General features: G+C 36.8%; 3 gene segments (V, D, J or C); all 3 read right to left on the reverse strand.

The window, feature by feature from the left end:
* Positions 1 to 5050: 5050 nt before the first annotated feature.
* LOC105496617 (T cell receptor alpha variable 22-like) lies at positions 5051 to 6106 on the reverse strand. The segment is given in 2 exon segments: positions 5051 to 5797; positions 5986 to 6106. Coding segments are annotated over 2 exon segments (493 nt in total).
* Positions 6107 to 43642: 37536 nt separating this feature from the next.
* Positions 43643 to 47194, reverse strand: LOC139364344 (T cell receptor alpha variable 24-like). The segment is given in 2 exon segments: positions 43643 to 46771; positions 46910 to 47194. Coding segments are annotated over 2 exon segments (414 nt in total).
* Positions 47195 to 54443: 7249 nt separating this feature from the next.
* Positions 54444 to 55948, reverse strand: LOC105499637 (T cell receptor delta variable 1-like). The segment is given in 2 exon segments: positions 54444 to 55561; positions 55779 to 55948. Coding segments are annotated over 2 exon segments (474 nt in total).
* Positions 55949 to 72089: the final 16141 nt, after the last annotated feature.

The following is a 72089-nucleotide window of genomic DNA, read 5'->3' on the forward strand; positions in this document are numbered from 1 at the left end:
TGAAAATCATAGAACAATCAGTCAGCATCTCCTTAGTGGAGGCTCATGGCTAAGTGTGATACAAACAGAGGCAGGTAGCTTAACAGAAAAATCAGGGAGAAAGACAGTTAAAGAAAATATTGCTGAAATCACTGTCATATCAAGATGTCTGTGCACATACCAAAGACTGTCCTCTGAGGAATAACATTGTAGGCTGCACCCTGCAGGAAAATGGACTTAACTGAAATAGTCAAGTAAAGTTGTTTAAATAAACAAGCAAGCAAGAACAAGCCCTGGACGGAGTAGAGACTCAATATCCAGAGTCACTATAATGTATGTGATAGCCTGAATAATCATCCCCAAAGACAACCAGGCCCTAATGCCTGGTACCTGAAAATGGTACCTTATGTGGCAAAAATGTCTTTGAATACGTTATCAAGGATCTTGAGATGGCAAAATTATTTTGGATTATTTGAGTGGGCTCTAAATATAATCACAAGTGTTCTGATAAGAGGGAAACAGAGGAAGATGTGGCTCCAGAAAGAGAATGGAGATGTGATGATGGAAGCAAAAGTTTGGAGTGATTCGAGAAAGAGCATGAGCCATGAATTCGGGTGGATGGCAGAAGCTGGAAAAGGCAAGGAAGCAGATTCTCCCTGAGAGCCTCCAGAAGAAATCAGCCCTGCCAACACTTGGACTGTAGCCCTGTGAAACTGGTTTCAGATTGCTTCCAGAACTGTAAGAGAATAAATTTGTTTGCTTTTAAGCTACCAAATTTGCAGTAATTTGGTACAGCAGCTTTATTAGTTTGCTGGAGCTATAACAAAGTACCACAAGTTAGGTGGCTTAAACAATAGGAACTTATGGTTTCACATTTCTGGAGAGTGGAAGTCTGAGAGACTGTGAGGGCTATGAGAATCTATTCCATTCCTCTTGCCCAGCTTCTCATGGTTTTCTGGCAATCTTTAGCATTCTTTGGCTTTTTAAAGTACCACCCTGATCTCTGCCTTCATCTTTAAATGGTGTTCTACCTCTGTGTGTGTGTGTTTCCAAATTTTCCCTTTTTATGAGGACATCAGTCATATTAGATTAGTGTATTGATCAGAGTTCTCCAGAACTAGTAGGATATATGTGTGTGTGTGTGTGTGTGTGTATATATGTGTGTGTGTATGTATGTGTATACATACATATATGTACATATATAAACACACACACATACATATAAAACTTAGCCTTGTAATTGTGTGTGCCAATTCTCCCTAATAAACTTTATTTATTTATTTATTTATTTATTTATTTACTTATTTATTATGGAGAATTGGCTCACATAGTTACAAGGCCAAATTCCACGATAGGCCATCTGCAAGTTGGGGAAAAGAGAAGCTGATAGTGGCTCAGTCCAAGCTCGAAAGCCTCAAACCAAAGAAGCCAGCAGTGCAGCATTCCATCTGCGGCCAAAGGCCCAAGAACCACCTGCAAGCCACTGGTGCAAGTCCCAGAGTCCACAGGCCAAAGAACCTGGAGTCTGATGTCCAAGTGTGGCAGGTCTCCATAACAACTTTCAGCACTCACTGAGTGGTTAAGATAAATATTAAAAGCTAGTGCCCTTATACAAAGGCTAGAATGTAGCAAAAGCCCACCAAGAGTTTTGCCTAGGCCTTTCCTGGGCCTTAAAGCATAACAAAATAACGGAGTAATTCTTAACAGGACCACTTTAGGATTAAACAAGTTTTACTGGGAGTCTGAAGAAACTCCCCAGGCCTCCACAAACAAGTTTATTGGAGGTCTAAAGGAACTCCCCAAACCTCTGTGATTTAGCAGAAGACCAGATAAGGGTAATCACCCCAGCACCTAAACCCATTTAGATTAAGTAAACTTACTAAGGCTCTAAAAGGTCTTCAGGACTCAGACCTTTGTTACAGATTAAAAGAAGTTAATCACTTATGATGTCTTTAAATGAAGGCACACTTACACATAGACATCTAGCTTAGAAGATACATAAAACTCTGAAAAAACTTTGTAATTTTGAGTTGGTCTGGCAATAATTTCCAGGCCATGTCCCTGTAACTGACTACAGAAATAAAAACTCTATTTCTCCCCAGTTCATCTGCATCTCGTTCTATGGCTGTAAAAAATAGCAGCCCAAACCTCAGTTTGGTCCAGGAACACAAGGACAGGAGAAGCAGAAGGAAGCCTCCAGTATGGGAGAAAGCAGGCAGCCAGAAGCCTCAGCAAGCAAGGTTATCCCACCTTCTTTCGCCTGCTTTGTTCTAGTTGCGCAGCCTATTGGATGGTGCCCACCCGCAAAGAGTGTGGGTCTTCCTCTCCCAGTTCACTGACTCAAATGTCAATCTCCTCTGGCAACACCCTCACAGATGCACCCAGAAACAATGCTTTACCAGTGATCTAGGCATCCTTCAGTCCAATCAAGATAACACCTAACATTAACCATCACAGTTAGGGTCCATTCTAATGACTTTATCTTAACTAATTGCATCTGCAATGGCCCCATTTTCAAATAAGGTCACATTCTGAGGTACTGGGAGTTAGGATTTCATCTTGAATTTTGAGAAACACAATTCAACCCATAAGAGTAGTCATAGAAAGCTAATACAATATGTTATCTAAAATGTCTAGTTTAAAACAAAAAATTATAAGATATGCCCCAAACAGGAAAGTGTGATTCTTACACAAGAGAAATAAATTGGGTAATGGCAATTGCCTTTTCTATGACTTAGATGTTGGATTTCACGGACAAAAATTTCAAAATAGCTGTTTTAAGTATGCTCAAAGAAGTAAAGCCATGCTTAGGGAAGTAAAAAAGATATGATGATGACTTCTTATGAGCCAGAGAATACTTACTTAGTGGTAAAAAGTATTTTTTGTGAAAGGAACAAAATAGAAATTCTAGAGTTGGGGAAGTACAATAACCAAATAAAAAATTCACTGGAAGGTCGAATAGTAAGTTTGGGCTTCCTGAACAGGGAATCAGTGAACTTAAAGATACGTCTATAGAGATTATGCCATCTGAAAAACAGACAGAAAAAAGAATAAAGAAAAATAAACAGGGACTCAGAGAAATGTGATACATCATTAAGCACACCAATATATGCATAGTGAGAGTACCAGAAAAAAAAGAAAGAAAAGAAAAAGGAACAAAAAAATTTGAAGAAACAAAGGCTGAGAATTCCCAGTTTCAAAAAAACATTAATCTACTCATCTAAGAAGCTCAGTGAACTCCAAGTAAAATGAATGCAAAAGATGCACACTCAGACACATCGTAGCAAAAATGTTGAAAGACAAATAGAATCTTCCACGTAGAACGAGAAAAACAAATATTTATGAGAGAAACTCAATAACTAACAGCTGATTTCTCAACAAAAACAGCAGAATTAGAAGGCAGTAAGAAGATATATTCAAAGTGCTGAAAGAAATATACCATCAATGAAGATCTTATATTCAGCAAAAGTATCTCATAAAGACATTCCTAGATAAATACAAAGTGAGAGAATTTATTGCAAGCAGACCCACCTTCAAGCAATAATAACAGAAGTTTTTCAGGCTGGAAGCAAGGGACTTCAAACAGTAATTTGCATCCACACACATACTAAAAAGATGGCGTGACTGCATATTTATCCCCTTTCTACTATTAACTGATTTAAATAACTACTGTATAAAAACAACACATATATAATTCTATTATTGGACTTATAGGAATGTAATATATTTGACAATAAAATAACAAAGGAGGAAGGCAGATAGCAAAACTATATTGGAATAAGACAAAGACACCAGATGGCAACTTGAATCCACAGGAACAAGTGATCACTTCTCGACATTCTGGCTATGGTTAAGTGCAAAGGAACAAATGAAGAGAACCAGAAATGATAAGTAAGAAGGTTAACAACAAACACTTCAATATATAGTTGCATTCCTGTTTTCCTTCTCAGCTTATGAAACATAAGATTATATAAAGAAAAAATTATAAAAATTATATAAAGAAATAATTATAATAATCTATTGTTTGTAACATATATACATGTAATGTGAACAATAATAATAAAGGGAATAAGAAATAGACCTATATGAAAGTGACATCTGAAAATCCCATTGGAATTAAGTTAGCATAAAATCTGAAGTGACTTCTGACAAGTTTAGATGTATATATATTGTAAGTACTAAAACATCCACCAAGAAAATAATTGCAAAAGCATAGTGAAAAAAATAAAAGAATTAAAATAGTACACTATAGAAGATTCACATAATGCAAAGGAAAGCAGTTAAGGAGGTACAGAGGAACAGAAAAGACATAAGACAGAAAGAAAATAAAATTAAAATGCCAGATATATTCTATATCAACAATAACATTAAATGTTAATGGATTAAACAATCCAATCAAAAAGCAGAGATTATCAGAATGACTACACACACACACACACACCCCTATACACTGTCAGAGACATACTTTAGATACAAAGATACAAATAAGTTGAAAGTAAAAGGATAGGAAAAGATATATCATTTAACAGCAACCATAAGAGAACTGGACTAACTATGTTATTATTAGAAAAGTATACTTTAACCCAAACAATGTTACTAAAGATAAAAAGGGAAAGGTTATAATGTTAAAAAGGGCATCCATTAAGAATATATCAGTTATAAACATATATGCAGCTAATGACATACCCCAAAATACATGATGCACGAAAACTGTCAAAATTGAAGGGAAAAGCAGAAAATTCAAGAATAACAAGTGAAGACTCAATATCTCACTTTCAATAATAGATAGGACAAATAGAATACCAACAAGAAAATAGAAGATTTGAACAACACAAAAGCCAGGTAGACCTAACAGTCATCTATCTACCCAAGATCAGAATACACATTCTTCTCAAGCATGCATGGTTATATTTTCCAGGACAGATCATATTCTAGGTAATACAACAAGCCTGAAAAACACGTACGGGACATAGTTGAGTGGAACATAACATTTTAAAGTTTTTTTCCACAGCTGTTTATCAATATGTTAATATTCAAAGAAATTTTACTTTGCAGCACTAGTGGGATAGGATGCAAATATTTGCCCTTGTCTGCTGGTACGTAATGTAGTGAGATAGACTTGAATGTGCTTGAGACACACAACCAAGCTGGATCATGGTCTAATATATCTAACAACATGCTTATTGGAATGGTGTTTCTTTTCTTTTTATTCTTTTTACTTTTTACCCTTTTGGAGTCCTGCATACTGTCACTTAAATATTTATTTTGATTCTGTCCTTTTATCAGCTACTCTACTCCTTCCAAGCTAGATATTTACAGGGTAGGAGGAGGTGTGTATTGAAAAGGGAAAATAAAGACCAAAGTCTCAAACCTGTAGAGCCAAAAAGAATCTGTGGTTAAAACTCTACCTATGTACAAAAGGAATATTAAACTGTGCAAATGCTGCTGTGGTGGCCTCGTGAGGTGGTTGTTGCTGGTAGAGGAACTGAGCCCAGCCGAGGGTTTGTGTACAGGCTGCAGGTGCCTGGGGAGCACTGTGACTCCACAGCACAGAAATAAATGCCTGAGTCTGTGGTCTGGGAAGAGGAAATGTGCAATAAGCTGTAGCGTTCCTTAGTGACAGTCGTGGCGCTTAATCTTCCATTCTGTTTTGTCCCTGAGGGGATGTAAAACAGGTTGATGAGCTGTCCCCAAGGGTTTTGGTGAAACCACTGCAAATTGTTCACAGCGGCAGAATAATTGCACCGCAGCGTGGAATTGGCTCCCTCCTGGAGAATCAGGTCTGGAGGACTCTGCTCAACTTGTATTCCTCTCACACCTGGTCAGAAATGGAGAAAAAGTCATAGGTGATGGGCAGCTTAACATCTGAAGAACCCTGAAAATGCTCCCACAGAATGCGTGAATAGAAAGATTGCAAGACTTATTAACTCCTTTCCCATCCTCCCTTCAACAAGGCTGCAGTTGCTAAATCCTTTCAGATTCCCACCTTGGACAGCCCCAACTCACAGCAAACCTGGGCACTCAAGAGCCCCAGCAGAGCTCCCAATGTCCTCTTCATGATGCTTTGCCTTCTTGCTCCAGGCATTTTCACCACAAGATATATTTAACTAAACCTTGAGGAGGTGGGTGTCATGACTTGGTTCTGGAACTGTTGCTGCTCCTGCAACCAATCAACTTCACTCAACAAAGCCTGCTCACACCCAGATGCTACTGAGTTTTTAAACAGCGTTCTGTGACAGGAAGCCCCACCTGCCTTCTTAAACCTGGCTGAGAACCGGGGTGGAAAGGGGTGAAGTGAAAGGGGAAAATAAAGGTCACTATTCCATAACCTGAGGGATGTTTTCTAATAATTCTGGATATAGTAAAGAATGTCAAAGATCCTGTGAGAAGGAAATGGAGGGGCCTCCTCGGGAGGACAACGTGCCTCAACTGTAATACTAATTCGATCCTGGAGAGGATCACAGAATGAGTGTCCACATTTTAAACCCCCAAAACAAGAATGTGTTCTGACAAAAGTGTCTTTATTAACCAATGAATTAATTTAGGTGAAAGTCATTCCAGGCACGTAAAGTAATAAGAACATACATGTTACATATTATAAATGTAATAATTTTTATTATTAGAATATATGAAATACATGGATTAGGACTCTCCTGAAATAATCAACAATTGTGGTAAATATTGTCATAAGAAATGACCCTAGTAAGACTGTAAATTGTGAGAGAAAAAATAAGATCAATTCAAATATTTTTTTCTACATATTACCCTGGATGGGCAATATGTTTTATTTTCCTAAATCCTGTTTTATACAAACTTCCTTTGTAGCTCATCTTACAGTCCAGTAAATCCTTTTTTCTTTATTTTTTTCTGTCTTCCTCTTTTCCTTCCACTTTCTCCTATCATTACCTTTCAGTTCCATCTTCTTCCTTTTCTATCATTACCTTTTATTTCCATGTTCTTCCTTTTCTCTCTCTCTCCTTTATTTATTTATTTATTTATTTATTTATTTATTTATTTATTTATTTTTGGTTGAGAGTAGGGGGTTCTAGTTACAGGAAAGGGACAGAAGAATACTAAATAAAAGGTGGCTTTCAACAGTTTAGAAATAATTTTGGACCCGTGAAATGAAAGTTCATATTTTTTTCTTAGAAAATCTTAGGAAACAAAAATTTTTTAAAATCCGAATTCCCTTCTTTGGAATTGTGCACTTTCCCTTTTGCTGTATATGATTCTGTTTGACCCAGGAATATTTTCTGACAGATACAGATGAAGATAATGATAAAGATAAATATAAAAATTATAGAGAGATATATATGCATTTCAAATATAACCTAGAACTTGAATATTCATATGTCATTTATCTTGTTTTAGAGGACAGAGCTATAATTGAAAAGAATACTCAGCAAAAATATGTTTCTTATATTCTGATAATGATTTAGTTTGTACTTACACATAATTATTCTTCCCTCTTCACTATTACTGGCCCTCATCCTTATACTCAATATATTTCTCAAATCTTTCAACAATTATTCACTACTAGATCCTTCAGAGTCATCCCTCAATTTAAGAAAAGCCTATAGTGCCTCCTGATGTGCTAAAACCTTGAGAAAGACCACATCTTCCTCAGCATATATGAACAGCTCAGCCCAGCTGTCTTTTCCTAGGGCTGTACTTGTGGGTTGACTTGAACCAACAGAAATGTCCACAAAATGGAGAGTACCATAAATAGGACCATGAGACCCCATGGTGGCTTTTATGAAAATAAATACTTTAAATGTAATTTTATGTAATTAGCACATCCATTTAATTCATACCTATGAACTGAAAAATATGAACTGACCAGTTTGATTCAGTATTGTTAAGCCAATATATTTAAGAGTGTTTGAGACCTTGGAAATTTTTTTAAAAAATGAATTGGATACAGTTTTTCCCTCAGAGAGCTTGTGATATAGTGAGGAGACAAACATCTGTCTGAATGTAATAAAGGTTTACAGGATATCATTTTTGAAAAGCATCCTTAAACACCACATGAGCACCAAGACAGTAACAATTACATCAAACTTCTATTACAGGATGTGAGTTGATGGGGGATGTGATGCTACATGCCTTCTGTGGAGGTGACAAGACTGGAGAGCAACAAAAGCAAAGATGGCCAACTTTGAAAAGTGACCCTTTGTATTAAATACAAGGAGGAGAGAAGATGAGCAAGGTTGTGGACAGTATGACCCTTAGACTCAGGCAAGAGTCCCGCCCAGAGCCTCATATTTTATAGGGCCACTCAATCACACACACACACACACACACACACACACACACACACACACACAAATGTACTGAAGAACACAGGCTCTCTCTGTCACTCAGAACCAGGCACACTCTGTAACTTAAAAAACTACTAACACCATTTTTCAGGTTTGAGAAAAATACCTCTTCACATACCTTGACCTTTGTCCTTTTCGAATATTAAAATATTTGTGGGTTGTGCTGCTGCTGCCATAGGAGGCAGACTCTGTTTATATGAAAATAATTTGTTTGTGTTTTTTCCCCAGACTCCATAAATAATATTAATTACCTGTAGATGGACTTGGAGGCAAAGGGGATGAAAAATGAGAACGCCTATATTTTTACTGAAGTAGAAATAAAAGGTCTGCAGGCACAACATTGGATTAACTGCTCAAAAATGTTTCAGATAGTTACTATTGGCACTGTGAGGAATAGTATAGAAAAATAAGTAAATATGATCTTATAGTAGCTCAGGTTTTAGGTTTTTGAAGAACCTCTATACTGTTCTCCATGGTGGCTATACTAATTTACACTCCTACCAACAGTGTACAAGGGTTCCCTTTTTTCCATGTCCTTAGCAGCATTAACACTTTTCATTTTTATATTTTTTGGTTCCATACTTCTTAACTGACTTCATATGACTCTGATTTGGAATTGGGGTCGAGGGTGGAAGGGTTTCAGGGAAGAGAAGGAAAAAATTAATTAGCTAGCCCCATCTGTCCTCTCAGCATGGAGGCAATAGATTTGTACATAAAGAAATGCTGTTTCCCAAGGATGTTGAGGATCTGTTTTCTTGCATCTCTTACGTACTCATTTGTGGTTCTTCAGGGTACTCATGAATCAGCATAGTATTCACTATAGTTGCTCATGATGGCTGGAACACTTTGTAATATTAAACAACATTACTTATAAATTGCATATATTTATTCTAGATTGAATCTGCATAAAGAGTAACACTGATTAGCTTCTTTATCAACTAGATGGATGTTGAAACTAGCATTTATTTTAAATACTGTAATCTAATTAAACTTAAAAAGAAATGGATTCTAATTTTATTTAAATATATTTTATTAAAACTATCCATTGCTAATTATTATTTATATTTTGCTTTTTAGGTTTAATAGATTATTCTAATGGTTTAAAAGAAAATTAGCTGTTTTTAAAAGTTATGAAAATAATTTGTTTGTGCTTTTGCCCCAGAATCCATAATTAATACTAATTATCTGTAGATGGATTTGGAGGTAAAGGGGGTGAAAAATGAGAACACCTATATTTTCACTGAAGTAGAAATAAAAGTTCTGCAGGCACAACATTGGATTAACTGCTCAAGAACGTTGCAAATAGTTACTATTGGCACTATGAGGAATAGTGTAGAGAAATAATTAAATATGATTAAGGAATCAATAATAGTTATTGGACACTCAACAAGTATTAGAGAAATTGAGTTGAAAGAGAGAAAAACAGGAGAGAGGTAATCTGGGTAGAACTGATAAAGGGCAGGTCATCCATAGAACAACCAACCCCAAGATTCCACATGGAACTTTGCCATGATGTTGTGTTTAATTTAGATTGCCTTTTGCTGGGGACCACCAGATTAAAATAAAAAGTCTTTTGTTCCCTTTCTACTTATATTGTCTTTGGAAAGATTGCCTTGCACACATCCTTAAATGTCAGCTTTAATTATGTCTCCCTGTCTCCAATACTTTCATCAGTGAGCTGAAGTCCTTTGAAGAGGCCTCTTTCCTCAAAGGACTGTAGCTCACTGAAGTCAGGATACTGGGTTAAATAATCTGTAGCTAATGCAACTTGAAATAAACTCTCTTTCTGGGTTTCTGATTGCTTGAGAGATGAGATTAATAACTAAAAGCAAATTGATTTGCCTTATACCAATCCACATGGCCAAGCTTAAGTCATCTCATTCCATCACTATCTCAAATAACATGGTGCAAATCACCTCTTCCAGCTTGTTACAAATCCTATAGTCTAGTTTCTTCTAGAATCATGTACAAGCTCTTTCCTTTGTGAAATGGCAAATAAGAAAATAAATTAAATCTAAGATGTCCACAGGAAGTAAATGCTAGACAGGATTCTACTTTCTTTGTACTGTTTGCTTTCACAGAACAAGTCAACTTCCTGAAAATAACTGAGGCTGAGATCCTTAGTTGTTTAAGCTATATGTCTCAGGTAGTTTGTATGGAGCCCCCACTGCAGTCCTGGGCAATGCGGGACTCAGCACAGAAGTACTCAGCGTGTCGTTCCAATGGGATGAGGGTTTCCTTGGGAGGAAGGAGTTTTCATTCTTCCTAAATTCAGACTCAAAACCATTAATTCCTGAAACAACAATTCCTGATATGTACTTCAGGAGAAGCTGGAGTCCTTGGCTGGGGTATTGCACATATCAGAAAAGATGTGGTGGAACAGAAGATCAATAATAGTTGCACCTCAGCTCCAGAGGGGCTCCTTCAGAGACAGCGACATGAACGTCAGGCTGGGTCACACTGGGCACTGGTTTTTCCTAAATGCCAATGCTATGTCACTGAACTCAGCTAAACACAAAATATCTGTATTCAGAGTCAAATAGATAATGCTCCATTTGTGGACGAGGGAGTAAAATGGAATGATACGCACTCGGGAACAGGAGTACACCAAGCATCAAGACACACACTGAGATCTAGCCAAGCACTGAGGGAGCAGCATGCACCTTTCCAGGAGATTCCCCACAGACACAATCTGACCACAGGGTAACTTGATTCCAGGGTGAAGCTATCGAGAAATGGCAGGGATTTAGATTTCTTCTTCTTAGGGATCTTGTAGAAACTGTTAGTAAGAGATGCTCTCCTAACAAACTTGCCTGCCTCTGTTGTCTGAGATTCTTCATACATCGCTGTCTAAAAGAATGCTCAGTCAGAAAGGACACCTCTTTAACCTGTAGAGAAGGAAGAAGCTTATTCTAATCTTTTACGGAAAAGCCATTTCCAATGTAGGCAACAACGCCCTCCAGCGGACAAATAGAGGGCTAAGGAGAAATTCACGATTTTTGTGAACTTCCTCCACATCCTTCCTACCCTTCTGGTGTTGAATGCAAAGATTTATGATAATGTACAAAGGAGGATTTACGTTTGTAAGCCTGAAACTTACAAGATGAAGGATTTTTAAAAGAATAACATAAAAATAAGAATAAAATTGGGTACAAAAATAATTTCAAGTGAGAAATAAAATCACAGCAAACTATAAATTTTAAAACACAAATACCATAAATATAAAATTCAGAAATTTATGTATTTTATTACTTATTTATCTGACACACTTCTATAATACTTTATTTATTTTTAAATTTTTAAATTTTCAATTTTTGTGGGTACATAGTAGGTGTACATATTTTTGGGGTACATGAACTGTTTTGATATAGGCATGCAATATGAAATAATCATATCACAGAGAAGGGGGTATTCATCTCCTTAAGCACTTATCCTTTGTGTTACAAACAATCCAGTTACACTTTTAGTGTAATTGTACATTATTTTAAAATGCACAATTAAATTATTTTGACTATAGTCACACTGTTGTGCTATCAAATAGTAGGTCTTACTCATTCTTTCTATATTTTTTGTATTCATTAACCATCCCCACCTCCCTTCTCATCTCCCCACTACTCTTCTCAGCCTCTGGTAACCATCCTTCTACTCTCTATGTCCATGAGTTCAATTGTTTTGATTTTCAGATCCCACAAATAAATGAGAACATGAAATATTTGTCTTTCTGTGCCTGGCTTATGTCACTTAACACATAAGTGAGCTATAACAGAATTCCATCTATGTTCTTGCAAATGACAGGATCTCATTCTTTTTTATGGCTGAATAATACTCCATTGTGTATATGTACCACATTTTATCTGTTGATGGAAACTTAGATTGCTTCCAAATCTTAGCTGTTGTAAACAGTGCTGCAACAAACAGGAGTGCGGATACCTCTTCAATATACTGATTTCCTTTCTTCTGGGTATATACCCAGCAGTGAAATTGCTGGATCTTATGGTAGCTCAGGTTTTAGTTTTTTTGAGGAAACTCCATACTGTTCTCCATAGTGGTTTTACTAGTTTACCCTCCTACTGACAGTGTACAAGGGTTCGCTTTTCTCCACGTCCTTGCCAGCATTAATATTTTTTGGTTTTATATTTTTTGGTTCCATACTTCTTAATTGACTTCATGTGACAATACATTTGTAATATTTCCTATGTAGAAAAAAACACGATAATGCAGTCTTTACTCCAAACATGTTTGATCAATTTTTTAAATTCACAGTGCATTATGCTAATGTCATGTAAATTTTTAGGAATATAGTCAAATTTGAGAAAGTTACTATCAAGTTACTATGTGCTATGAGACTTCACTACATTTTAAGTTTTCTTATTCTGTAATAAATCCTAAGTATTATGACTGATGACACTCATTAACTAGTTTATTAAGTCTGTATTAGTTTTCTGTTGCTGTATAACAAATTGCCATGGACATAGCAACTTAGAATAACACCTATTAATTATCTTACAGTTTCCATAAGGCACAGCTAAGCTGGATCTCATAAAGCTGTAATCAAAGAGTCAGCTAAGGTCAGAGTCTCGTCTGAGGCTTGGGAGTCCTCTTCCAAGATCATTTAGTTATTGGAAGATTTCATTTTCTTGTAGCTGTAGAACTCATGGCAGCTTGACTCCTCTAGCAGGAGGCTCTCTGCTCAGAAGAAGCCTAAGCCTTTTAAATGCTTAACCCTTTTAAAGAACCCACCTGATTGGATAGGGCCCATCAAGGACAATCTCCCTGTTGATGAACTCAAAGGAAACTAATTAGGGACTTTAATTACATGAGCAAAATCCCTTCACCTTTGCCATATGACCTAATTAAAGAAGAGACATTCATCAAATTTTGGGTCCTGCCAACAATCAAGGGAGGAGATTATACAAGACGTGTACACCAGAAGGCAGACGTCTTAGGTACCATCTTAGAATTCTGCCTGCCACAGCTGTTAATGTCCTCATTGTATTGGTGTAGTAAGAGTGTTACTTTATCTTTATAAATGTAAACATTTTGTGACCAATTAGAATGAAGTTAATAAAAACTTTAATGATTGGATAAGGTCTTTTCCTTCCAAAGGAAACATATAACCAAAGGTAAGGAATCCGGTTTAGATAGCATAGAGTGTGCAGATACTGCAGCAGTGGGCAATGAAACTAGAAAAGTATATCAGAAGCCAGGCACAGTGGCTCACACCTATAATCCCAGCACTTTGGCAGTCTGAAGTGGGAGGATTGCTTGAGCCCAGGTGTTTGAGAACAGCTTGGGCAACATGGCAAAGGCTCATCTCTATTACAAATATAAAAATTAGCTGGGCATGGTGGCACCTGTAGTCCCAGCTACTCAGGAGGCTAAGTCAGGAGGATCACTTAAGCCAGGAGGCAAAGGTTGCAGTGAGCAATGATCATGCCACTATGCTTCAGGCTGGGCAACAGAGCAAGACTCTGTCTCAAAAAAGAAGCAAAAAAGTATATCAGAGCCAGTTATGGAGGTGGAATATGATTTTGAATACTGGAAAGTTGCTGACAATAGACTATCATGATGTTGAGTTAAGGAAACAAATATCTGTGAATGGATCATTAGCAAAGAAGAGGCTAAATAGTGTAATGTAAAGGTAGTTATTAAACATTTTTGTTCAAAGCCTGTGAAATATTTCTAGCTAACATCTAAATATATAATAAAGTAACTGTGAGTCATATAAAGAAATCCAACTAAATCCAAATTAAATGCATCCCTAATTTAAATTCACTTTAGTCGGGTTCCAAATAAACTTATGGTCACTTTGTCACCAAAGTGTGAAATTGGAGTAGGAAAACAAGGGTCTTAACTAATAGTGGTTAAAATATTCTACTTTTAGAAAAATATACAAAATATATGACAATGTGGGCACAGTGCTAAAGTCTTTCCCAGGGCCTTGAAAGGTACCTGTTCAAGAAAGAGACTCTGAAGTTTAAGCTTCATTAACTTTACATTAAATCTTTCTCCAATCATAAAGAAAGTATTTCGAAATGATTTATCAGCTATATGTCTCATAGAGAAGATCTTACCTAATATAAAAAGCTAATATGTTACTAATTTTATTTTACATATGAGAAAATTTAGCTTTAGAGATGTTAAATTAAATTATTCAAGTCCCAATGCTATTAAGAGACGAAGCAGGATTTAGAACTCAAGTCCGTATAACTCCAGAGCCTAGTCTTATCATCTGTAGTCAACTCAGGTTGTTTAAATGATAATTGAAGCCTTTTGAGTAGATGAAATTTCCCATGGACCGTGTTCAGATTGAGTAGAGAATAGGGCCTACAGCAGTAGGAATGGTAATAATATGAGATGGTTAAAGAATAACATCAAAAAGACATTGCAAAGGGGCTTCCAGAACTTGGATTTAAAGATGAGAGTTGCCCAACATACCTCTCACAACATCCTTGTTTCAACAGAAAAAATCACACATCGTATCAAGAACATGGAAAATCTCAAAATGAATGAGAAAACATGATCAACAGACACCAACACCTAGATGACCCAAGTGTTAAAATTATCTGACAAGAGTTTTAAAACAGACGTCATTTTCAAATGCCTCAACAAGCAATTATAAACATGTTCAAAGTAAATTTTTAAAATAAAAAGTCTCACCAAAGAAATAGAGGATAGAAAATGAAAGGAAAGAAAATTTTAGAACTCAAAGTAAAATAACCGAAATTTAAAACTCATTGGATAAGCTCAACAGCAGAATGGATAGGTCAGAGAAAAGAATCAGCGAATTAGAAAACAGAACAAGAGAAATTGTCCATCTGAGCAACGGAGCGAAAATAGACTGAAAAAGATGATCAGAGCCTCAGACGTCTGTAGTTCTATAATAAAAGTCTTAATATTTTTGTTATCAGAATTCTATATGAAGTATAAAAAGAAAATAGAGCTAAAAAGTTCTCAAAGAAATAATGGCTGAAAACTTCTGAATTTATGAAGAGTCACAACCCTACAGATACAGGAGGCTGACAGCATCCTATTCAGAATATACCTAAAAAAAATTATGTCAATACACATCATAATGAAATCTGAAAATTAAAAAAAGAACAAATCTTGGAAGCAGCCTAAAGAAAATGGCAACTTACCCAAGGGAAATAAACAATTCCAATGACAGTATATTTCTCAATAGAAACCAGGAAGACCAGAAGGAAGTGGCCAGATATTTTTCAAGTGCTAAGAGAGAACTGTCGATCAGAATTATATACATATAAAACTATCATTCAGTGGGAGAAAATTTTTACAATCTACTCATCTGACAAAGGGCTAATATCCAGAACCTATAAAGAACTCAATCAAATTTATAAGAAAAAACAAACAACCCCATCAAAAACTGGGCAAAGGATATGAACAGACACTCCTCAAAAGAAGACATTCATACAGCCAACAGACACATGAAAAAATGCTCATCATCACTCGCCATCAGAGAAATGCAAATCAAAACCACAACGAGATACCATCTCATATCAGTTAGACTGGCAATCATTAAAAAATCAGGAAACAGGGGGGCGGAGCAAGATGGTCTAACAGGAACAGCTCCAGTCTTCAGCTCCCAGGGTGAGCGACACAGAAGACAGGTGATTTCTGCATTTTCAATTGAGGTACTGGGTTCATCTCACTAGGGAATGCCAGACAATCGGTGCTGGTCAGCTGCTGCAGCCCAACCAGCAAGAGCTGAAGCAGGGCGAGGCATTGCCTCACCTGGGAATCACAAGGGGGAAGGGAATCCCTTTTCCTAGCAAAGGGAAACGAGACACACAACACCTGGAAAATCGGGTAACTCCCACCCCAATACTGCGCTTTACCAAGGGTCTTAGCAAACGGGCACACCAGGAGATTATATCCCATACCTGGCCGGGAGGGTCCCACACTCATGGAGCCTTCCTCATTGCTAGCACAGCAGTCTGCGATCTAACGGCAAGGCAGCAGCGAGGCTAGGGGAGGAGCACCTGCCATTGCTGAGGCTTAAGTAGGTAAACAAAGCCGCTGGGAAGCTCAAACTGGGTGGAGCTCACAGAAGCTCAAGGAGGCCTGCCAGTCTCTGTAGACTCCACCTCTGGGGACAGGGCACAGCTCAACAACAACAACAACAACAAAAAGCAGCAGAAATCTCTGCAGACGCAAATGACTCTGTCTGACAGTGTTGAAGAGAGCAGTGGATCTCCCAACACAGAGGTTGAGATCTGAGAACGGACAGACTGCCTGCTCAAGTGGGTCCCTGACTCCTGAGTAGCCTAACTGGGAGACATCCCCCACTAGGGGCAGACCGACACCCCACACCTCACACGGTGGAGTACACCCCTGAGAGGAAGCTTCAAAAGCAAGAATCAGACAGGTACACTTGCTGTTCAGCAATATTCTATCTTCTGCAGCCTCTGCTGCTGATACCCAGGCAAACAGGGTCTGGAGTGGACCTCAAGCAATCTCCAACAGACCTACAACTGAGGGTCCTGACTGTTAGAAGGAAAACTAGCAAACAGGAAAGACACCCACACCAAAACCCCATCAGTACGTCACCATCCTCAAAGACCAGAGGCAGATAAAACCACAAAGATGGGGAAAAAGCAGGGCAGAAAAGCTGGAAATTCAAAAAATAAGAGCGCATCTCCCCCTCCAAAGGAACGCAGCTCATCGCCAGCAACAGATCAAAGCTGGACGGACAATGACTTTGACGAGATGAGAGAAGAAGGCTTCAGTCCATCAAACTTCTCAGAGCTAAAGGAGGAATTACGTACCCAGCGAAAAGAAACTAAAAATTTTGAAAAAAGAGTGGAAGAATTGATAACTAGAATAATTAATGCAGAGAAGGCCATAAACGAACTGACAGAGATGAAAACCATGACACGAGAAATAAGTGACAAATGCACAAGCTTCAGTAACCAACTCGATCAACTGGAAGAAATAGTATCAGCCACTGAGGATCAAATGAATGAAATGAAGCGAGAAGAGAAATCTAAAGAAAAAAGAAGAAAAAGAAATGAACAAAGCCTGCAAGAAGTATGGGATTATGTAAAAAGACCAAATCTACGTCTGATTGCGGTGCCTGAAAGTGAGGGGGAAAATGGAACCAAGTTGGAAAACACTCTTCAGGATGTCATCCAGGAGAACTTCCCCAACCTAGTAGGGCAGGCCAACATTCAAATTCAGGAAATACAGAGAATGCCACAAAGATACTCCTTGAGAAGAGCAACTCTAAGACACATCATTGCCAGATTCACTAAAGTTGAAATGAAGGAAAAAATCTTAAGGGCAGCCAGAGAGAAAGGTCGGGTTACTCACAAAGGGAAGCCCATCAGACTAACAGCAGATCTCTCGGCAGAAACTACACAAGCCAGAAGAGAGTGGGGGCCGATATTCAACATTCTTAAAGAAAAGAATTTTCAACCCAGAATTTCATATCCAGCCAAACTAAGTTTCATAAGTGAAGGAGAAATAAAATCCTTTACAGATAAGCAAATGCTTAGAGATTTTGTCACCACCAGGCCTGCCTTACAAGAGACCCTGAAGGAAGCACTAAACAGGGAAAGGAACAACCGGTACCAGCCATTGCAAAAACATGTCAAAATGTAAAGACCATCAAGGCTAGAAAGAAACTGCATCAACTAACAAGCAAAATAACCAGTTAATATCATGATGGCAGGATCAAGTTCACACATAACAATATTAACCTTAAATGTAAATGGACTAAATGCTCCAATTAAAAGACACAGACTGGCAAACGGGATAAAGAGTCAAGACCCATCAGTCTGCTGTATTCAGGAGACCCATCTCACACGCAGAGACATACATAGGCTCAAAATAAAGGGATGGAGGAAGATCTACCAAGCAAATGGAGAACAAAAAAAAGCAGGGGTTGCAATCCTAGTCTCTGATAAAACAGACTTTAAACCATCAAAGATCAAAAGAGACAAAGAAGGCCATTACATAATGGTAAAGGGATCAATTCAACAGGAAGAGCTAACTATCCTAAATATATATGCACCCAATACAGGAGCACCCAGATTCGTAAAACAAGTCCTTAGAGACTTACAAAGAGACTTAGACTCCCATACAATAATAATGGGAGACTGTCTAATGTCAACATTAGACAGATCAATGAGACAGAAAGTTAACAAGGATATCCAGGAATTGAACTCATCTCTGCAGCAAGCAGACCTAATAGACATCTACAGAACTCTCCACCCCAAATCAACAGAATATACATTCTTCTCAGCACCACATCACACTTATTCCAAAATTGACCACATAATTGGAAGTAAAGCACTCCTCAGCAAATGTACAAGAACAGAAATTATAACAAACTGTCTCCTCAGACCACAGTGCAATCAAACTAGAACTCAGGACTAAGAAACTCAATCAAAACCGCTCAACTACATGGAAACTGAACAACCTGCTCCTGAATGACTACTGGGACATAACGAAATGAAGGCAGAAATAAAGATGTTCTTTGAAACCAATGAGAACAAAGATACAACATACCAGAATCTCTGGGACACATTTAAAGCAGTGTGTAGAGGGAAATTTATGGCACCAAATGCCCACAAGAGAAAGCTGGAAAGATCTAAAATTGACACTCTAACATCACAATTAAAAGAACTAGACAAGTAAGAGCAAACACATTAAAAAGCTAGCAGAAAGCAAGAAATATCTAAGATCAGAGCAGAACTGAAGGAGATTCTACTTTTTTCTCATCATTTAATTATGCTTATACGTTTATGTATACAATTTTCATGATTTCCGTAGATTTATTTTTTATTCTAATTACTTGAATTTCAGGCTTACTTAATTGATCTTGTTTTTATTTATTACTAATGAAAATGATATTAAATGATGTATTTTAATATCATTATCATCATTATTGTTGTTACCTGGCCCCTAGACCAAGGAAGCATATGAAAGATGGGCTTTCTTATCAAAAAGAAAGAGTAAGCATTCTGTTCTTGCTAGTGTGTTTTAGGTATGTTTTCTTCAACTGGCTTCCAAGGCTGCCATCCTTTTTATTCTTGTCATGGGGCTATCACATGGTAGCAGCCTCATTTGTCACTCTCATGCCTTTCAGAGCATAGTCATATACAACAGCATCTCTCTGGTTCACACTGGGAGGTTAGGGTTCCTGGACCTTCTGTTCGGAAGAATTGACAAATCGTTTTTGTCATTTGTCACAAGAATCTTGTACCTGGAATCAGAAAATCTAGTCTTTAGAAGGGATGCTATGAGCCCCACACTATGTTTTTGTTTATTGCTGAGCTGGCTGTAAGATCCTGAGTGGCTGCTATGAGAGACTGTGGGGTCTGAATGCTGTTTCCAGGACTAAAGGAGAGCCATGGCATAGAGGTACTGCAGAGCCTCAGTGAGCATTCATCCCCAGGACAGGAGCATAGTGGGGGCCTGGCTCGCCATTCCCACTAGAATGGAAGCCATACTAGGATACTGGGACTTGTTTTCAATGAGGTCTGTGATCCCAGAGGACACATACCCTAAAGTCTGGCACTGACTAGAGAAAAGGTAAGAAGAGAAAGATTCAGCCCTTTAGATAATTCTTCACTCAACCCACAGGTGCTTCAGAGATTTACCTACTGAAGAAAGGACATTTAGAAGAAACTCAGGAAGTTCTGATGGCACTCACAGCTCTCCAACGCCCAGTACGTACACTCTTTCCTTAGGATTTCATGTGTTCTGTGTTGTACCTGCAGTCACAGAGCCCTAGCACAGAAATAAGGACATTTATGGACATTCAATCTCTGTTATCTTTTCTTGCCTTGAATTTTCTGGCTCAACTGTACATCCCATTCTGCCTTTTGCTTCTATCACCGCGTTTCTCTACATAATTCTTTCTAGCTTGACCCTATCAATCTGTCTGTGGTAATATGTGGTACACATCAATCCTTTTTTAGTTCCCACATTAAGATCTGCCAGGAAAGAGCCTGCTGCTATAGAAGGTGACAGTGGGAGAGAGAAGAGTCGTGAGAAGCTGTGAGACACTGAGGTCTTAATGAAAGGAAGCTCGCACAGTATAGGAGTAAACTGCCAGTCTCCCACTTCATTTATATAAATGCCTGTTTACTGAATAATGGAAAAGTCAAGCTAACTATCCTGATCTTCCCTCTTACTAATTGGATTAAATCATAGTCTTGAGAATAAAGAGAATACTTTACACACAGTTTGTATAACAATAGGAGGAAAAATATTGTAACGCCAGTTAATAATCAGGACCCTGTCAGGACAGAAGAGAAAGGATTTTCCATTTCATTAATACGAGGGGAAACAACTGAAAAGAACATGACATTTATAACCTTGTAGAGAGATGTGGACCAGATCTAGGGCAACAAATCAATTGAAGATTACAGAATGTTTTTCTAGGTTCTCTTTTATCAAGTCCTGCAGCCCTGGTACAAATGGCCATCAAGGAGTATGCCTATCTGTGGGACTGAATACTTGAAGAGATAATATGTGTTTGGTGGTTTCAAAGTGCTTCCCCTGGTTTCTCTCTTTCCCTCTACTTTTCTCTATTCTGCTCATCTTTTACTCCCAGTAAATGTATTCAAGAGGCTAGGTTAGTGATATCACAAGTTGAAGATACTTGGCTTAAATTTTATAGCTAGGATTTCAAAACTCAGTGTTCTTTCTATAATGTACTAGATTTCTGATTACGAGCAGAATTCGTTATGTTTTCTGGGCCTCCATTTCTTTACCTATAATAATTTATTAAATGTTTACATTGTGCTAGAATCTGAGCTAAGCTCTTGAAAGATATTTTCTTATTTGATAATTGGAACAACTTCCAATAGGGTGATCATGATGATCTCCTGTAAGAAGATGATAAAATTGAAATTTAAGACATTTATTAACTTTTCTACTATAATTCAAATAACGACAGAGTTGAGAGTTCTACACACCCTATCCAACCCATAAACTTATTCTCTTAAATTACTTATTATATTGCTTTTCCTAACAGAAGTTATTTCTACTTTCATGTTAGTATCATTAAATTATGTAACATATGCACAATTTTACATAATGCATGCTGCATAATAAAAACACAACCAAAGAAGCACCAACGCAAAAAGTTGAAGAGAGTATGTAAGGCAGGAAAGTAGGAAATAATCCAAGCTGGTTGTAATAAATATTTTCTATGAGATTGAGCTCATTGGATTGATTTTTCTTTTTTCTTTTTAGCTTCTACATTAAAATGGATTTTTGACAGTTTAATTGACTCTTTTAGAGGAGTTTTAGGTTTACAGAAAAATGGAGCAGAAAGTACACAAAATTATCATATACTCCCTCTATACCTGCCCACAGAAAAAAATCAGATTTTTATACTCTCAAAGATCAAATAGGACACAGAAAAGCGGATTGTTCCCTCTGTTGTGTCCTATAATGCTTCTGACAGTTAAATGAGATGTCAGTGTGTTGTTACATTGTTATATTGAGATGCATTCAGCGAAAAATAAAGCAAAAGGTTGAAATTGAGAAGGGTTATACACTCCTCACATCCAGTTCATTCTGCACTTATGGACTTAATATATGTTAGTCTCAGCTAGTCCAGAACCTAGCCTGAGTCTTTCTTTATTCTATCAGCTTTCCCATTTGTTCTTAGGCTTGACCCACTGCATAACTTGAATATTCTTGTGCTTATCCCTTGAAAAGCTAAGGAAAAACATAGTAGCATAGTTCCATTTAATAATTAGTGATATCTCAACTAGTGTGAAAATATACAGATTGTATTGTAAGGTACCCTATAATGTCCTATATAATTCATCATGTGTGTAACAGAATTCATTTCGTGGCAAACCATCTTCATAACTGGTATTTTTTTAAAAGATGAAGGACTAAACTTACTTTATACCCTTTCTGATATCATTACTGTAATAGGAAGGCTCATAACCTCCTCCAGAACTGTGACATGTGATGTAAATAGAATTAATCTCATTTTAATCTTTGAGCATAAGAGAGCAACATAAAATATGAGACGTATCATTTTCCAGTTGGGTACCTGGTGCAGTAACAGCAGAAAACACTCTTGTTTGCCTGAACTCAAAAACAGAGTTTCTTGGATTGCTAGGATTATTTTTTTTTTCTATGTAGGACGTCATCACTGGGGACACACACAAGAAGGAAATAAAATTATTGATTTGAACCTTTTTTCTTTTTCTAATGTAAATGTTTACTGTATAAATTTTCCTCTAAGCATGGCTTTATGTGCTTTCCGTTATTTAGTGGAGTGTTTCATAAATGTCAATATAATAGTGTTGAGCAGGTCTGCTGCATCTTTGCTGATTCTCTAACTGTAATACTTAGTCTATTATTTACTGAACACAAAGGGTTTAAGTCTCCAAGTGTAATAGTGGTTTTGTCTATTTTTCTTTTAGTTATAACAATTTTAGCTTCAAATATTTTGAAACTCTGTTAGTAGGTACAAGCACTTTAAACATTTTTTTAGTGAAGCCACCATTTTATAATTGTGTAATGTTTCACTTTATTTCTTTAATATTTCTTTTTCTGAAGTCCCATTTGTCTGATGTTAACATAGCCTTTCCAGATTTCTTTTGATTAGTGTTTTCATGGATATTTTTTCCATTCTTTTACTTTTAATCTTTGTCATTGTATTTAAAGTGAGTTTGTATGTAGATGGGTCTCCTTTAAAAAAAAAATCCATACTGATGATTTCTGTCTTTAAATATCTGTGTTTAGACCATTTACATTTCATGTAATGTTAGACCATTTCATTTCATGTATTAATATGGTTGTATTTCAGTCTATTACTTCAGTATTCATTTTCCACTTCTGCCCTTTGTTTTGGTCTCTTATTATTCTATTACAATATATCTATTTGATTTTTGACTATTTCTTTTTGCATCATGTTTTTAGTGGTTTCTATTAGGATTGCCTATTACTACTATGCTTACTACTTAATCTTTCACAGTATGTTTATATTTATTATACTGTTTCATGAAAACTATAGAAATTGTATATAGGTTATTTCACCCTCATTCCTCCATGTTATGGTTGGCAGATGCCTTCTGTCTTTAGACTTCGAAAACTCCAATGGGGAATTTTATAACATTTTATTTCAACAGTCTATGCATTTTAAATAAATTAAGAAGAGAAATTATTGTGAATAATGCTTAAATTAACATGGAAATACAGATATCTATTTGAGATCCTGATTTCAATTCTCTTGGATATATACCCAGAGGTGGGGTTGCTGGATTACATGGTCGTTCTATTTAAAATTTTTTAAGGAACCTCCATAATATTTTCTATAGCAGCTGCACCATTTTACATTCCCAACAACATTGTACAAGGATTTCAGTTTTGACACAGCCTTACCTATACTTAACTTTTTAAAAAATAAGGGTCATCTTAACACTTGTGAAGTGATATCTCATTTTAGTTTTGATGTGCATTTCCCTGAAGATTAGTGATACTGAATACCTTTTCATATGCCTGTTGGCTATTTGTCTGTCTTCTTGGGAGAAATGTCTTTTTGAGTCTTTTGCCCATTAAAAAAATGTTGTTGTTGTTGTTGTTGTTACTGAGTTTTAGGGTTCCTTACATATTTTGTATATTAGCCACTTATCAATATATGGTTTGCAAATATTTCTCCCTTTCCATAAATTGCTCCATTGTTGTACAGAAGCTTTTTAGTTTGATGTAATATTATGGGTCTATTTTTGCTTTTGTTGTCTGTGTCTTTGGTGTCATACCCAAGAAATCATTGTCAAGGCCAATATTATGAAGCTTTTTCTCTACATGTTCTTCTAGTAGTTTCACACCTTCTGGTATCATGCTTAAGTCTTTAATTCATTTTGAGTAAGTTTTTGTGTATGGTGATCAATTTTATTCTTCTTCATGTGGTTTTATAATATGCAAAATATGGAAAAGAAAGTTAAGTGACAGATAAATAAATTGTGGTACATTCACACAATTAAATATTACTCAGCCTTGAAAAAGAATAACATCCTGCCATTCATGACAACAGAATTGAACTTGGAGGAGATTATGCTAGATGAAATAACCCAGTCACAGATGGACAAATAATGCATGATTACACTTATTTGAGGTATCTAAAATAGTCAAGGGACTGAGGGGAGGGAGAAAGTGGGAGTTGTTGTTCAATGGTTTTAAAGTTTTAGTTGTGTAAAAATCAGTTCTAAAGATCTGCTATACAACATAGTGCCCATAGTAAACAATATAGGCTTCTGCACAGGAAAATTTATTGATGGTAAATCTCATGTTAATTTTTCTTACAACAAAAACAGTAGCAATAACAACAAAAACAAAGAGTCACAAGGAAACTTTTAGAGGTGACAAACATGTCTTTTTTCTTGATTGCGATGATCATTTCACAGTTGTATGCATATGTCCAAACTCATCAAATTGCATGTATTAAATATGTATAGTTTTTGTATATAAATTATAACTCAATAAAGCTGATTGTAAAAGAGAAATGAAAACTAGTTTCTTGTATCTTATCACATGTTTACTATTTCTGTTGTTCTTCCTTCGTATTTGAAGTTACAGATTTTCCTCTGGTATCCTTTCCCTTCAGCCTGAATAACTTCCTTTAGGACTTCTTTATAGCAGGTCTACTCACAATGAATTCTCTCAGTTTTCCATTTGAGAATGTCTTTATTTTAGTATAATTTCTTTGTGATATTTTTACTGGTATAGAATATGGGGTTGCCAACGTTATTTTTCTGTTGGTGTTTTTAAAACGTAACGAGAGATAGATCATGCATTCTTACAGATCACTGTAAGTACTCTGATGTTACTCTAAGAGAAATGGGAAGCTATTGCAATGATTCGAGCAGATGAGTGACCTATCTATATTTGAAAGCTCTCATTGGCTGCTGTATTAAGAATGTTCTGTAGGAGGACGAGCAGGGAAACCATTTAGAAGGCTATTACAGTAATTCATTGAGATGGGGGTGGCTTGACCAAAGAGATAGCAGTGGTCAAACTTTAGGTCAATCTTTTAGTTAGGGCCAACTGAATTTCTTGATGGATTCGACGTGAATAGTGAAAGAAAAAATAAGAGTCAAAGATAACTCTGAGGCTATGGGCAGAGATTCTGAAAGAATGAGATGCTGTCAATTGAATGACAAAAGGTAACAGAAGCAACATGTTGGCAGTGAGAAGGAGAAAGATCAGGAGTAAAGTACTGGTCACATTAATTTAAAATCCTGACCCTCTTCAATGCAGTATTTCCAAGCAGAAGGAGGATAGTCATACAAGTCTGTCTCTTCTAGATCTTGTTTGATGTGACCCAGTAGTAAAAGAAGGAACGTGTTGAAGCCTGTGTTGAAGCCTCTGTTGAAGCTGAGGATGCGTTAGAGTTCTTCCGCAATCAAAACACACATTTTGACTGCTATTTGAATATTTAGGGGACTAGCATTACCTTTCTTTATGATTAAGGACCATTGATTTTCTCAACTCATAACACAATTTCTACCCTAACATTCCTGACCTTTTGCTCTAACATGTGTCTTGCATGGTAACTATAATCCATTCCACTGATGCTTTATTTGATTCATTATTTTGGAGTTTTCTTCTTGTGACTGCTTCCAGTAAGATGAGGTTAAACAATGTGTGTTCAGATTTTAGTGTTTGACAATCTCAAGTTTAAAAATAAATTTAAAATTGATGCTAACTTATTAATACTGTGAATATTAAGAGATTTTTAAATCTCGTTGAGACTCAGTTTTCTAATCTGTAACATGCATCTCAAAATAATTCTCAACCAAATGGTAGTGAATATTAAAATATGTAATATACTTAGGAATTTCCTATAAACATATTGACTTTCAAGGCCTAAAGGAAAGGAATACTTGATAGATTAAACCATGTAAAAATTTAAAACTGCATTAAAAATACACAAGAAAAAAGGTACTGTTAGAATAAAATATTCAACAAATATAAAATAATGTATTATTTAAGGTATGAAGCTAATTCTTATGAATAAAAAGAGAAAGGAAAACAACTAAATAGAAAAATGTTCAAAAGGTAGGAATAAGCATATTGCCAAATGAAAAAGTGCCACTACATGTAGAAAAAAGTTGCTCAAAAACACTAGGAATCAGGAAAATGACCAAAGATAATATAACTTTGGATTATTAAAAACTGGGCTGGGTGTAGTGACTGATGCCTACAATCCCAGCACTCTGGGAGGCCAAGGCTGGCAGATCTCTTGAGCTCAGGAGTTTTGAGACCAGACTGAACAACATGGCAAGGCTCTGTCTCTACAGAAAGTAGCCAGGAGTGGTGGTGTGTGCCTGTAGTCCCAGCTACTTGGGAGGCTGAGGTGGGAGGATTGCTTGAGCTTGGGAGGTGAAGGTTGCAGTGAGCTGAGATCCGGCCACTGCACTCCAGCCTGGGTGACAGAGTGAGACCCGGAATCAAAATAAATAAATAGAATAATACAATAAAATAAAAATGAAAACTGTCAGTAATTCTCAATTTTGGTAAGAATGTAAAATGAGTTCTTTCACCTACTGTTGGTTGGAAGCTATTTAACACATATATGTATTATATTTATTAATTATATGATAATTATGATAGATAATTACGTGTATAATAATACATATATATGTATTATATGGAGTGTAGTTATATCATTTGGAGGGTAAATTGCCACTTTTTCCAAAAATTTTAAATGCACCTTCCTTTCGACATAGCAATTTCAGTTTCAGAAATCTCATTAAAATAAACACTTCCACACACACACAAACTAAGGTGAATCTATAAAGAAGTAGAACACAATATTCTTTATGATAGTGAGGCAATAGAAACAAATACGCATCAATAGAAAAGCAATGATATGATGGAATGTCTCAAAGTACTAAATAAGCACCAAAAAGAATAAAGTGAACTTCTCTACTGATATAGAAAGCTCTCTAGGACACTTTATTACATGAAAAATAAATGGCAAGTTAAAAAATCTAATAAATCCAATTTACATGACAAAACTGTGTATGTATGCAAGTTTGTGTGTGATTGGATAAAATTATATGCACAGATATATAGCTGAAATTAAACAGGCTATCATGATATACCTTAAAGTATAAAAGCCAGTGTTCTTTGAGAAGAGTGGTGTGAGACAGGGAAGAATGAGGAAATGCAGTAGGTCTTTCGCCTTTGCTTTACCTGAGTCTTATATGGTGAGACGGATTTGTGTGCTGCTTAGGAAATAAAACTCGATGAGGTCCGTTTATAGATTCAACACTTCAAGAAAAATAAAAATAAATTAACATTCATTTGATTTTTATTTCTTTCCAAAAAGAAAAACCTTCATCACAAATATGCATGCTCTAGTAACTAGTGTTACTGCACTAGTAAGAAGGAATATTTCAGGTTTTTCTTGCAGAAAAATCAACTTGTTTCTGGTAATTGGATCAACTATAACAGCATGCATTTTGAAGCTTGAACTTGCCCCTGGATCCAGAGGAAAAAAGCCTTGGGACAAGCAGAATTATCTTGATTTTCCTTATCCGTTCACTTTTACTAACAAACTGAAATGAACATTTTTTTGACATGAAGAGGAGTCGTGAAAATTCTTAACCCTCTTCATTTTATTGCTATGTTCAAATTATAGCCCCTTTATCATATTTCTCAGCCACATCAGCAAATATAGTTCTTATTCCTATCTTTTTACCCTTCATCCTATCTCCCTTATTTACTTTCCTTCCCTCCTTCCCTTCCTTTTCCTCTTTTCTTGTTACTTTTTTTGACTCCTATCGACATTTTGCTCTAGATGAATGCTACCCTCCTCCTCACTTGCCACCAGGGAGATATTGCACAGGTGCAGCCCCATCTGTCCCAATGTGCGACTCTCACGATGCAATAGTATACAGCAGTGTCTCTCAGCGTCGCGTGGGGCAGAATCAAGGTGCTGGACTTTCTGTCTTCTGTGATGATCAGAGAGGCCATTGCATTGGTCTCATTGTTTTTTAGACCATGAATGACATACTGTGGCCCCTGGGAGTGAATCTGTCGATACCAATGTATGTACTCACTTCCACTGATGGTAGAGTGATTACAAGGCAAGTTTGCAGCTCTTCCTTCAGCGCAATCCATGGAGGTGGGCTGAGTGGTCTTAGCATCAATTATAGTCCCTAAGGGGTCAAGAAAATCAGATTAACTCCTGACTCTCAAACCAAGGTAATTCTGTGGATCAAGGATACAACACTCCCTTAACGCTCCAAAAGTTTTATGTCCTGCGAGAACACAAAAAATAGCATTGGTTTTATTATAAAGACCAAAGATACATGCCAATAATAATAGACTCTCTAGGCTGTATTCCATGGGCTCCTGACTTAATAAACCCATAGATTTCATACAATCGAATACTGCCAAGGGCTCTTCTGGGATTATGGTTGTGATCTGGCCTGGTATGTAGATGTATATACTTCCTAGACAAATGCACAGAACGGTTCTCAATTATATCTAGTATGCTGGAAAAAGCACAGGGAGCATAGAGGGCAAACCACCCTTCGGGGTCCCTTGTCCTCTGAAGCCCTCCCTAGGTAGACCCAGAGCACTTACCAAAGGTCAGAAACACAGTTACTCTTGCCACCAGCCTCATACTTCAAGAACAAATGAGGATTATGGACCCAGAGTTCAGTTTTTGTATCTGATTCTAGGTTTAAAGAATTTCCAGAGAACAGAAGCAACAGCTATGGTAAAGACTTGCAAGGAGTGCAGCTCTCATTGTGTTGTTGTCAGGATCTTCTCAGCCAATGATAGAGCAGTTGCTTTTCTGTGTCTTCCTCTCCAGGTTTAGCCACGTTCCTGAGAAGACAGTGAGGATTTCAACCAGACATCCTCAACTCAGGGGGTATCTACTGAAATCATTTATGAGGTTTAAAGTCTAAAAGGCTGGCACTGAATTAGGAAAATCGATCGTAAGGATGTATCTATCCAGACCTTTTCTTCCATCATTCTTTCCTCAATGTACCAAATAAATTGTCCTCTGTTCCACGGAGCTTGTGGAAAGTGTCATTAAATCCCAGAAGCCTATACTGAGCTCTGTGTTGTCAGGAGATTAAAGTTCCCATCTACATTCTAGAAAATGGGAGTGAGGTTCACAAGTAGGAAGTGATGTGCTCAGGGGGAAAATAAGCATTAGTAACATTGACACTGAAAGCTAAATCTCCCCAAACTCGGGTTTTCTACAGAGGTCCCTGGAATCATGTATTGACTGTTGTCTAAGTAGACATTTCTCAGTGCATCTGTTCTTGATATAGTGACTAGTGACATAAATGGTGCTGGCTCTCATCCGCCTTAAACTCTCTGGCCTTAATGTTCATTTCCTAATTTCTATGCTCATGCTTATGGCTACTGTGTGCACCAAGGACACTGAGGCAGAAGAAAAAGAGACCAGGAAAAGCAAACAAGGTTGGGGGCGGGGGTGGTAACAATAGGTAAAGGAAAGGAAGAAAAAGGTGCAGGGTATAGGGGAGATAGGAAATGATTAGGGAAGTGAAACTTGGAGAAAGCAGTGTTAAGGGAGGTGCTCTGAGAAGACAGCACATCGGTGTAAGGGTCCCTGAACTCTTGAAGCCATAACACACTTAATAAGAGATCATAAAGTACAATTTGTGTAAAGAGGATAAAAGTGTATCTTTGTTTCCTGTTTTCTGTGGAACTTGAGTGGAAAACATAAGCTTAGTGTCCCCTCTCCAAGAAAGAAACCTAAGTTTTAAGGTGAAGCAGCCCCCTCTTGTGACTGACTGAATGAATGAACTGTGTAGCTATAATCAGGCAAAAAGTCAGCCAGCAATCTTCTGACTCTTTTATCAGGTTTGAAGGTAGATACTTAGTTTTAACACCTCTGTACTCATCTTTGTTTTATCAGTCCTCTAACACTCCAAGAAAGGTTTTAACTATTTTTAAAATTACTTTGTTATTTCAATAATATCCCCATTATAATTCTTAATTGCTGACGTGGAGTTCATTTCTCTTTTGTTTCTAATCATCCCATAATTAAAGGCTGGTTCAAAAGCCCATACGATTCAATGCTTATAAGACATATTGGCACAGAATAGCACTCAATAATTACTTGTTTCGTGAATGCATAGATGAGTCATAATTGACAAATTTACTGAACTTATGCTAAACAAATCTTTAAATTATTCTATATTCACTCTTTCAGCTATCTGGAATACATTTTGCAACAAAGACTACAATGGGGTAAACATAGGGTCAGATTTGTAGGCAAAAATTCAACGATAGACAATAAATTTCTCCAACATGGGTGTGAAAAATCAAGCTACAAAGACATGGAGTAAAAGTCTTAGTAATAATATCCCATTCATTTAAAAAATATTCACTAAGAGCCTACTCTGTACTAGATCATAAAGATGTAAGTTAACAGGACAGTACTGCTGAAAATATAAGAAGAAATAGACAATTACTTAAAGTAGGGAGGACTATATCATGTTGTTATATTAACAAAGGGAGAAGAAAAGTAATTAACACAATTTCCTTTTTTTGCTTTTGGTTTGATCACCTTTATTTTTTAGAAGACAATTGAGGCTACTAACAGGTGATATTTTTAATGGTATTGAAAATCATTAAGTATTTTGCATAGCTCTAAAGAATAAAAAATATATTTGTCCAAGCTATTGAGTATTTGCAGAGTGTCTTACATTTTAGAAGATTATATGATCTCTAAGATCATAACGGGTAAGGTTTTCTCCTCCTTTGCTTGATGAAAAACCAAAATAATGGGTTCAACCTATTTTAAACTTCTTTATCATTTACCACCATAAAATATACACAAATCTATTATTAAAATTTTAAATTTGTCAAAAGTTACACACACATGAGAATCTGATACAAGGCCAATACCCCCAACATGATGAATACTCTCAACAATCTAGACATGTAGAAAAGATTCCTTAATCTGATAAAGAGTATCTATAAAAATATCCAAAGCTAACATTGTAATTAATGGTAAAATACTGAACATTTTTTCTCTGAGTTTAGGAAGAAGATACATTATCACACTTCCATTTATTATCACATTGGAATAACTGGCATCAAGTCAGGAAAAAAATAAAATGCATAAAGTCGGGAAAGGAATAAGTAAAACTACTTCTTCATAGATAACATAATTTGAATATAGAAAATTTAAAAGAATCTGTAAAGAAACGACTAGAACGAATGAATGAATTCACAGTCATTGAATAAAAAATTCCATTCTATTTCTAGCTTCCAGCTAAAAGCAATTGGAAAATAAAATAAAAATGCCATTTACAATGAAATAAGCAAATGAATGAATTTAATTAAGGATATGAAAGTTCATTAAAATGAAAATTATAAAACATTAATAAAAGGAATTAGGGAGGACCTAAATAAATGGAGGGCTATATTTATAAATCTAAGGAATCCATATGTTAAATTATCAGTTTTCTCAACCTTATCATAAACTCAGCAAATCTGAATCAAATTACCAGAAACTTGTTGTGGTAGAAGTTTGAGAATCTGTTTTGCAATTTCTATGGAAATTTAAATCCTATAACAAGTGAGATAACCTAGAAAAAAAAGGTGGGCGATAGCTGGAGGAATTGCATTTCCAGATTTCAAGACTTATGTGAAACCTCAGTAATTAAGAGAAAATGGCCTATTGGTACGAGAATTGTTAAAAAGACAACTTAACAGAATTATGTCCCGAAGTAGATGAACACACGTGTCATGACTTGATTTTCTCCAAAGGTGCCAATGCAATTCAGTGGGGGAAGAAATGGTCTTTTCAATATAAATGCCAAAGTAACTTTAATTATATATATAAACACACACACACAGACACAGACACAGACACAGACACACACACACATATTCCAGATGGGTCAGAAACCTAAATGTGAAGAGTGAAGCTATAAAGTTTTAAAAGAAGACACAGGATTACAACTGTATTATATTAGAAGTGGACAACAGTATTTTTTAAAGTACACAAAAAACCCTAATCATAAAGAAAGAAAAATAAATTACAGTGGAGACTGCAGTTGACCCTTGAACAAGTTTGGATGGTATGGGTCCACCTATATGCGAACTTTTTTTCAACAAATATTTTGGAAAAATTTTTGGAGATTTGCAACAAGTTGAAAAATCTTGCAAACACACAATGTAGTCTAAAAATATCAATAAAATTAAGAAAAAGATATGTCATGAATGTGTAAAATGCATGTAAATACTAGTCTACCTTATCACTTACTACTTAAAACATACACAAATTTATTATAAAAATTTTTAATGTATCAAAACTTAAGCACACAAACACAGACCGTATGTGGTGGCACTTGGAGTCTGGAGAAATGCACACAAACTTAATTTTATGCAGTATTAAATCACAACTGCATAAAATTAACTATAATACATACTGTACTACTGTAATAATTTTGTAGCCACCTTCTGTTGTTATTGCAGTGAGCTCAAGTTTGTGAATATCGACTTAAAATGCAATGCTAATTATCTCCACATGAGCAGTTCATCTCTCCAGCCACTTGTCCATTGTAGTAAAAGTCATCTCTCACAGTTCTCACATACTTTTCACTGTGTTTAGTGCAATAGTGTAAACCTTGAATAACACCATGGGATCCATGCAAAATTCCACCAGTGATGTTGGATGTGCGCAAAAGAAGCAGAGAAAAGTCATGACCTTACAAGAAAAAACTTAATTGCTTGACATTAAGCTGCAGCTGCAGTTGCAGTTGCCTGCAATTTCAGACAGATGATTCATCTTGTAAACAGACTACATAAACTTACAGAACTGCTATGTACAGTATGGTACTGTAAACGTATTTTTTCTTCCTTATGATTCTCTTAATATCATTTACTTTTCTCTAGCTTGCTTTATTGTAAGAACATGGTGTATAATCCATATAACATACAAACTATGTGTTAATTGACTGTTTATGTTGTCAGTAAGGCAGCACGTCATCAGTAGTTAAGTTTTGGGGGAGCCAAAAGTTGTATACAAATTTTTGAATGCATGGGTTTGGTGCCCCAAACCCTTGTGTTTTTCAAGACTCATCTGTACATAAGGACCCAGAAGTTCAACCCCCACCTGGCAGTTTGATGATCCTCCCTGCCCTCTGATGTCAATGAAGCTGAATGGGGACACTGGATTCTATCTCTACCAGGTAGTTCCCCTTCCCCTGCTGGTGTGGCATCAGAGAAAGGAGATAAAACAAAAAATTTAAATAAGATCCAGAGTTTCAAACACAATACTTAAATGTTCAGATTTCAATAAAAGAAATGCACTCAATATACTCAGAACCAAGAAGATCTCAAACAGAATTTTAAAGAGACAATCAATAGGTGCCAACCCTGAACTGAAAGTCATGGTAAAATTACCTGATAAAGATGTGAAAGCAGCCATGATGAAAATGTTTCGAAGAGCAACTACAAACATGCTTGAAACAAATGAAAAAACAGAAAGCTTCAGGAGGAAATAGAAAGTCTAAGTAAAGAAGTAAAATACATAAAAAAGAACCAAGATATCAAATGGAAATTTTAGAACTTAAAAATATAGCTGAAATAAAAAGTCCACCAGATGGGCTCAATAGCAAAATGGAGGGGATAGAGAAAATTATTAGTGAACTGGAAGATAGAACAAAAGAAATTACTCAATCTAAATAACAAAGGGAAAATAGAATGATTTTTAAAAAATGAACCAAGCCTCAGGGAATTGCAGGTTTCTAACAAAATATCTAACATTCCTTTCATGATAGTACTAAAAAAGAAAGGGGGTAGGACTGAAAAAGTATCAAAGAAGTAAAAGCCAAAAACTTCTCAAATTTGGCAAGACACAAAATATAGCAGAATACTGAGTTTAAAACGTCAGTCCCTAAAGGTCATTTATACAACATATATGAAATCTCAAAATTATAACGATGAAGGATAGATTAATAGTTCCCAGGGATGAAGGAGGGGTAGGAGCAGAGAGGAAATTAATATGACTACAAAAGGACTACAGAAAGCACCCTTGTGGTGATAGAAATGTTCCATGCCTTGACTGAGTCAGCGTCAATATCCTGGTTGTGATCTTGTACTATAGTTTTACGCCACTGGAGTAAACTGAGTAAAGGATACATATGACCTGCCTTAATTTTTAAAAATATATGTGAATTTATAATAATCTCAAAATTTTAAGTTTAATAATGCATGTCAACAATATTAAGTACTAGCAAGGTTATGGAGAATTGAAACTCTTTTCCATAATGATATAACCTCAAAAACGGCTTGGAAGTTTCTAATAAGGTAAAGATATGCCTGTTCTATGGCCCAGGGATTCTACTACAACAATAAAACTTACATAAGAATGTTCAACAGTTTCACATGTTCACAAAAAGACTTACATAAGAACATTTATAGCAGTTGTATTCATCATGGCCCCAAACTCGAAACAACACAAATTTCTATTACCAAAGAAATACATAAACAATATTGCATATTCATATAATGGAACAGTGTTCAACATAAGAAACACATAAAAATGTAATGTATGATTTCATTAATATGAAATTCAAGAGAAAGCAAAACTAAGCTAAGGCAATAGAAATCAGAATAGTGGTTATCTCTAGGGGTAGGTATTGAGTGAAAAGAGGAATGAAATAATGCCTGGGTTGGTGGAAATATTCTGCATCTTGATTGGTGGAGGATTATTACATGGGGATGTGCATAACTAAACATTCACAAACATTTGATGAATGTTAGTGCACTTTACTGTATGTGTATTATGCCTCAATACAAAAACCAAAGAGATATACTGATGGAACTAAATATGGTGACAACACAAATACTGTATCTTTCCTAATATCAAGACCACCTAGGTTTCCCAGACATTTCTTATCTATTTTGCTGAAGGTCTTTCAGGCTTTTGAATCAATTTGAATAAAGTAACCACAGGCTTGTGCTTTACTGTTGGGCATCAGAAAGCACTCAAGTCTCCTAATAATTTTATTTATTTATGTATCAAACTATACCTATGAATGTTATAAAAAACATGAGTTCAACCCCACTGGGTCTGCATAGATTTCTCCCTTCATTATTTATTACTTTTCCCAACAGTGAGAAATCTGGCTATCATGATTCATGATCTATTATATGTTTTACCTATACACATTTGTTCAATCCAAATGCTTGCATAAATTAGTTGAAGAATTGCTAACCCATATCCCTTGAGAAATAAATTTATTACCTACAGAATGGTATTTGTGTGCCATTCTTTTGCCTTTAGTCTTACAGTATCTACTCAAAATACTGTTTTCAAAAATTATTTAGGTTAGTTATTTTCTTCCACATTAAAGACAGTGTCACTGTGTTTACATTATTCACTATAATATTGTTGGATGCATTTGTTACAGTTTCTATTTCTTTTGGGGTTCCACTCACATTCTAGTTATCTTACACAGTAAGATTTACTTTCTGTGGTATACAGGTCTATGGTACAGTTCTCACTAACCCTTTGATCTGTTTCCTATCTTTATAGTTTTGCTTCTACTCATATGTATTAATAATATAAATAAACTCACACAATATGTAGTCCTTTGGACTTAGTTTCTTTTATTTACCAAGACGCATTGAAGATTCATCCATGTTCTTGCATGAGTCAATATTTCATTTCTTTTTATTGCTGAGTAGTACTCAGTCATATGGATGAACCACAATGTGTTTAACCCTTCTCCAGTTGAAGGACATCTGGTCGTTCCCAGGTTTCAGTAATTATGAATTAAGCTTCTGTAAACATTCACATGGACATTTTTATGTGAACATAACCTTTATTTCTCTTGTCTAAATACGCAGGAGAGAGATTGATGAATCATATTGTAAGTGAAGTTTAACTTTATAAGAACTGCCAACCTGTTTTACAAAGTGCGGAGCATTTCTCTTTCCTATCACCAATGGATGAGAGTTCCAGTTGATGTGTAGCCTAACCAGTACTTGATATTGTTATATATTTGAACTTTATCCATTCTTACAGGTGAGTAGATGTAAGTTACTTAATATCTTGAGGTTTCAGTTTCTTTCTTTATAAGTTGGAAATTATAATACCTGCTTCATAAAGCAGTATTATCCTTACTTGTTTTTAATCTTGTCTCCTGTGAGTGAGCAAGAAAAGCAGAGATGTGGACTAATGGACCCCATCATTGTAAAGGATAGAGAATCACTCTAATCACTCTAGACAGCATGGAGATACAGATTGGATGTGACAAAAGAAAGAAAGAAAGAAGAATAGAAAGAAGAAAGAAAGAAAGAAAGAAAGAAAGAAAGAAAGAAAGAAAGAAAGAAAGAAAGAAAGAAAGAAAGAAAGATAAAAAGGAAGAAAAGCATGATTAATGCCTTCTGAAGGAGGTTTTTTATTTTATTTTATTTTTATTTCTTATTTTTATTTTTTTGAGACAGAGTTTCACTCTGTCACTCAGGCTGGAGTGCAGTGGCGTGATCTATGCTCACTGCAACCTTGAAGGAGGTCTTTTAAGCAGATTCTACAGATGTGTTTTTGTACAGTAGTCAGGTGCAGTCTTTGTGAAAACCTTCCAAAAAATCCTATGAAGAAAGGGTTTTGGAGGAACAAGCCAAACATTTCAATTTGACACTAGAGTCAAATTGAAATTGTCAGTCCACCCCTTGTTTCTGAACATGGTGTCTCCCAGACAGAAAATATTGGAGAATCAGAGGATGAGAGCCCCTCATGTGTGCTTAATAAATGATACACTGGGAATAAAAGAGAAACAATCAGTGAAGGAAACCAAGAAATATCGGACCATACTCTCCTGAAATTTGGTAGAGAATCAAAATGAGATCCTAATTATACTGGTAAGGCGGTGTGTGTGTGTGTGTGTGTTTTCCTTCTTATGTGAATCATCTCTGGCAGCTGTTTTGATGGATGAAATCATTCCTCTCCTGGCAGTAAAGGTCATTTTTTGATCTTTCCAGAATTATTTATGAGGTCTTTTATAATTCATGTCTATTTTCAAGTGCTTGTGATTTTGTTGATTAGTATTATGTTTTACTTTGGCATGATTGTAGCAGAAACACACAGAAAATGTATGAAAGGAAAAAGAGAAAAGAAGGAAAACTTCTTGGGAGAAAGACCCACCTGCCCCCCACCCCCAATAAAAAGTAATAATTTGAGAGGATCAGTGTGCAAAAGGGCCAAGGCTATGATAGAAGAGGAGAAAATAATTTTTACAATAATTTTAACATAACTGTTTTTGGCACAACTCTGAAATAGCCTTGGAAATGTTATAATGGATGAAAACAACTATTAAATAATTATAGTGCTCTTAGAAATTAACCTAAACGTGTGTGTGCTCCCAGCCATATTTTTCTATATACATGTTATTTTGTTTTATAAGTGTCATACTACTATTTTGTATTTGACTTTGTTCATTCGATAAATTAAATTAACTCTTATGTCACAACATTTTCATCACAACAATTTTATGGCTACAAAATGTTTTATTAGAAAGGTGCAAAAACTTTATTTGACCATTTAGCTGACCAATATCACTTGATTTTAATGTTTAAACTCTCCAATACAGTTGTATTTTTTATCCTCTCTTTCCCAGGAGAAAAATCTTTGTTAAGTACTGAGAAATAAAGTAATTAATCAAATCAGTGAACACACTTTGAAATCTGTGGCTAACTGTTCCCCGTAGTTAGACCAATGAACATGGCTACCAGAACTTGAATCATCAGCTTCATCTGGGCTTGGGGAATATAACTGCAGTCAGAAGAGTGAAAAAGAGACCATGCCTACATCTCTTCATGGGTCACCTTCTAGTTTCGTCTAAACTCCTCATTTTAAAAAGAGCTGTCTTCACTCAGTTCTCTGGAAAGGTGGTTACCGCACGCATAATCTTTATGCTATGTTGGACTGCATTGCATTAAAGCAGATGAGTTTTACAGAGGTGACTCTTCAGGGAGTTGGTCGTAAACTTCTTTTAAGTTTCGTGTACGTAATGAAAATTGTTTAATTTTCAAATCTTCCACAATACAATTGAGCTAAAACCTTAAAGAAACTGCTTGGAAACCTCTGCTACCACCCAAACAGGGGTCCCAAACCCCCGGCGGCGGGGAATCCCTAACCTTCTGTGGCCTGTTAGGAACCTGGCCGCAGAGCAGGAAGTGAGCGGCAGGTGAGCATTATTGCCTGAGATTCGCCCCCTGTGAGATCAGCAAAGGCATTAGATTCTCACAGGAGCCCGAACCCTATTGTGAACTGCGCATGCGAGGGATCTAGGCTGCTCGCTCCTTATGAGAATCTAACTAATGCCTGATGATCTGAGGTAAACAGTTTCCCTCACGGTTAGGGGGATTCCTAAACCATTCCCCACCCTGCTCCGTGGAAAAATTGTCTTCAACAAAACTGGTCCCTGGTGCCAAAAATGTTGGGGACCACTGCACTGAAAGATGAACTCAGACTTTTTATATAAATATCTGTATCACAATTTGTTAAAATCCAACGATTCTTCCTAAGACAATTCGAATTCTTTGAGACACCTGTGTAGAAGAAAACCGGTAGTTAAGTTTGAGGAAATAAAACTGCTAAACGCTTCCAGGTCTTAACAGAGTGATTTTCTATATGCATTCCTGCTGCCTTCGGGAGGAGTTGCTCCATATCCTCACAGACATTGTGACTTTGGCTTTCTCTGGCTCCTGCTCTTTGGGGAGAGTAGGATGATCTGCTCCTGAAGACCCAGGGCAAGATTTGGAGACAGGCAGCAGGTGCTTGGGGAGCACTGTGCCCTGCGCAGAAGTAGGTTCCTACATCTGTAGTCTGGGTGGCTGTGATGTGCAGGGAGCTGTTCTTTTTTGCTTCTCCAGACTGAAATGTCAGTCTTTTCTGCTTCTTCACTTCTCCACTCTTCACTAACATTATCAAAAAAACAGGATGTCCCCCAGGCCTTTGCTTATACCACTGTATATTGTTTAAAGTAGTTGAGAAATTGCAGTACGTGGTGAAGTCCTCTCCTTCTTGTACATGCTGGTGCTGAGGAATTTGCATTATTTGTTGTCCATTCACCTCTGTTTAGAAAGACAATGGGAAGCATCACATAAAATCAGAGTAAATATTTAGTCCCTGAGCTACGCGGGTCTCTCTCACTTCTCTTTTCTCTTTTTCCCTTTCTGTCCATGTTTCCCTTCCCGTCTCCCTCAACTTTTATTCTTTCTGTCTCTTTCTCTCTGTTTCTCTCCCTTTCTCTTAATTCTTGTTTTTCAAACGGAAAGTCCATTCCCTGCCTGCAGATACTTCTCTATCCTGTTGTATTTATTCTCTGGAAGCAGTCAGGGGACATCTCAAACTCACGTGACAATTGCATCCATAAGACCAACACTGATGTGATGAGTAGCATCTCCCCCTCCTTCCTCTTCATCCAACTGCTCCTAAATGGGTTGCCTGGTATAAGCTTCTTCCAGATCAACAGAAATAGTTGCGGTCTATTTTGGAAAGCAGATGTGTGCATTTTGGAAAGAAAGGGGAGGTGACTGCAAGTTAAAAAAACCAATCAGACTATTTTGCCCACCCACTTCAGAGGAGAGTCTATGTTTGCCGATGCTGCCCCCTTGTGGCTGGACTCAAACATTGCTCATTTGACAACAGATTCTTGTATCAATAAAGTTGCTTTGTAATATAGGTGGTATGTATGTGTGTCAAGGATTGGAAGGAAAGAGCTTACTGATAGTGACATTGTTCAAGGAGAAATAATTTGCCTCTTAAAATGGAGTCTGTGATTTAAAACTAGGGCATCCAAAGAAAAGAGAAAGTTCGATTTTGTGGCTTCCATCGTCATTAAGAATCACCTTGTGCCATGTAGCACGTGCTTGTAAATGTGTTAATGGGACATATTAGGTCACAGACATTTTAATAAATGTGGGAGACACTTGTGATTTATTGTTAGACAACCCATTACCTCAAAACAGAATATAAGAAATACATATTTCTCTTTTGTCACCCAGATTTCCCTGGTAAACTATCCAATTTAGGAATCATATCTACCAGCCCACTATGTTACTTTTACATATGCCAGCAGTGACGAGGGAAGACATTAATATAATTAGAAAAAAGTCTTATCTAACAGATAATCAATTTCTATAGGAAGGCTTCCATAAACAAAACACTTGGATAAAGTAGCTTTCTGTTCTGATCTGGCTGAGAAACATCTACAATGTGTGGTGGAAAAGGTTAGAAGATAAAAACAGAAAGTAACTTAAAAAAGCTGCGGGCTCCCACAGAACTTCAGCCACACTTATCGCACTGTTTATACCTGTATAACTACTGATGAATTATCTGAGTTAGCCTTTTTGTACCTTGAAGCTGTGAACTGTATCATCTTCAAGAAATGCACTGTCTTATGTGGCAGCTACAAACCACATGAGGATACTTAAATTTAAATTAAATAAAATTTAAAATTTAATTTCTCATGCACACTAGCCACATTTCAAGTGCTCAGTATTCACATGTGGCTAGTGTCTATGCAGATGCAGAACACATTTGCTATCTTTGAAAATTGTATTGGACAGTGCTGCTCTAGAATGTAGGGTCTATGAAAACAATGAATTTTGTCTCTGGTTTGCTGATGGATCACTAGTATAAACCTGATATGTGGTAAGCCCTCAATAAGTATTTGTCTATTATTCACCAACACGTCCTACTCTGATAGCTGGTAAATTGTGGATACTCAGGTTTTCATTAAATGACAAAAAAAGTGTGTTTGTATATATATTGTGTCACAATTTAAACTCAAAATATTCCAAAAAATATTAAAATATTAGAACCATATTCAATACCATATTCAATGGTATCAGTTGACCATGTGCCCTTCTATAAAAACAATCAAGGTTTGGTTGTAGCTATTTAGAAATATTACCTTTAGGAGATACCAGTTTCCTAGGGTTGTCGTAGCCAACAAACTTGGTGACGACAAAAATTTATTTTCTTTACAGCCCTAGAGGCTAGAAGTCTGAAATTCAGGTGTCAGCATGGCCGTGCTCCCTCTAAATGCTCTAGGGGAGAATCCTTCCTCATCTCTTCCAGCCTCCGGTGGCTCCAGGCATCCCTTGGAAGTGGCTGCATAACTGCAACTTCTACTGCTGTCTTTAGATGGCCTTCTCATCTGTGTGCTTCCTTTTTTTTTTTTTTTTTTTTTTTCCTGAGACAGAGTCTCACTCTGTTACCCAGGCTGGAGTGCAATGGCTCACTGCAACCTCCGCCTCTCAGTTCCAAGCGATTCTCCTGCCTCAGCCTCCTGAGTAGTTGTGATTACAGATGTGCACCACCATGCCTGGCTAATTTTTGTATTTTCAGTAAACACAGAGTTTCACCATGTTGGCAAGGCTAATCTCGAACTCCTGACCTCAGGTGATTCGCCCGCCTCGGCCTCCCAAAGTGCTGTGATTACAGACATGAACCAACGTGCCTGGCTTCATCTGTGTGTTTCTTAAAAGAACAGTTGTCATTAGATTTAGGGTCTACCTGAATAATCCAGGGTGATCTTATCTTAATATTCTTAACTCAATTACATTTGCAAAGACCCTTTTTCAAATAAGCCCACATTCACTATTTCTAGGGATTAGGACATGGACGTATCTTCTGTCATCATTCAACCCACTGCAAGAAATCTAATGTCTTTAAAGTGTTGCCGTGTAAATGTATTAACGGCGGAAATCTCAACAATTTATATAGGGTAAAAAGTGAATCAAAATCTGAATTACTGCATGAAATGGAAACAGACCAAGAAGCAGTTTTAGGATGTGCTGAAAAATGACAAATCTCGTGAATTAAGATAAATTTTTGAAATGCATGCCACTGGGATGCTTTTTTCCTCCTTAGGAATACTGGATTTGGATCTCAAAATGAAGACAAAGTTAACAATTTTAAGGCCATAAGAACTCCTTCCCCATTCAAGAAGAGCAAGGAGTGTGGAAGGAGCACCTGTGGGGGCTTTAGAAATCCTCTTCCCTTCATCCAGGGCGGCAGCACTGGTGCAGTTTACGTAGGAGATGTAAACCAAGACAGAGGAATCTCGCCCAGGTCAAGCTTGCCCTTTCCCAACTAGCAGCATGGCCTCTCTTGGAGCCTCTCTCTAGATCTTATGGTTGGAAGTGGAAATTTACTAAAGGAAGAGAAGGGAAGCTGGCCATGCATTGGTTCAAGGAGTAAAAGAAATCTCTGCACTTTTAGACGGAATCTCTGCATTTCCTTGCAGGAAACATTTCCATTGAATATAAACATCTGATAGCTCTCAGTGGCAAATATTTTTGTCAAAACAGTTGTAAGAGAGGATCAGATTAAAAAATATTTATAATAAGATGTTACAAGTGTTATTCTATGAAATCTCAGATAAAAAATTAAAAATGCTGCCTGAATTGGGCCATAAAAGGTGAGTAGACCTGTGTGCATATTACAATGGGAAAAATATATTCTAGGAAAAGAAAACAGATTTAGGAAAGCCATTAATATTCACATAAAGGGTTAGAATTTAAATATGCATATCATGTAAAAATATATTACATATATGAGAGAAGGATGGAAGATTAAAATAGAAGGTAAACGGGATTCTGTAGATGGCCTTGTATTTTTATTTTTTTTTATTTTTTTTTGAGACGGAGTCTTGCTCTGTCACCCAGGCTGAAGTGCAGTAGCATGATCTCAGCTCACTGCAAGCTCCACCTCCTGGGTTCAAGCAATTCTCCTGCCTCAGCTTCTCGAGTAGCTGGGATTACAGAAGCACGCCACCACGCCTGGCTAATTTTTGTATTTTTAGTAGAGACAGGGTTTCACCATGTTGGACAGGCTGGTCTCGAACTCCTGACCTCAGGTGATCCGCCTGTCTCAGCCTCACAAAGTGCTGGGATTACAGATACGAGCCATCACACCTGACAAGCCTTGTATGTTTTAGTATAGAGTTTCAACTTTATAACTTCTAATGGTTCCTCATTATCCACAGGGAGGCAGGAAATGATCTTATTAGATACATTTTATAATGACTCTAGCTGCCATGTAGAAGTTAGATTCAAAGAGTTGAGACTAGAGGCAGAAAGACAATTAGGAAGCCATTGTAATCATCCAAGTGAGAGATGCTGAATGCCTGAATTAGGAAAGCAGTAAGTAATATAGAAATAAAGAAACGGATATGAGCAGTATTTGGAAGTTCAAACTGACATGACCTTGACAGTTACTGGACTATCAAGGTCGTGTGTTATGTTTCATTAGGACTCTGATACGTATCTGGCATAGGAGCATGTTTACTTAGTTAGCTCTTGTGGGAGTTAGTATCCAAAGATACCCCCAAAATCCTGCTTCTGATATTCATGCCCTTGTGTAGTTCCCTTCCATGTCGAGTCTGGGCTGGCTCCATGACTCAGTTTTAATTATATTTACAGAGGCCCCTTTTCCAAGTAACGTCACATTCATGGTTCTTATGTGTGCATGAGAATGCAGTAGAAATAATATTGTGGCAGTTCTGGCCTAAACATTAAAAATGCCTGGCACCTTCCACTTTTGTGATATTGGAAGCCCTGAGCCACCAGGTAAGTTGTACCCTAGAGAGATCTTGAGGAGAAACCACATGCAGAGGCCATGTGTAATGAAAGCCCTGAGAATAGTTGGGATGAGAGATGAGCCCAGCCTTCCACATTCCCACCAAAGCTCCAGATACGGCAGTGAGCTCCAGGGGTTCTAGTCAGGCAAGCCCCCAGAGGACCCTAGCTGCAGTCAACATCACAAGGAGCAGAAGTGTCGTGAGATAGTACAATGGCACTTGCTTAAGTGAGTTGTAGACTAGTTTGTTATTCAGCAAGCCACAAAAGCTCTGGAGTGCAATGAAAAATAGTCTTTTGGAGAACTTGTGAGAAATCAACAATAAAAATGTATGCTTCCTCTGTCTGATCTCTGCTAGTCTCTAATAGCTTGACCTGAAGCATCTGCCGGTTTCACCAAACTTCTTTTCAAAAGCCATCCTTGTGCTTCTGCACTGGCACAGAAGACGTGGTGGCAATGATCAGAGGTAACAAGAGCTCTGTGCTACCACAGCACAGGAGCACGTGGCTGATTGCTCAGGTTGAGGCCCTGCAATCAACAGAGATCTGTGTCTCTCATTTAACATGATTTTTATATTTCACTCACTCTTCTCATTCCACGTGGCTAAACTAACAAAATTTACAAGAACATGCCTGTCTGTGTCTCTACAAATAATCAGAATTTAACACATTATTTTCAATTTCAGATCAGTTTTGGAATCCAAAGAGACTGAAAATTTTGGTTCATGTTTATTTGGTTACATACAGCTTTCATAAAGATAGGGATATTTTTGTAAGGACCGTGCACTACAGATTTACATTTTTCTTGATGGTGTGGGTGGGAAGATCTCTATCTCATCGTGGTTTAAGGCAGGCAGAGTTCTCAAGGAACCTGGAGTCACAGGCTGGTTTCAAGTAGCGTCATTCCACACTGAAGTGTGGTATGAATGTAATTAATTTGTATGCGTGCTTTGACATGCAGGAGACTGTGAGGCATTGTGTTGCAGGCACACACAAATGAGTCAGACGTTCATCTTCTATTTTACCCAAGCCTTTTGATTCTACCAATTTAGAGTTAGTTCAAGCCTCAAGATCATTGCTGGAGATATTAGAAATTCTTCCATTGATCTTTATGCCATTAATAATGGAGAGATGGTTTGGGAACTGGTTTCCACTACCAGCTGGAACAGTGGTCAGTCTTCTTTTGTGTAGTTCTTCTCCACCAACACTAGTGTACAATGAACCATAGCTTCTCTGCACTCAGTCCTGTGCTATACCCTTCCGATTCCATATATGTTCAAATAGTATTACAAATTTAGCCACTTCCAATCTGATAGTCAAATAGATTCATTACCACCTTGTGAATAAATTTTGAAAAACTATTTCTCTCTGTATGTATATATCTCTAAAAGGGTCCAGTCTGAAAGATTTGTATACGCTCCATCATTATTCTCAAAATGTATCAGCTTTTTTCCTAAATATGTGATAATAACAACAATGAGATTTTTAAAAAACATAAATCCAGAAAAGAGAGAGAAAGTGCAATAGCAGCATATTAGGAAACTGGACAGGAGCTGGATAAATAATTATTAATGTAGACGTTCAGAGAAAGTAGAAATTCTAGCTTTTAGATGAGGAAGCCCAGAAACAAGTTACTTCATCTTAACAACCCCCAAGAAAGCTCGGAATTATATGCCTCTAGAGTACCAATGGGACCTTAAACTGGTGGGTTGTTTGGAAACCTGCAAAAGGAGCAGAGCACCAAACACTCAGCCTGCTGAATACACCTGGAAATTACAAATGAAGAGACTTCGATAATAGAGTTCAGTGAGTCTTCCAATATCACAATCGTGGTACAACTGGGGGATACACCACGTTAATAGTGAAGGTCCTTCATCAGTGCTCCTTTATAATATTATGAGTGATATTTAAAAATGAAAATAGCCACATGTGAGAAGAAATAAAAATACAAATGTTCATGTAGGGGGAAAGTTGAACTAAAGCAAAACCAAAATCCCCAATGGACTAAAGGAGGCAGCATCACCTGTTCTGGTATTAAACATGCATATTTCCATGCCAGGTGTGTGAGGAAGGGGCATGCCGACATGCTCCTTTTGTGCTGTGATAAAATATAATAGAAGAACTCGTTTTCAGGACATAGCAACAATGAGGGGATAAATGTTACTGTTATTTACCCAGATTGTTTTAGATAGATTTGAGTAACTATTGGGTTCTTTCAGAATCATGCCAAAAGAGCAGGCAATGGGTCTGACTCCATGACATGGTTAATGTGTTGTTGGGAGCTGGGGTTAGTATTGTTTAGTAACAGCTCAGTTACCAGGTCATGTGTTACGCTTCATTAGCACTCTGACATCTGTCTGTCATAAGGAATATGTTTACTTAATTAGCTCTTGTGGTAGTTAGCTATGATCACTAGCATGCTTATTTTTCCATGTTAGCATAATCCTCTTGAAAACAAAAACTGTAATTCAACGGATTTGTCTTTTCCATCCTACTCATGGTTCTTTGTCAATGCTGGTAATAGTGCAACACCAGACACAGGTTTGCGTATGGGCTGCAGGTGCCTGAACAGCACTGTGCAAAGGCACAGAGGTATGTGGCTGAATCTTCAGGCTGGGATCCTTTGATGTACAAATAGCTGTAACCCTCCTTGGTATTAAGAGTGACACTTACTCGTCCTTTCTTCTTTTCATCCCCATTTAAAGTCATTACAAACAAGGCCTTGGGGATTTTTGCAGTTTCCCATCTGTACCAGTGCAAGGCATAAAAATTGCTGGAAGGGAAGCTGCAGGTGAAGTTGGTGCTGTCTCCCTCCTGAACATGCAGTGACTGGGGACTTTGTTCCACGTTCAGGATGCTGCTCACGCCTGTTTTATTAAGAAGAGTCAGACATAGAAATTGGTCTCTCTAAAGGGTTTGCATTTTCTTCACACATCCCCCAAATAAAACCTAGAGTGTCATCATCACCCCAGACTGAGAAGGTCTCCTGTAACCCCTGGACTTACAGTCAAGATGAAGCCAGAGGATCAGTAATGGGGCTGCCAAAGGATTCTTCTCCATGTTTCCTGCTCACGTACCCTCAGCAGAAGAACGTTTTGCAGTCAAAATCTGTGGAAGTATTCTGCTTCAGAAAACAGGATTCTGCGTCTGGTTGCCTAGCCAATCAGAGACCAGCTCCTCTAAATGTCCTTGAAACACTCTGCCCTATTTTCAGTTTCCTGTGGTTCACAAAGAGGGGTCGAAGCAACTGCTTTCTTCAGGCCAACTTCATAAACTTTGAGGAAATCCCCCATGAGCCTGGAACACAAAGATAATTGACAACCTTTCAGAAGTGCGCTGCCTAACAGTGGACTGCTATTATTCAAATTCAGAGGGAGTTACAAGTGGGATGGCAATTTGTGGCAGGAAAAGCACTTTTCTTTGAATCTTCAAACATTGAAAAACAACTTTTGAATCCCTCTGAAATTATAAATGTGTGCACATCTAAACTACCTTTTTCTTTATGTACATTATTTAACAAGAAAGTCACACAATAGAGACATTACTGTTTCCAATTTACAAACATAAAATAACCCAAAGCTCAAGGAGATTGAATAATTCACTCAAGGAGATTGAATAATTCACTCAAGGTCAATTACCTATATCTGTCTAGCTCTAGACTTTATAATATTTGAAATCTGATATGCCACCTACATTTGTGATGCACCATGAATGTTTTACATGTTAGATATGTTCTAAAAGTAATGGAAGTCTAATTTGTGGATATTCTTTATAATGGCTAAAAAATGAGAACAACCCAAATGTCCATCAGCTGGTGAATGAATAAGCAAAATGCAGCATATTCATACAAGATATGAATGATATTTGACAACAAAAATAAATCAAGAATAAATAAAATAAATAAGCAAAAATGAAATAAATAAAATAAAACATCTAATATGTGCTAAAACACAGATGAGTCTCAAAAATACTGTTTTAAGAAAAAGAAGCCAGCCACAAAATATTACGTATTGAGTGATTCCATTTATATGAAATGTTCAGAAAAGGAATATTGTCTATAAAGATATAAGCTGGTTGCCTGGGGCCAGAGATGGGTTAGAGATTAACTATAGTATGGCGTGAGGGATCTTTCCAGAGTGTTGAAAAGTATTTACAAAGAGATTATGGTAATAGTTTCATAAATCAGTTATTAATTAAAAATCATTGAACCATACATTCAAAATGGATGAATTTATGGAATGTAAACATACTCCAATAAACTTGTTTAAAAGTAAATAAGAATTGTGCTGTCTTGCTTCTGTCACAGTCCAGATATAATGTTAGTTTGATTCAATATACATGTAGTTTTTAAACAGTAATTTTTGTGCTTTGAATTTTCCTAGGAGCTCTGAGGAATTAAAAATTACAAAGCTATAGCCTCATCTAGGGGAGAGGAAAAGAAAGAAAAAAAATTACAAAGCAACATTCCCTGTTCGCTGTGAGCCCAAAATATAATTGGAGAAATAAGATACATCCAAGGGAAATTTACTAGTATAAGAGAGCATTAATTAATTTTTTCAGAATATAAATTCAACCTCTAGGTATTTTGTGTATGAAGTGCCTTTAAAACCTTTCCAGTGAACAACTGAAATAAGCAAAGGAAACAGCATGGGGTTTGTACTAATATCAGGGGACAGCACTGTCCACATACATTTAAATCATGTTCTAAAAAATTAGAACAGGATTAAAAAGCATCTCAATGGTTAACTTCTAGCTTTCCTTCCCAGGAAAGGAGATAAAGGTATGGGTAGTAAAGGAAATCCTGGAAGCCTCAATAATGACTCCCAGTTCAGAAGCATGAGGACTAGAGTTAGGGATGGCTGCTAGACAAAAAAGTCATTCTTTTTTTTTTTTTTTTAAATTATACTTTACGTTCTGGGGTACATGTGCAGAATGTGCAGTTTTGTTACATAGGTATACACATGCCCTGGTGACGTCAACCCGTCACCTACATTAGGTATTTCTCCTAATGTTATCCCTCCCCTAGTCCCCCACCCCCTGACAGACCCCAGAGTGCGATGTTCCCCTCCCTGTGTCCATGTGTTCTCATTGTTCAACTCCCACTTATGAGTGTGAGCATGCAGTGTTTGGTTTTCTGGTCTTGTGATAGTTTGCTGAGAATGATAGTGTCAAGCTTCATTCATGTCCCTGCCGAGGACATAAACTCATTCTTTTTTGTGGCTGCATAGTATTCCATGGTGTATATGTGCCACATTTTCTTAATCCAGTCTATCACTGATGGACATTTGGGTTGGCTCCAAGTCTTTGCTGTAGACAAACAAGACATTCTAATCAAGGTAGTTTCTTCTCCAGATCACAGCATTCAGATAACTTCATCTCAGGAGAGTGAAGGCATGGCCACAATCACTCAGAAAGCCTACATGCTGTGGAGCTCATTTCTGGGGAGAATACTGATCCACTGATAAATTCACCCACATGTTGGAGGAGCAGTGTCCAGACCAAGAAGGACATACGTCTAACGGCAGCGAGAATTCCTCTATCTATAATAGTAGGACAGACTCCTACAAGGTAGAGCCACACATTTGACCTGAAGTAAAGGCCAAGCCTGTTGGCAACTAAATATGGCCTTACAGGGAAAGTAAACAGTGAGATTCTCTTTCTGGAAGAGTGCATGATCCTAGTTTCCTTCCTCCCCACTTTGGCCGCAGGACAACTCAACTAATATCAATCTTTATCATTCTTAACAGCCTAATATATCAAGGGAGGATTCTAAATGCACTCACCCTGATAGTAAAGGGAAACAAGGTTATTTGCTTTCTCTGTTTTGAGCAAATAGTAGGCCTGTATATCTACTCTTATGCAAGGAGTGTGCGTGTGTGCACAGAATTTTTTAAAATATAAAAATATATACATATACATAAGTCTTCATGAAAAACTTTTGCAACATAAAAGATAAGATGCACGCATTACAGAGAAAAGTGCCTCAACATTTTTTCCACCTCATCTCCCCAGTGAGTAAAGTGAGGGATTGATAGATAAAATTTTTAGTAAGATTATTTATTAATTCCCGCAAAGTGTAAAAATAAACCAATGTAGATAAACCAAAGCTAGTATTCAACTATTTAGCACTTACATACTTAAATATTACATTAAGAAAGTTATGGGATAGAAATCTTGACAATTCTGGATATATAACACAAATATAAATCCAGCTTAAACTTGTATATTAATATTTGATTTGCATGGACTCTGGACATAATTTTACCTTTTGTGCATTCATTCAACAAACATATATTGACAGTGTCTCCAGTGTGCTAGGCATTGTTTCAGGCATGGAGAACATGGTAGTGAAGAGATAGAAAAGGGGCTAGAGTGCAGGGAGAAGAAATTAAATAAATGAGTTTTTACAAAATAAGATAATTCTATACAGTGATAAGCTCTATAAAGACAGTATAACACTGTAATGAGTTAGAGAGTTATTCTTGGGTTGAGAAAAGAAATCTGCTCTAAATAAGGTATGCAGGGAAGGCTCAACTCTGACACTTTGTGATGCTAGGCAAGACATTTAATCTCTCTCATATTCAATTTCCTTTTCTGTAAGTCACCAGTAGCTTTTTGTTGGTACTGGCCTAAGCATTGGCATTTGTCATTTTATTTATTTCTCAAAATAACCCTTTGTAGTAAGTACTATCGATATCCACATTGTAGGGATAAGGAAATTGAAGCATTAAAGTTATTAAGTAATTTGCTTAAGATAATTCAACCAATGAGTGGTAGGTCCAGAAATCCAATCCAAGCCTATGTAATGGTTATGCCATTACATTGTAAGTAATGGAAAAAACAGAAATTACTTGTACACCAACTGAATAATCATCTAGTTCGATCATTTCTGTACCTTAGGCACCCAACCAGATGCATTCAATATAGAAAATATTGGGGGATTGGGAGGCACCATCTGAAATTGCAGTGCAGTCTATCTACAAGATAAAATTCAGTATTTTTCTGAGGGGCATTTTGCAATTTGTATAGCATATTTTATGTACTATAATAAATATCCATGTTCTATCACGTTTCTTACTGTTAGCAGGAAATCAGTCGCATTATGGTGCTGTATTGGGAGGTTGGGAGGTATATGATAACACGGAGAGAGCATGCTATACAGTGTTCCCTACAATGGCTTATTTTTATCCATCATTGACTCTTGTTCTCGCTTCTTAGGATATTTCTATATTACAGTAAAGGACAGAGCAGTAGACAAACTCTCACTTCATAGAGAAAAACTTCCCACCTTGTGCAATAATGCCAACCTTTGTTGCCAAGGTATTCTATTAGCCTAAACCAGCCCATATATCATATTTGCCACTTTGAAATCAATCACCCTCACATATTCAGGGAAAAAGATTTTTAAAATGAAATAAAAAAAAAATCACAGCCAGTCCTGCTGAATCCTGTCTCACATGATCACTACAATGGGAAGGTTACTGACATTGGTTCAGAAATGTTAGCTCCTGTTGCAACCAGGCTTCACCACAGCTTAGCCCATGAACACTGGAGGGCAGCAGGGAGGCCACGTAAACCTCACCAAACAGTTTAGCGGGACACCAGGTGGCAGTGCTTCAGAACTTGGTGCTTTAGTTCTCAACGCGTGGAATATGCTAGAGTCTGATTCTCAAAGAAGGAAAATATAATAGAAAGATTTCGATAAACGCTTCACAAAGTGGCGACTTTTGCGTAAAGACGTAGAGGAGTTCAGAGGTACACCATGAAGTCTGGTGGGGGTATAACATTGCAGGCATAGTGGGCAAAGGCCTTGATATGGAAGCCCATTTGGAGTGTTTAAGGAATAGTATCTCATCTTTCCCTCTACCCTCTTGCGCTTCATAGCACACTACTGTAGAAGAGACTCACTGAGACATTCAGCACTCTTAAATGCTTAGTCGATTATTTCCTCCATCTGTTGATCCTGAGGCAATTTGTGCCTAGGTTTGGCATCTTGTCATCCTCACTGAGAAAGCCAATGCTGCTGCTTTGGGGCTGTTTGCTTCTCCATAGTCCAAACTTTGCTTTATAGGAGCCCTTTAAGATGTTACACCCTGCTTGACTTTAGTTAGAGATGCTTTTCAAAGTTAGGGAAAGGTGTGTCTCATTTCCCAAATATGAAAAACTGGAACACTAAAACCTATCTCGTAGGGTGTACGATGCTTAAATTAGGTAATGAATTTGAAATGTATAAATAGTGCCTGACATATAGTATGGCCAATGAATATCAACTTTCTTCTTTCCTAGTAAAACCTGCTTTTCCTTCAGTGTTCCAGTCTGGAGCCTGTTACTGCTTTTTCTTCTTAGGTCGAACGTGGTTCAATGATGAGAGGGTTAAAAGAAAAACTTTAAACGAATTAAATTTTATGGAGTTTAATTGAGCAAAGAACGATTAGAGATTCAGGCAGCCCCCCACCAGACCAGAACAGATTCAGAGAGACTCTGGCACTGCCATATGGTCAAAGAATATTTATGGACAGAAAAAGCAAAGTGACTTATAGAAAAAGGAAGGTACAGAAACAGATGGATTGGTTAAAGCTTGGCATTTGCCTTATTCGAACGTGATTTGAACAGTTGGCCACCTATGGCCAAAACTTAGGGATTTGTAGAGAGCAGACTGTAGCCTGTTTACGCATCCTGTTAGGTTACAGGGCACTGTGTATGGAGAAACCTTTGCCCTGAGCTTAAAATAAGTCAGGAGGCAGCTTTAGGCTAAACTTAATTTAACAGAAGTTTCTAGAAAACCTACTTGGCCATCTCTTCCCCTGGGAGTAGTCACTATTTTTCATTATCCTCTCGTGGTCATTTCCTCCTGGCTACATTAATACAATTGGGGTGCTGAAGGGGCACAGGAGGATCACTCAGTGGGTTTCATTTTCATTTTCCTAATGAGTAATTATATTAAGTGCTTTTTATGTATGCTTATTACTATTAGATATCATATTTCTGAAGTGTCTCTTCAAGTTTTGGCCATTTGTATTGTTTTATCATTGCTTACTGACTTGTACAAGTTTTTTATGTATTCTGCATTTGAATCTTTTTCAGAAATATGTCAATGTAAATATAATTTCCCAATCTGTGCACTGACTTTCCACCTTTTTAACAATGATTTTTGACAAAGGGTTTAAAAATTAGACTTTTATGTTCATGGGAAGCTAGCTAGAGAGGTTTTTTTGTTTGTTTTATAAATACTTTAAAAATACCTTTTCCTTTTTAGCTTCTGTGGATTTTGATGAGAATTCAGCAAGCATTCTTAAAGATATTCCCCAGAACATGATATATCAACTTTCTCTGGCTGCTGGCAAGATTTGCTTTGTTTGTTCCACTTAGACATTCCGAATATGGACTTTTCTTCCACATCTGCGGTGCTTCGGGCAAAACCACAGTGGTGGACTTAGAGAATTCCTTACTCAACTTTATGGCATTCTGTGTAGCATTGCTCCTGACCAAGGAGCTTGTTTTACAGAAAGTCAAGTGTACCAGTGAGTAGAGGTGCTTCCTGAAAACAACAGATTATGAAATGGGTAATGGAAGAGGTAGTTATGGAAACCAGCTACAACCATGAGACCATTTGTGGATAAAAAAGACTATACTGTTATAAACATTTCCTTTCCATTGTGATATGAAAATATTAAAATACATGTTAACCATTTTTTACTCTCCTCCCATTTGTCTATACATAATAGTGAAAGATATGTTAATAAGTTAATCACATATCTTGTTAAATGTCAGAAGCTAAACTACAGGATATCAATGGGAGAGTGTGACTCAGCTAGAAGAGGAAAGACCATTACCCAAAGATGAATAAATAAACTTTGTATTCTCTTTGAGGTAGAGGGTTAGGGTATTTGTGGTTGAGTGAAGAATAGTGGCATCATATTGGCAGGAAACATGCTTTTTAAAATTGTCTTTATTTGAAAGCTAAGTGTTATGAAAAGAGGTGCATACGGATGTCAAGTTTACAAGGTAGGGGTATTGTGGTAACTTCGTACTGTCTCATCGTAACTACCTGGAAATATATTTCTAAGAAAATCCTTCCCTATATTATTCTCTATTAAGTTGAAAAAAATTGTGCAAGACAGGTGCCAGGCTCCAGGAATGGTGGCAACCCACACGTGTTGCTACTGATCTGCTAACTCATCTTATTGTTGATTCACAACTCCCCCACTGCCCCCACGTCTCCTCTTTCAGCTTCTCTTTTTCTTGGGCCAAGCACCCAGGGAACAAGATAGCAAATAACACCATTTCTTCTGAAGGTCACCAACACTATGAGATTGAAGGAGGTAAGAGACAAGTTTTAGTTTGTCCTCATGGGTTCCACCTGTCACCATGGGTTCCAAAATGTCTTTACAATTCAGTTTTTGCATGCTCTTGTCCACATTCAACTCTCCTTCCCAAATGTGAGTCTAGCTGACCTAGAGTAAATTCAGGCTCAATACTAGATGCAAAGACAATAGCTTTGCATAGGAGTAAGAGCAGATTATGGCATTGTATCACATAGAAATCTGGCATGCTTATCACAACTTTATTTTACAAATAAAAAACATGCCCAGCCACAGAATTTAACAAATGAGACTGAATACTTTGGATCCATGGGATAGAAATGTGATATCAGGACAATTCTAGGACACATGATCTAAGAAGTACTCTTCTACTTGTGAAGGCAATAGGAATGAATATCCTGATCCTCTTCAGCCTAGTAAATAAAACTCAATGTCAGATTTTGAAAATATTACATTTTATTCCTGTTATAATTTCATAAAAACATAAACAACTAAGTAACTTCTGAGAACCACCAGCTCCAGCAATTGCATGAGGTCTAATCCTTATAATTACTCTTATTCTACATCTTTCATGATGGTTCTGCTTCCCTGATTGTACCCTAATTGACATAAAGCCTAAGAGGAAAGGGCTAAGGAAATGATTTTTATTATGATTCAAGATAACTAGACCCAGATTTCTGCTGTGAGCATCGTTAAGTGAAACTGCCACTTTAAGTTATTATGTGGAAGTCTTTCCAACTTTAGACAACTTTACACGTTTTCCGTCTGATCTATTTTCAGTAAAAATTTAAGTATTAGAAGAAAGTTGCTCTGAACACCTGCTTCCAAATGAGATAGAAGGAGGTTTTACTTAGAATTAACTCATCTGATCCAGACCACAGATTAAATCCACACACCACAGTCACTACCCTCTCTTGCCTGAGATCTGCAGGTGTGCATTTCAAATTGGCTCCTGTAGCAAAGGATGCGGAGTAGAGGGTTCTCTTGTCGAGCCCTAGGGTTTTTGTTTTGCTTTTACTATCACTTCAAACACTGTGAGTTCCCGGAGAGCACAGAAGTATGTTGCTGAGTCTTCTAGCTGTAAGGCTGAAATGGTTAAGGTGATGGAGCTAGCTGCTTTCTGGAAGTTGACAGAATAGCGACCATTTCTTGCATTCTGTTCAGAAGAACCCTGGCGAATAAGGAAAATCATCTCTTTGCCGGGAAGTTGCTTGTACCAAAAAAGGTCATATGACCACGAACTTGTTTCATACTGGCAGTTCAGGGTGACTGCTTTCCCTACTGGCATGGATACTGATGACTGGGCTTGAGTAACCTTCTGGGCCACGCTGGATCCTGTGGGAAAAAATCAGAAAACAGAGCTGATCCTTTGATATAGTGAATCATAAGAACTAGATTAATTTAGGACCCAGAGACAAACCAAACTAAAATCATAGTATGCTCGCCTTTTTCCAATTTCTCCTTTCCTCTTCAAATCCATGAGAAACACCACATGTCTGTCTATCATCCTTCCATCCTTAACATTTTTACCCACATTTGGAACCATCCATACCAGAGTAGCTGAAGGCCACAAATATGCACAGCAAGCTGGAGAACAGCATGTGGCATGTAGCTCTCTGCACAAATGTGAGTTGTGCTGCCTGACGCTCCAAGTTCAGTACCCACAAGGGCCCTGTGGTGTGCATACGTAGTTCCTGAGTTCTGATGCTATCTCCCCAAACAGGAAATTGAGTCTCATGTTCATAGACTACATGGCTATGCACAAATGAGGAAACGTGTCTGGTTCACCCTGAATCTTTACTTTGTCTAGTTGTCTTTCCCTAGTCATTAGGATAGACAGAACCTAGAAAATGGATATAAGAAAAGCAATTTGTATTGAGGGTTGTAGCTGAGGGGAACTGCAGTTGAACCAGTTGACATACATTGATAATATTCATTTAGCATATACTTACTTTTTGCCATCAGAAATGAATTAAATTTAAAAGAAAAATACTCAGATATTTGACTTTCTCTGTGAAAGGCAGTCCTATTCTAAACAATTACTGCATCTCTTTCTTCCTCCTTACTGAGTTCTAGGGCCCTAGTTAAGTTCTGTAATAAGTAAAGCTACTTCAAAATCAAATGATAAAAGTAAGTCCTTCTTGACTTTCAGAAGCTGCTCAGTTGTTTATGTTTTTATGAAATTATAATAGGAATAAAATGTACTCATTTCAAAATCTGACACTAAGTTTTATTTACTAGACTGAGGAGAATCAGGATATTCAGTCCTCTTGCCTTCACAAGTAGAATTGTACTGCTTAGATCATGTGTCCTAGAATTGTCCTGATATCACATTTTCTATCCCATTGATCCAAAGTATTCAGTCTCACTTCTTACATTCTGTGGCTGCGCATCTTTAAAAATTTTAATGATAAGCATAAGATATTGTTTGTCATGATAAGCATACAAGATCTCTCTGTGATACAATGCTATAATATACTCCCACAGAACGTGTTATCTGAAGGTTGCAAGAACTTCGTGCATGTCAATACCACAGAAGTTGGTGGCTGAATTTTTTATATTCTGTTATGTGATTGTATGGAATTTAGATGTTAATCCTCCATGTGATTTCATTGTCTTTTTTAAAATTTTAAATTGAAAAGTTTTTATTTTAGACTTGGGATCTCTCTCTGTCACCCAGACTGAAGTGCAGTGGCACGGTCATAACTCATTGCAGCCCGGAACTCCTGGGCTCAAGTAATCTTGTCACTTCAATCTCTCAAATGGCTAGGACTCCAGTTGTGAGCTACCAGGCCTGCCTAATTTTTTATTTTATTTTGTAGAGATGGAGTCTCTCTACGTTGCCCAGACTGGTCTCAAACTCCTGGCCTCAAGTGATCTTATCTTGGCTTCCCAAAGTCCTGGGATTTTATGTGTGAACCCAGCCCCTAGTTTCACTGTCTTAATGGATGAATTAATATAAAGGGACCAAGAGATAGCTAAGAAAGAAAGTGCAGAGAAGGTCTCTAAAACATTTCCAGTTCTTTTATAAAGGTGAAAATAGCATATCATTGAATGGTGCAGGGAAGAGTTTCTCATTGTTTAAGACATCTTATCCTCTGTCCATTTCACCTCTGAGTGCAGACAGGTAGCCATGCTCTGGTTTGCAATTATTTGCACTTAAGTAGATGGAGACCATTAATACCCACAGTAGACTGGGAACCAGTATGATGGCAGGATTTCCCTCCTGTTGAAATAGCCCTGCTTTGTACCCTGACAGTATAGGTGCAGGATCCCGCAGCTCTGTATAGAAGCTGCCTCTGAAATGTGGTTTCTGGGTGGGTCAAGTGTTAATGTGCTGTGATAACCCCTCGGTGGGGAAATTGGTTCTATCTTAAACATTGTTTTGCCCTTTCTTATAACTTAATTAACAAATGACAAAGGATTATATCTGGTAAAGGACATGCATGAAACAATATTGAAGGAATTCTTAAAAGGAGATGAATCATTTAACATTTCCAAGTTTAGGAAACTGGTCTGTGATAAATCTGAGGGGCTTATCTCAAACCAATTTATTATGAATCATGGCTTTGATTGCAAATATTCATTCATGTTTTGATTGTTCACTTGCTATCAACCTGAGTCTAAGGTGAAGCTGCTCACCAATCCTTGGCTTCGACACAGGAGACAAACCTGAAGTCATCACCTCCCGTCCTTCCTATTTACGCATCAAACCAGGGGAACTGGTAACTTCACAATGGCAAAGCATCAGCTCAGACAAATGAGATTAAAAAAAGAAGACTCCCAAGTTCTGTATTTTCTCGAGTTGTGAATTCTAGTGTCAAGAGTAGCAGCGAAGGCCTATTATTTCTACTGGAACTCTATGCTTACTTTTATTAGAAGTTCTAGGATGGGAGAATCCATGGGCGCTCTGAATTCAAATCTTTAGCCATGCTGTTGTCATGAGTGCATGTGTACTTTTTGGTGCAATTCTATAATTTTTAATAGTTATCAGGAAGACAAAGCCTGTCACAAAATGCTGCTTTATCAGTAAAAATATTCAAAACTATTAATAGTATAAATTTTCAAAATAAAAATATTTCCCTCTTTGGACATTGAAAGAATGAAGATTCTTTTCCACTTTATGCTGAAACTTCATCTGATCAAGCAGTCTATGTCAAAGCACCAAATTCCAAAAGCTGTATTTTTGTTGGACTGCCCCATAAAGAAATCCCAATGGGAATAATTGAGTTCTTCTACGGCAAACTGTCCTCAGACTCTTCCTGGTTCTTTGTAGAAATCCCCAAACTCACATCTGTAAGAAGCCACAGAATCACTGTTGAGACTCCCAGCTCTTCCCAATTCTTCCTCTCTCTCATATACTTGACAACAACCCTCCTCTCATGCTGACCACGAATTCCAACCTAGGCACTGTATTCTACTTTATTCTTGAACATTTCAGTCCAATGAAAGCCACTCTAATCAGACATAAATACTATTCCAATTTCTTCTTCGATTTTTCAAACTGCTAGAAAAGGAAGTAAAATAAACTTTGAGAGCCCAGGGGAGTTAATATTCACAAAATGCTGACATTTTGTGGGCACATCTCCCATTGCTAAGAGGTAACTAATTGGATTTTTTTCCCACTTCCTCGTTTTATGTATTGAAAAAGTATGCGTTGTGGTTCAGAGGAAAGAGTCTTGGGTTGTTTACTTCAGGTTGAACATCCTTTTATTCATAAATTAGAGGTGTTTTCCAACTGATTTTTTATTGCCATTTATGTGGCCTACGAGAAATACATCTGACAAAGTCGTAGGTAATGAAGGTGCTATTCTCCATTCTGTGGACAGGTGAAGATAGTAAAAACTGTGGTTGTTGCAAACCATTTAAAAATTATTTTTTAAATTTATGAAATAATTATCATGAGAAAAAGTACACAAAATTATATAGGAGACACGTTTGTATCCAGCAATGAGAATAAACAGATAAACAGATGATGAATTTTGTTATGTTTTCTAAAAATATTCTCTCTCTCTCTACATTTCAGATTGTCTCAAACATTTCAGACAAAGCTAGAACAATAGTCCTTATTCCTTTTACTCTTTCTTTTTTTCTTTTTTAAATTTATTTATTATTATTATACTTTAAGTTGTAGGGTACATGTGCATAACGTGCAGGTTTGTTACATATGTATACTTGTGCCATGTTGGTGTGCTGCACCCATCAACTTGTCATTTACATCAGGTATAACTCCCAATGCAATCCCTCCCCCCTCCCCCCTCCCCATGATAGGCCCCGGTGTGTGATGTTCCCCTTCCTGAGTCCAAGTGATCTCATTGTTCAGTTCCCACCTATGAGTGAGAACATGCGGTGTTTGGTTTTCTGTTCTTGTGATAGTTTGCTAAGAATGATGGATTCCAGCTGCATCCATGTCCCTACAAAGGACACAAACTCATCCTTTTTTATGGCTGCATAGTATTCCATGGTGTATATGTGCCACATTTTGTTAATCCAATCTGTCACTGATGGACATTTGGGTTGATTCCAAGTCTTTGCTATTGTGAATAGTGCTGCAATAAACATACGTGTGCATGTGTCTTTGTAGCAGCATAATTTATAATCCTTTGGGTATATACCCAGTAATGGGATGGCTGGGTCATATGGTACATCTAGTTCTAGATCCTTGAGGAATCGCCATACTGTTTTCCATAATGGTTGAACTAGTTTACAATCCCACCAACAGTGTAAAAGCATTCCTATTTCTCCACATCCTCTCCAGCACCTGTTGTTTCCTGACTTTTTAATGATCGCCATTCTAACTGGTGTGAGATGGTATCTCATTGTGATTTTGATTTGCATTTCTCTGATGGCCAGTGATGATGAGCATTTTTTCATGTGTCTGTTGGCTGTATGAATGTCTTCTTTTGAGAAATGTCTGTTCATATCCTTTGCCCACTTTTTGATGGGGTTGTTTGTTTTTTTCTTGTAAATTTGTTTGAGTTCTTTGTAGGTTCTGGATATTAGCCCTTTGTCAGATGAGTAGATTGCAAAAATTTTCTCCCATTCTGGAGGTTGCCTGTTCACTCTGATGGTAGTTTCTTTTGCTGTGCAGAAGCTCTTTAGTTTAATGAGATCCCATTTGTCAATTTTGGCTTTTGCTGCCGTTGCTTTTGGTGTTTTAGACATGAAATCTTTGCCCATGCCTATGTCCTGAATGGTACTACCTAGGTTTTCCTCTAGGATTTTTATGGTATTAGGTCTAACATTTAAGTCTCTAATCCACCTGGAATTAATTTTCGTATAAGGAGTAAGGAAAGGATCCAGTTTCAGCTTTCTACTTATGGCTAGCCAATTTTCCCAGCACCATTTATTAAATAGGGAATCCTTTCCCCATTTCTTGTTTCTCTCAGGTTTGTCAAAGATCAGATGGCTGTAGATGTGTGGTATTATTTCTGAGGACTCTGTTCTGTTCCATTGGTCTATATCTCTGTTTTGGTACCAGTACCATGCTGTTTTGGTTACTGTAGCCTTGTAGTATAGTTTGAAGTCAGGTAGCGTGATGCCTCCAGCTTTGTTCTTTTGACTTAGGATTGTCTTGGAGATGCGGGCTCTTTTTTGGTTCCATATGAACTTTAAAGCAGTTTTTTCCAATTCTGTGAAGAAACTCATTGGTAGCTTGATTCCTTTTACTCTTTCAAAGATAGTAACCACTCTTGGGAAGATTCCACACATGTCTTTTAGAATTTAACCCTTACAGGCCGGGCGCTGTGGCTTAACCTGTAATCCCAGCACTTTGGGAGGCCGAGGTGGGTGAATCACGAGGTCAGGAGATCCAGACCATCCTGACTAACACGGTGAAACCCCGTCTCTACTAAAAATACAAAAAAAAAAAAAAAAAAAAAATTAGCCGGGCGCGGTTGTAGGCGCCTGTAGTCCCAGCTACTCCGGAGGCTGAGACAAGAGAACGGCGTCAATCCGGGAGACGGAACTTGCAGTGAGCCAAGATCGCGCTACTGCACTCCAGCCTGGGCGACAGAGACTCCGTCTCAAAAAAAAAAAAAAAGAATTTAACCGTTACAGGTGAGTATTACAAAACAATATACTGCATTATTTTGTATTTTGAGATTTCTTATTAATGGTGCTATGCATTATGTATCATTCTGCTTTTACATCCAACATTTTATTTGTAAGATTTATCTAAGAAAATATGTATAGAACCACTTCTTTGCTTGTAATAGCTAATACTTCCATTGTATGACAAAACCACTATTTTTTCATTCCACTATTGATTATACTTATTTTTAAAGAGGGTTGCGGTGAGCACCCTTGTAAATGCCTCCTAGTTTACATATTGACTACCTTGAATGTGGATATCAGAAATTTGTATTGCTGGGTTATTAGAGATATGCATATTCATAACCAGTTTAGGCAAATTGTTCTTCTATGCTCTCTGTGTGCTGTTTTTCTTCATCTGGAAAAGTGTAATAGCTTCATCTCCATATATTCCTACCAATATTTAATGTTATCAGACATTTTAGATTTTGTTGATCTAATAGAAATGAAACAATACTTTATTTTAATTTGATTTCCTTGAGTTCTGTGGAAGTTGATGTTTTACATTTTTAGTGGCCATTCCTATTTCTTCTTTTTGAATTGCCTTTTATATCCTTGTTTCTTCTTATTTTGGATGTTTTCTTATTTATTTGTAAGAGTTCCCCATCTAACCTTAATTTCTAAAATTGTATTGGTTATATTATTTACAGGTGCATCCAGCATGTGTCCTGTTTTTAATTTTGTAGTGGGCGCACCGGCAGGTTAAAAATTTCCCTTGTATTACTGAATCTTTAGTGATTTTCATTTCCAATTATCAAATAACTTTAATGATTATAAATCTACTTAGTTTTTCTATTTCTTCTAGAGTTAGTTTTAGTAGCATGCGTTTTTCATTCAAATTATTTCTACTTTTGAAAGTTTTAAAATTTATTGGCTTAAATTGTACTTAACTTTTTCTAATTTGTTTTTTTAGTTTCTACTTTATCTCCAGACATGTCTCCTTTTTAATCTCTCCTATTATTGTATTTATTAGTCTCCTATTTTGGCCATAAGAAATTACCACAAATTCAGTGGCTTAAAACAACACAAATTTATTATTTTGCAATTCTGAAGGTCATAAATCCAAAATCAGTTTCACTGGGCTAAAATCAAGGTACTAGCGGGTTTGAGTTCCTTCTGGTGGCTATGGGGAATAATATGTCTTTTTTTTTTTTTTTCCTTTTCCAACTTCGAGGCTGTCCTCATTCTCTCATCACATTGCTTGCTTTCATTCCGACTCTATTGCCTCCCTTTTATAGAGATGCTTGTGGTTGCATTGGGTCTGCCTGGAAAACCAAAACTAAATCTTCTCATTTCAAGGTTCTTGAATTAATCACATATGTAAAGTTCCTTTTGCTATATGTTATTCAGTTAAATTGTATCCCCAGAAAATTTCATATGTTGAAGTACTAATCTCTAGAAGCTTAGAATGTGACCTTTTAGGGAAATAGGGTTATTGCCGATGTCGTTAGTTAAGCTGAAATGAGATCCTACTGGAGTAGTGTGGGCCCTTAATCCAATAAGACTGGTGCCCTTATGAAAAGAATGTCACGTGAAGAGACAGAGACACACACAGAGGAAAGACGATGGGAGGAGACACAGGGAGGACACGACCATCTCTAAGCTAAGGGATGCTTGTTACTAGTAGATACTCAGAGCGAGGTCTGAAACAAATCTTCCCTAGCGCCCCAGAGGGAGCATGGCTCTGCAACACCTTGATTCTAGACTTTTGGCCACTAGAACCAGGAGACAGTACATTTCTGTTGTTCTAAGCCATCCAGTCCATGGTACTTTGTTACTGCAGCCCTAGAAAACGAATACACTGTGTAACGCAGCATATTCATAGACTCTGGGGATTATGACATGGACATCTTTGGGGGCCAGAATTCAGTGTACTGTATTCTTTAACTATTTTCTATTTTCCTTATTATCAACATTACCAAGTATTTAACTTTTTTATTTCTTCAAATTTATTCAGCATTGGATTTTCCCTTCATTGTTTTGTTTTTGTTTCCTATTTGATTAATTTCTATACTTTATTTTTAATTGAAGTATAATTGATATAGTGAAATAAATGAGTCATAAGCATGGAGTTAGATGAGTTTTGAAAATTGCAAACAGCCTTGTAAATCACAACCCTGTCATGAAATAGAACATTTCTTTTCCTTTATCTTATGAAAATTCATTGTGCTCCACCCAAATAATTCCCACTCACAGATGTCATCACTGTTTGGCTTTATTTCACCATGGATTAATTTGTTTACTTTAGAAATTCACATAACTTGAGTCAAACAGTATGTCTCCTTTTGTATTTGGCAATTTTGCTGGACATTACATAATTTAGGCTTGTTTGTACTGTTGCGTGTATCAGTGGTTCGGGGCATTTTATTTCTGATGAATATTGAATGTATGTGACACAATTTATTGATGTAGTCTCTTGTTTATGGAAATTTTCGCAAATTTATGGCTATTATGAATAAAACTGCTGTGAACATTCTTGTACAAGTCTTTGTGTTGACATGTTTTTATTTTTCTTGGGTTAATGCCTAGATGTAATGTCACTGGGTAGTGGTAGAAATGCATGTAGTTTTATGAAAATCCACCAAAGTGGTTGCTCAGTTTATGTTCCAACCATGTTCCAAAATTCCACATTCCAAAATTTTATTTTCCAAAAATTTATAAATGTTTATTAAAAATCTTTTTTCCACATCCTTACTTTTTATTTTGAAATGATTTTAGACTCACATAAAAGCTACAAAAATAATGCAGAGTTCTCTTGAACATTTCACCCAGCTTTCTCTAATGATAACATTTTACATAATCATAGTTACGTACCATTAACATTATGTACTAGTATCAAAATCAGAAAACTGATATTGATACAATAGTATTTATTAAACTACAGATCTTATTCTGATTCACCCATTTTTATATGCACTCTTTTTTTGATATATACTTTTACGACATTTTATCATATGTATAGATTTCCCTAACTACAACTACAATCAGGATATAGAACTATTCCATCCATCACCCTAAACAAACTCCCTGTATATTACACAGTCCCCACCCATAACTCCTGGCAACCACTGTCCTGTAATTTTTACATATTGATAGTGTTATATAAGTGAAATCACATGTTATATCACCTTTGAGATTGACTTTTGTTCACTCAACATAATGCCCTTGAGATTCATCGAAGTTGATGCATGCATCAATAGTTCATGCCTTTTTATTGATGAATCATATTCCATTATGTGGATATGTACCAAGGTATATTTAACCATTCACTCAATGAAGCATAAAGTTTCTGAGATCCATCATGCGTTATCCGTATCACTAGCTGATTGCATTTTATTGCTCTGTAGTATTCCGTTATAGGAATATACCACAATTTATTTTTCTATTCCCCAGTTAATGGACATTTGGATTGTTTCCAGCTTGGGGCTATTATGGTTAAAACTGCTGTAAACGAAAGTCCTCGTGTGAAGATATATTTTCATTTATTGTAGATAAATACTTAGGAGTGGGATTTCTGGTGCTATGTTAAGAGCAATTTATAAGAAACTGCCGAATGATTTTCCAGCGTCATAATACTGATTTGCATCCCATCAGCAAGGCATAAAAGACCCAGCTGCCCCACAACTGGTTGGATGCTTGTAACAATTTCAAATACTTTAACTATAATAAAAAGTTTGTTAGAGATGGTCATTTATTAAGCTTAGTTTCTTTTATTTAATCACCATTCTCATACTGCCACACTAGTGTTTATAAATTTATTTATCACTTGCATATGCAGATGAAAACCAGTCTACATCTCTGCCCACGGAAGCTTCCACTGAGGGGTTTGGCTGGAGCCTCAACTGCAGGTTTGGGTACAGGCTTCAGGTGCCTGGGGAGGACTGTGTGCTTGCTGCACAGAAGTAGGTGGCTGAGTCTCCAGGCTGGGAATCCATGATATGCAATGAGAAGTTCTTGGCACTTTTATTGAAGAAGATTTTGAATCTTCCTTCTTCTTTTTCGCTCGCAGCTGAACTTATGGCTATCAATAATGCAGGGCCTTTCCCAGGGAATTGTCGGTACCATGGAAAGTAGTCAAATGCACTGTTCTCATAAGCACAGTTTATAATTGAAATCCCTCCTTTCTGGACTATCAAAGATTGAGGACTTTGTTTCACCTGCTGCCGGTCACTTTCCTCCTTCTGTTGGCCACTCACCCCTGCTTAGAGAGAGAACAAAACGTCATTAGGCCCCCCAAATAATATTTTCTTCTTAAAGTGTCTACCTGCCTGAGTTTGTCTGTACCCCAATTTTCTCATCCACCCAAGTTAGTAACATACCCTGGAGTTTCTCTTCCATAACTCACAGCATAGTTGAAGCCACAGAATTAAAAATGATGCTCCTAAGATCTTGTCCATTCCTCCTGGCACCAGAGCTCAGTGACAGCCCAGGTGGTCTTCCAGTCTTCCCAACCAGCTGAAACTCTGTAAATTCACCCTCAACTGAATTCTTTCAACAGGCCCCGCCCTTTCACAAGTGCTTTCACTTAAAGCTATCTCTGTGAAAGGAAGCACTTCCCCCACTTTGTCCAAATTTAGAATTGCTGAAGATATATTCTTTGGGAATCAGTAATCCCTTCTTTACACACAGATAAGTGTCAGTTTAGAATTTCTGTCTCTCAAGCCCCCTCAACTTTTCCTCAGACCTTTAAGATGGCTGGATATGTCAATAGAAAGGGCCTTACTTTACAATGGTGGAAGAGAGGAACTCCTGTGAAACCACAAGATTAACATGTACAGTAGCACTTCTTTTCTATTGTGAATAATAATAAAGTGTGTTGAGGGCACACAATGAACATAATATCCCATTACAAGCTAAGGTCATGAATCAGAACATAGAGAATATATGGTCCCTTTGTCCTCAGAGAACTTAAATTTTATTACAATTTTTCAGATGTATTTATTCCATATTTTAGATGATCCTCAGAAATGATATAATTTAGTCAATTTTATTTTCCTCAAATTTTTTCTAAATAGATTAAGTAAATTAAATATTTTTTAATGTAACTAGAAAAAGAAATTAGCAAATACTGAAATAATCTGTTCTGGAGGAGCTGTGATCTTTAAATGGATAAGGGAGGATAGAAATTCTGCAGAATACAGAAGATATAGAGCTATAACAATCCAGTAATGCAGTCATTTTTGGTGGCTTTTATCCTGAGTTTGAATAAACATTCGATATTTTATTCACACTTCAAAATGGGTCAACTATGAAAATACAAAGGATAAATTCAACTTTTGATGTTAACACAAGCAGGATACACAGGCAGAAATTGAAGACAAATTCTAAAGCAGCCCTAAAATAGGAATGATCTGTATTATAAATCATATAAGTCAAAATAACACGAGAAGCAATTTTTTTTCAGAAACACAAAAATGATTTTTTTGTATTTATATTTGGTGTCACCTCAAATCCACTCAAAGAAAACACCATCCCAGTCCAATAGGAGACGATGGTCCACGTTCCTCAATCTAGAATCCAAACTTTTCTTCCCAAATACCCTAACGTGCTTTTTAAAAGTTGTTTAAAGTTTTGTTGTGCTTTCTTTTCTTTTAATTTATATATGAATGCCTTCAATACATATATACTGTATACTAAGTGCCTACTAAATTAGGCAGTACTTGGGCCTCATTTCATTCACAAAAGAGACATAGTCCAAGTCTTCAGTTAACCTAGTCCCAAGACTCAGGTATCAGCCAATGAAATCTGCCAAAGACACCAGTGTGTTTAGATGATGTGATGAAGGAAAGATTGATGAAATCTGTTTCTGGACCCAGTCAAAGAAGAGTACGGATGGCGAGATGCTTGAACTGGGCCTCAAACCATGATAGATTTCCCCATAAAAAGAATGGGGAAGGGAATTTTAGGCACAGATTCGTGTGGCTGGATATTGGACTGTATATGGGTGAAAACATTGTAAAGTTATACTAGAGAAGTTAATGTGGGCTTGAAGGATCACATGTATAATTCAAAAAAGTGTTGACTTCCAAAGTAATGTTTTCCACTCTGTTAGAGTGGAATAAATACAGATACTAGTTAGGTAGATGAATGGATAAATGCATAGAGGCATTGAATGAAACAGACACGTGAATTGAAACAGACTAGTAGATAATTTACCAGATTTTAAAAGGGTAATCTCTGGCTACTTGCTGAATATGTGTATGTGGACAAATGTTAATCTTCTTTGAAGAAGCATTGCCCCCTTGTGGCTATATAGGGAGTTTCCATCAAACAATTTCCTACAGCTTCTTAAAACTGTTCAGCAACCCCTGCATCTATCAGAACACTGAAATAAGTGGCTGAGTCTTCCTCCTAAGCCAATGATTTCTTCAGATGAAAGGAGATTTTGTCCTTGCTGAGGTCAGGTATGTCTCAGGCGGATCTGGAGGAATTGATTGGGATGCTGGAGGTACCAGGAGAGAACAGGGCTACTGAAACAGTGACACAGCAACTGCTCTGGGGTTCCTTCAGAGGCAGAAATTGGCCGTCAGATGGAGTCATTACATGAGATCTCCTTCCTCGCATAATGGCAACATCAGATCAGGCAGAAGTCTTCACACTAAAGAGAATATGTCCTTAAATAGATCTAACTTAGTTAATTATACTTCATCTTTGTCAACACTTGGTATAGTAGTCATCTTTTCATTTGTAGCCAACATAGCGGCTATATAGGAGCATATATATATACTATATATAGTGGCTATATATCTGATTACTGTATTAACTTGCACTTCCCTGATTATCCTTAGTGACATAAGAGTCAGTAAACTTTTTCTATAAAGGGTTGATTAGAAAATATTTTAAACCTTGCAGGTGATTCAGTCTCAATGGCAACTACTCAGTTCTGCCATCGCAGCATGAAAGAAGCCATTGGTAACACTGGTAACACATTAAAAAAAAAAAAACTCAAGCATCGCTGTGTTTAAATAAAACTTTATGAAAGGAGGTGGATGGCTGAATTTGGCTCATGGGCCATATTTTGTTGACTCTTGATGTAAAGCATCTTTTCATGTGCTTATTGGTCATTTTTATATTTTTGTTGTGAAGATTCTGCGAAAATATTTTGTTAATTCTTAACTTGGGTCCTTTCTTCTCTTTTATTGAGTTGTAAGAGCTTTTTGCATATGCTGTACACAAGACTTTGGAATCATTTACATGTTTCAAATAGTTTCTTCAAGTCAATGGCCTCTCTTTTTGTTTTCTTAAAGATGTCCATGACCTCTGCACTGAAAAGTCCAAAAACAGTACTGACAAAAATTAAAGAACCTTAATAAATGAATAGATATGTCATGTTCATGAATTAGAGGATTCAATAGCTTTAAGATGGCAGTTCTACCCCCAATTTTCTATAAGTGCAATGCAATATCACTAAAAGTTTTAGCAGGCGTTTTTATAGAAATTGACCAACTAATTCTAGAATTTATATGGAAATGCAAAAATAAACCTTAATGAATAACTAAAACAATTTTTAAAGGGAACACAATTGAAGGACTCACCCTACCTGATTTCAAGACATTATAACAATAGTAATCAAAACAGTTTGGTATTTGTGAAAATAAAACTTGTAGATCAATGAAACAAAATAGGAATTGATTCACAAATTCATATTCAATTAATTTTCAAACAAGATACCAAGATAATTCAATGGGTTAAAAAAGTGTTTTCAAGAAATAGTTGCAATAAAATAAAATGTGCTTGTATTTTAATGGATTTGGGCAAAGTAAATTGAAAACCTTCTGGAAAGGATTCATACTCTAGATGCCATTAAGAATATTCATGATGCACAAGAGGAGGTCAAAATATCAATATTGTCAGAATTTGAAAGAAGAAAATTCCAACTCAAATGCTCAAATGGATGACTTCAAGAAGTTCAAGACTTTAGTGGAGAAAGTAACTGCAGATGTGTTAAAAATAGCACGATAAATAGAATTAGAAGTAGAGTCTGAAGATGTAACTGAATTGCTACAATCTCATGATAAAACTTTAACAAATGATAAGCTGCTTTTTATGGATAAGCACAGAAATTGCTTTCTTAAGATGGAATCTACTTCTGATGAAGATGCTATAAACATTATTGAAATGACAACAAAGGAGTTAGATTATTACATAAACTTAGTTGATAAAGCAGTGTCAGGTTTTGAGATGATTAACTTTAATTTAAAAAAAAATGTTTTAGTAGTTTTTAAAAGATTTTGAAATTAGGCTGGGCGTGGTGGCTTACACCTATAATCCCAGTACTTTGGGAGGTTGAGGTGGGCGGGTCACCTGAGGTCTGGAGTTCGAGACCAGCCTGACCAACATGGAGAAACCCCATCTCTATTAAAAATACAAAATTAGCTGGGCGTTGTGGCGCATGCCCGTAAACTCAGCTACTCAGGAACCTGAGGCAGGAGAATCGCTTGAACCTGGGAGGCGGAGGCTGCACTTGAACCCAGGAGGCAGAGGTTGTGGTGAGCCAAGGTTGTGCCATTGTAATCCAGCCTGGGCAACAAGAACGAAACTCCATCTCAAAAAGAAAAAAAAAAAGATTTTGAAATTAATTCATTGTAGTTGTATGTATTTGGGGGCATTTATGATATTTGATACATGTATACAATGTGTAATGATCAAATCAGGGTCATTGGGATATCCACTATTTGAAACATTTTTCTTTTCTTTGTTTTGGGGAACATTACAATTCTCTTCTTCTAGTTATTTTGAAAGATACAGTAAATTATTGTTAACTATAATTTCCCTACTATACTATCAAATAGCGGAATTTGTTTCTTCTAGCTATATTTTTGTAACCATTAACCTCCTTCTTCTTATCCTGACTCCAATTTTGAGAAAAGTTCTACTTTGAGTAAAATGCTATCAAACAGTGTTGCATGCTACAGGGAAATCTTTCATGAGAGTAAGAGTCCATTGATGTGGCAAACTTCATTTTTGCCTTATTGTAAGAAATTGCCACAACCATTTCAACTTCTAGGAACCACCACCCTGATCAGCCACCAACATGGAGGCAAGACCCTACATTTGCAAAAAAAGTAACAACTTTCTGAAGCCTCAGATGATAATTAGCATTTGCTAGCAATAAAATATTTTTAAGTCGAGGTGTATACATTTTTATACATAATGCTATTAAATATATGCCTTACTTTATTGTGATATTCACTTTATTTTGGTGATCTGGAACCCTACCCACATTATCTCCAAGGTATATCGGTGTGTGTGTGTGTGTGTGTGTGTATCTTAAAAACCAGAACAGAATAGAAAACCAGTCTGAAAAGGAAGGTAAAAAGAATGAGAGGGGAAACAAAAGGTAAATTTATAAAATGAAATTATTGAATTGCTTTACTAATCTAGAGTGAAAAAAGCCAGATCTGAATTATTTTTCTAAATAAAAGAGTAATACAATAACATTTTGAATGGAGATATAGGTCAATTGTTGGCATTGTCAGAACATTATGCCATTACTCTAAAATATACAGCATCTGCAGAAACTCTTTTGGCTACTAATTCTTGCTTGAAATCAGGAGATCTATTCAGGATAAGCATGTGCATATGGGCGTAATTAATAATTATAAGATGGGGCTCTTCTATAATCTTCAGCCAAGCCAGATGTTAGTTCTTAGTGAAAAGCATTTTTCTCAGGGAAAAATATATACACAGACATATATTATGCATACATATGTACTTATATACATTCATTGAGAGGAAGTCTGACTGTGCTATAATGCTAAGAATAATAGGAAAGTAAAACCATGTGTAGAAAAATTTGAAAATCCTCTATAAATACACATATCTCCTGTATGTATATTTAAAGTTAAATCCACTGATGTTGGAAGATTGTTTGGGAGATGGTTCCTACAATTAGAGAGGAGAATAGCTTGCCAAAATAGATAAAATCTGTTTTGATAAATGTGCTGCCCAAAGTAACTGGAGAGTTATTTCAGTATTTGCAATATCTTTTTTTGTCCTCTAGTACCATAATATATATGCGGTTTTTAGATGAAGGCATAATTAATTACCTAAAAGTTTTATGCTGGAAGCATTTAGTATATTATGTAAAATTAGAAGAAATATTTCTAGTATAGATTTTTCTTAATGGCATAGTTTTGATAGCAGTGAAGAATCTTGTTGCTATGCTATGTGGGACACAGTCACCCTAAATGTAATCCACAACTGCTTTGAAATAGCTGATTTTTGAATCAGTGACTTCAATGATGTACAAAGCAATAAACATCAATATTCTGGCTGGAATGATCTGCAGAGAGATTCATTTTCTTATAATACTAAATGTTGATTTAATAAGTTCTGATAGCATGTCAACTACTTCTGCTGATGCTGAATTTCATTTCAAACAAGAATAGATATTCTTTATGTCAGGCTTGTTTTGAGCATTGGAGAAAAGTAGTAAGAAAAGTTGCCCAAGTCCAAATGTCCCACAAGAAAATATACTTTGGTAGCTGTCGAAGGACTTGACACTACTCAATGTGTGAAAGAAAAAGACCATGTGCATTTATTGTCAATAATAGCAAAGGAGACCTAAGAAAATCAGACACAATCTTACTGAGCACAGCAGATAGCTGATTTATATTGGGTTTGGGGGAAGCATGGAATTCAGGGATTGGCAAACTTCAGAGGTGTAAATGAGTTAACAATATCTGCAGAAACAGAGTCACTAGGGTGAGGCTGTTGCTGATTGCTTGGCACTCAGGGGCACTGAATGGCCAACTTTCAGAACCAGGAG

The sequence above is a fragment of the Macaca nemestrina genome, chromosome 7, assembly GCF_043159975.1.
Source record: "Macaca nemestrina isolate mMacNem1 chromosome 7, mMacNem.hap1, whole genome shotgun sequence".
In the NCBI taxonomy this organism is placed as follows: domain Eukaryota; kingdom Metazoa; phylum Chordata; class Mammalia; order Primates; family Cercopithecidae; genus Macaca; species Macaca nemestrina.